Raw genomic sequence first — 72,089 nt, 5'->3', positions numbered from 1 at the left:
CAAAATGTTCAATTTTGGTCTCATCTGACCAGACTATCTTCTCCCAGTATTTCACAGGCTTGTCTAAATGTTGTTGAGCAAACTTTAAACGTGCTTGAACATACTTTTTTTCAGCACTGGTGAACATGCATATAAGCCATGGAGGTTGAAAGCATTGCTTATTGTTTTCTTTGATACAGTGGTATCTGCTGATTCCAGATCTTTCTGTAGCTCTCCACAGGTGGTTATTGGCTCGTGGACAACTCTTCTGATAGTTCTTTTCACTCCTCTGTCTGAAGCACATGGTCATGGCCGAATCATCTTGAAATGTTCTTTCCACTTCCGGATTTATCATCCCAACAGTGTTCACTGGAACCTTCAGCAGGTTAGAAATTCTTCTTTAGCTAATGTCTTCCATATGTTTTGCAACAATAAGGTTGCAAAGGTATTGAGGCAGCTCTCTGGTTTTACCCATCACAATATGTTTTTTGTGTGGCACTTTAATAATGAGACAACTTTTCATAGGCCATCAGTTAAACCAGCTGATATTTTTTTCACTAAGTGGCAGGATTACTTTCTAATTACTGATGGATTTCATGTTAGGTCATCACTTTCCATGGCTTTTTGCACCTCTCTTGCTTCATGTGTTTAATACTTCTTCCTTGTGTCATTTCTCATTATTACACATAGCTTAATTTATGAATATCTATGGTTTGATTTTATTTCTTGTGTGGATTGGATGGGTTGCTGCCAGACTCTGGTGAGAATTCATGTCAATAGCACCTTTAGAAATATATTTACTTAGAAAGTTGGTGACGTGTTCAATACTTATCTCACCCGCTGTATATCGTACATGGACATTTAATAGCGTCTCCAGTACATCTTCCAGTATTTTCCGCTTATTCAAAACTCCATGTACAAGATGACTGTATTAGAATGCTGATATCTTTTTGCTGTCACACAGACTTACCATGAGCATTTTACCAAGCCAATTCTGAAACATCTCACATTATTCGCACTAGTGCATTTTCTGATCTTCATAATACTGTCATGTTATTACAGTTCTTTCTTCTTCTCAGTGTTTCTTTCTATTTTATGTAATCCTAAAATCCTCCTCTTCTTCTTTGCCTCTGTGTTTTTGCATGATGTAATTGTATTTCTGTTGTCACTTCCTTTAGATCTCCCAAGTTATTTTACATGACAGTTTGGATTCATAATCACAAGTTGGCAGCAAGTGCAAAGGTTTCCAAGTAATGTGATTAGGCATCAAGTTTCTCAAAAGTTTCTCACATCTGCATGCTACGGACAGACAGATAAATGTATACATAATATTTTTGTTAGGGCAGGTGCAGACAACCGTTTTCTCTATGAGAGAAAATATGTCCAATTATGCTAATCACACACTGAACCAAAGTTTGATCAGAGAAGAATCCGATTTCCTCGAAGGTGGAGAGAAAAAAAAAAGTTTCTCCACCTTCTCCATTATGTCAGTCTGTGAAAATTGGAGTGTACTCTGAACGTCATCCAAACGTGGTCTGATTTTTTTCACAGACCCATAAACATGAATGGGTTAGTGCCTTTTGGTATGATTGACAGAGGCAAACTGTGTATGCTGCCATGTTTTTCCTCGGACTGCTCAGGCCAGCGTCACACTCAGCGTAGGGAAATACGATCCTAATTTTATGGACGTAATACGCAGTAATTTTCACAAAACACTGTTCTGTATTCAATGCGAGGATGCGATTTTTACGGACAAATGTATCCGTGTGTCATCCGTATGGCTTCCGTACGGCGATTTTTTTTCGCAGGCTTGCAAAATGGACAAATCATGGATCCATCGGCTAAAATATTCCTAAAAACATATATACAGTCTATATATATATATATATATATATATATATATATATATATATATATATATATGTCAGCGAGACACACACATATATATATATATATATATTTATATTTAATTCAGCGCAAGATAGCAGAAAAGCCGGTAATTCAGTTGCCGGCTTTTGCTCTCTCCTTCCCAAACCCGACAGGATATGAGACATGGTTTACATACAGTAAACCATCTCATATCCCTTCTTTTATTACATATTCATCATTACTAATGTAACAAGTGTCTGTGTGTAAAATTTTGAAGCTCTAGCTATTAAATTAAAGAGTTAAATCCCGGAAAAAATTGGCGTGTGCTCCCGCGCAATTTTCTCCACCAGAGTGGGAAAACCAGTGACTGAGGGCAGATATTAATAGCCTAGGGAGGTACCATGGTTATATGACCCCCCTGGCTAAAAACATTTGCCCCCAGCCACCCCAGAAAAGGCACATCTGGAAGATGCGCCTTTTCTGGCACTTAGCCTCTCTCTTCCCACTCTCTTCTTTTCAGAAAAGTTCCCAGGTCGAGTTCATATGAGTTCATCCAGCAGAGGGCGCATCACCGCAACTCGAGGTAACTATAGGACATTCCCCTGCATTCCATTCATTCACCAAATTTTACAGACAGGAGCACAGTTGCATTAGCAGAGCTCCTGGGTGTAAAATGATTTAACCCCTTCAGATGGATTTACAGCATGGGACAAGACTGATCGACGGAAGGTATGGAATATTGTTGTTTGTTTTGTTTAACTTTATTTCAGGTGACATGGGTCTTCAGGTGGATTAAGAGTATAATAAAATATTAAAACACCCTGTGTCTTTATTTCATTAAAATTGTTTTTAATAATGTGTGTGTGTGTGTGTGTGTGTGTTTTATTAACCATTTCGTACTGTTGGATTAATAATGGATAGGTGTCATAATTGACGCCTCTCCATTATTAACCGGGCTTAATGTCACCTTACAATAGCAAAGTGACATTAACCCTTTATTACCCCATATCCCACCGCTACACGGGAGTGGGAAGAGAGTGGCCAAGTGCCAGAATAGGCGCATCTTCCAGATGTGCCTTTTCTGGGGTGGCTGGGGGCAGATGTTTTTAGCCAGGGGGGGTCCTATAACCATGGTACCTCCCTAAGCTATTAATATCTGCCCTCAGTCACTGGCTTTCCCACTCTGGAGAAGAAAATTGCGCGGGAGCCCACGCCAATTTTTTCCGGGATTTAACCCTTTAATTTAATAGCTAGAGGTTCAAAATTTTACACACAGACACTTGTTACATTACTAAAGAGGAATATGTAATAAAAAAAGGGATATGAGATGGTTTACTGTATGTAAACCATGTCTCATATCCTGTCGGGTTTGTGAAGGAGAGAGCAAAAGCCGGCAATTGAATTACCGGCTTTTATGCTATCTTGCACTGAATTAAATATATATATATATATATATATATATATATATATATATATATATGTGTCTCACTGACATATATATATATACCTATTCTATATGTACACATTTATTCTTCCTATTCTATTCTATGAGTGTGATTTTACTGTACACCGCACTGAATTGCCGGCTTTTCTAGAGAACACCGCTGCGTATTTCTCGCAAGTCACACTGCTGGTCCATGTGTAATCCGTAATTTTCTTGCCCCCATAGACTTTCATTGGCGGATTTTTTGCGCAATATGCTGACAAACGCAGCATTCTGCGATTTTCTACGGCCGAACAAGACCGTATAATATGGATCAGTAAAACACGGCAGATAGGAGCAGGGCCATAGAGAATCATGGTAAGGTATGCAATCCGTATTTTCTGCGCCTCTCATATGTCCGTAAAATACGCCAGTGTGACGCCGGCCTCAGACATGTTCACAGCCCCATGGCATATCATGGGTAAGAGTGCTTTCCTACAAAACCACGGATGTGCCATCCGTGTGTCCGTTTTTACCATCAGTGTGCCATCCGTGTGTCCGTTTTTACCATCAGTGTGCCATCCGTGTGTCCGTTTTTACCATCAGTGTGCCATCCGTGTGTCCATTTTTACCATCAGTGTGCCATCCGTGTGTCCGTTTTTACCATCACTGTGTCATTCGTGCGTACGTTGTTACCATCAGTGTGTCATCCATGTGCCCATTTATACCATCAGTGTGTCATCCAAGTGTCCATTTTTACCATCAGTGTGCCATCCGTGTGTCCGTTTTTACCATCAGTGTGTCATTCGTGCCTCCATTGTTACCATCAGTGTGTCATCGATGTGTCCATTTTCACCATCAGTGTGCCATCCGTGTGTCCGTTGTTACCATCAGTGTGTCTTCCGTGTGTCTTCCGTGTGTCCGTTGTTACCATCAGTGTGTCATCCGTGTGTCCATTTTTACCATCAGTGTGTCTTCCGTGTGTCTGTTGTTACCATGAGTGTCTCCATTTTTATCATCTGTGTGTCTTCCGTGTGTCTGTTGTTACCATGAGTGTCTCCATTTTTACCATCAGTGTGCCATCCATGTGTCCGTTTTTACCATCAGTGTGTCATCAGTGTGTCCATTTTTACCATCAGTGTGCCATCCATGTGTCCGTTGTTACCATCAGTGTGTCATCCATGTGTCAATTTTCACCATCAGTGTGCCATCCATGTGTCCGTTGTTACCATCCATGTGCCATCCGTGTGTCCGTTGTTACCATCAGTGTGTCTTCTGTGTGTCTGTTGTTACCATCAGTGTCTCCATTTTTACCATCAGTGTGCTATACGTGTGTCCGTTGTTACCATCAGTGTGCCATCCGTGTGTCCTTTTTTACCATCAGTGTGCCATCCGTGTGTCCGTTTTTACCATCACTGTGTCATTCGTATGTCCGTTGTTACCATCAGTGTGCCATCCATGTGTCCGTTGTTACCATCAGTGTGTCTTCCGTGTGTCCGTTGTTACCATCAGTGTGTCATCCGTGTGTCCATTTTCACCATCAGTGTGTCATCCGTGTGTCCATTTTCGCCATCAGTGTGCCATCCATGTGTCCGTTTTTACCATCAGTGTGCCATCTGTGTATCCGTTTTTACCATCAGTGTGCCATCCGTGTGTCCGTTGTTACCATCAGTGTGTCATCCGTGTGTCTGTTGTTACCATCAGTGTGTCTTCCGTGTGTCCGTTGTTACCATCAGTGTGTCATCCGTGTGTCCATTTTCACCATCAGTGTGTCATCCGTGTGTCCATTTTCACCATCAGTGTGCCATCCATGTGTCCGTTTTTACCATCAGTGTGCCATCTGTGTATCCGTTTTTACCATCAGTGTGCCATCCGTGTGTCCGTTGTTACCATCAGTGTGTCATCCATGTGTCCATTTTTACCATCAGTGTGTCTTCCGTGTGTCTGTTGTTACCATGAGTGTCTCCATTTTTACCATCTGTGTGCCATCCATGTATCCGTTTTTACCATCAGTGTGTCATCAGTGTGTCCATTTTTACCATCAGTGTGCCATCCATGTGTCCGTTGTTACCATCAGTGTGTCATCCATGTGTCAATTTTCACCATCAGTGTGCCATCCATGTGTCCGTTGTTACCATCCATGTGCCATCCGTGTGTCCGTTGTTACCATCAGTGTGTCTTCCGTGTGTCTGTTGTTACCATCAGTGTCTCCATTTTTACCATCAGTGTGCCATCCATGTGTCTGTGTTTACCATCAGTGTGCTATACGTGTGTCCGTTGTTACCATCAGTGTGCCATCCGTGTCCTTTTTTACCATCAGTGTGCCATCCGTGTGTCCGTTTTTACCATCACTGTGTCATTCGTACGTCCGTTGTTACCATCAGTGTGCCATCCATGTGTCCGTTGTTACCATCCATGTGTCCGTTGTTACCATCAGTGTGTCATCCGTGTGTCCGTTGTTACCATCAGTGTGTCTTCCGTGTGTCCGTTGTTACCATCAGTGTGTCATCCGTGTGTCCATTTTCACCATCAGTGTGTCATCCGTGTGTCCATTTTCACCATCAGTGTGTCATCCGTGTGTCCATTTTCACCATCAGTGTGTCATCCGTGTGTCCATTTTCACCATCAGTGTGCCATCTGTGTATCCGTTTTTACCATCAGTGTGCCATCCGTGTGTCCGTTGTTACCATCAGTGTGTCTTCCGTGTGTCTGTTGTTACCATCAGTGTCTCCATTTTTACCATCAGTGTGCCATCCATGTGTCCGTTTTTACCATCAGTGTGCCATCCATGTGTCTGTTGTTACCATCAGTGTGTCATCAGTGTGTCCGTTGTTACGATCAGTGTGCCATCAATGTGTCAGTTTTTACCATCAGTGTGACATCCGTGTGTGCGTTTTTACCATCAGTTTGTCATCCGTGTCCGTTTTTACCATCAGTGTGTCATCCATGTGTCCGTTTTTACCATCAGTGTGTCATCAGTGTGTCCATTTTTACCATCAGTGTGCCATCCATGTGTCCATTTTTGCCATCAGTGTGTCATCCGTGTGTCCGTTGTTACAATCAGTGTGTCTTCTGTGTGTCCCTTTTTACCATCAGTGTGTCATCCATGTATCCGTTTTTACCGTCAGTGTGTCATCCGTGTGTCCGTTTTTACCATCAGTGTGTCATCCATGCGTCTGTTTTTATCATGTGTGTCTTCCGTGTGTCCGTTTTTACCATCAGTGTAGCTGTCAGTGTTTTTCCTATATAAATTAAGAACTAAATTACCAAGCTTCTCCTATACTTTGCAATGTTAATCACAGAAACACATGGATGCCATCCGTGATCTGTAGAAAAGATAGATTACATGTATACAAAGAGAATAGGTGTATACAGTGCCTTGCGAAAGTATTCGGTCCCCTGGAACCTTTTCCCACATATCATGCTTCAAACATAAAGATACCAAATGTAAATTTTTGGTGAAGAATCAACAAGTGGAACACAATTGTGAAGTTGAACGAAATTTATTGGTTATTTTTGTGGAAATTAAAAAACTGAAAAGTGGGGCGTGCAATATTATTCGGCCCCTTTAACTTAATACTTTGTTGCGCCACCTTTTGCTGCGATTACAGCTGCAAGTCACTTGGGGTATGTCTCTATCAGTTTTGTACATCGAGAGACTGAAATTCTTGCCCATTCTTCCTTGGCAAACAGCTCGAGCTCAGTGAGGTTTGATGGAGATCGTTTGTGAACAGCAGTTTTCAGCTCTTACCACAGCTTCTCGATTGGATTGAGGTCTGGACTTTGACTTGGCCATTCTAACACCTGAATACGTTTATTTGTGAACCATTCCATTGTAGATTTTGCTTTCTGTTTGGGATCATTGTCTTGTTGGAAGACGAATCTCCGTCTCAGTCTCAGATCTTTTGCAGATTCCAACAGGTTTCTTTCAAGAATGGTCCTGTATTTGGCGCCATCCATCTTTCCATCATTTTTAACCATCTGCCCTGTCCCTGCTGAAGAAAAGCCGGCGTAAACCATGATGCTGCCTCCACCATGTTTGACAGTGGGGATGGTGTGTTCAGGGTGATGAGCTGTGTTGCCTTTATGCCAAACATATCGTTTAGCATTGTTGCCAAAAAGTTTGATTTTGGTTTCATCTGACCAGAGCGCCTTCTTCCACATGTTTGGTGTGTCTCCCAGGTGGCTTGCTGCAAACTTTAAACAACACTTTTTATGGATATCTTTGAGAAATAGCTTTCTTCTTGCCACTCTTCCATAAAGGCCAGATTTGTGCAGTACGGCTGATTGTTGTCCTATGGACAGACTGTCCCACGTCAGCTGTAGATCTCTGCAGTTCATACAGAGTGATCATGGGCCTCTTGGCTGCATCTCTGATGAGTCTTCTCCTTGCTTGAGATGAATGTTTAGAGGGACGGCCGGGTCTTGGTAGATTTGCAGTGATTTAATACTCCTTCCATTTCAATATGATCGCTTGCACAGTGCTCCTTGGGATGTTTAAAGTTTTGGAAATCATTTTGTATCCAAATCCGGCTTTAAACTTCTCCACAACAGTATCACGGACTGCTTGTTGTGTTCCTTGGTCTTCATGATGCTCTCTGTGCTTCAAACAGAACCCTGAGACTATCACAGAGCAGGTGCATTTATACGGAGACTTGATTACACACAGGTGATTATATTTATCATCATTAGGCATTTAGGACAACATTGGATCATTCAGAGATCCACAATGAACTTCTGGAGTGAGTTTGCTGCACTGAAAGTAGAGGGTCCGAATAATATTGCACACCCCACTTTTCAGTTTTTGATTTTAAACAAAAATTTAAAATAACCAATAAATTTTGTTCAACTTCATAATTGTGTTCCACTTGTTGATTCTTCACCAAAAATTTACATTTGGTATCTTTATGTTTGAAGCATGATATGTGGGAAAAGGTTGAAAAGTTCCAGGGAGCCGAATACTTTCGCAAGGCACTGTAAATGCTCATGTTAAAATCGCATCGCAGTCTGATAGCAATCGCACTACATTTGGATGTAAATCGGATGCTAGATGTGAAAAATCGGATTGTACTCGCACAAAAAACGCATGACAATTGGACTGCACTCGTCCAACTCTCCTGCATCAAATTTGTACTGATTTCACTGTGCAACAAATTTCAGGCAAGTTCTTGTGACCTGAGAAAATTTTATTGTATCTTATAGATTTTAATATGCTGAACACGAATATGTGCTCCAAAAGGCTGTATCACGTAAGGTTTTTAACCCCTTCATGACCAGAACTTTTTTCGATTTTTCATTTTTGTTTTTCGCTCCTCTTCTTTCCAGAGCCATATCTTTTTTATTTTTCCGTCAATATTGCCGTGTTAGGGCTTAATTTTTGCGGGACAAGCTGACGTTTTTAATTATAACAGATACATTCTTTTGATTGTTCGTTATTGCATTTTAATGTTGCGGCGACCAAAAAAACGTAATTCTGGTGTTTTGATTTTTTTAATGCTAAGCCGTTTAGCGATCATGTTAATTCTTTTTTTATTGATAGACCGGGCGATTCTGAACGCGGCGATACCAAATATGTGTAGGTTTGATTTTTTTTTTAATTGTTTTATTTTGATTGGGGCGAAAGGGGGGTCATTTGAACTTTTATGTTTTTTTTATTTTTTTATATTTTTAAACACTTTTTTTTCACTTTTGGCATGCTTCAATAGCTTCCATAGGGGCTAGAAGATGCCATAGAGCAATTGCCTCTACTACATAGAGGTGATGCTCAGATCACCTCTATGCAGCCAAATTACAGGCTTGCTATGAGCGCCGACCACAAGGTGGCGCTCATAGCAACCTGCCATCAACAACCATAGAGGTCTCGAGGAGACCTCTGGCTGTGATTGCAACGCAGCGATGACCCCCGATCACGTGACAGGGGTCATCACTGCGCGTATTTACGGACCGGTGTCCGGAAGTGCATTTAAATGCTGCTGTCAGAGTTTGACAGGGGCATTTAACTACTTAATAGGTGCGGGCGGATTGCGATTCCGCTCGCTCATATTGTGTGCACATGTCAGCTGTTAAAAACTGCTGACATTTCGCGGCTTTGAGGTGGGCTCACCGCCGGAGCCCACCTCAAAGCGGGGGATACTGCCAGCTGATGTACTATTCCGTCAGCTGGCAGTAAGGGGTTAAGAAACAACAGTTTATAGTCTACATCTACATTATGACGTCCGAGACAGTACATCCATGTGGGGCGCCCACTAGAAACGTGGGGTACTCGGTACCGGGCTGGTTCTGTTCTTAAAGGGGTGGTCACGGTGGCAGTGACCCAGTCCATGGCCCTGGGCGTCCAGCAAAAGGAGGGTTAATGATAATGGGAATAAAGTCTAATGTAGGAATATTGAAAACAAGTGGATAGGTGGAGGGCACCACAAAATGTATCAGAAAAAGGAAGGTTCACTATGGGCTGTGACAAAACATGGAAAAAACAGCGAGACAAAGATCATGCCCATATATAAAGGAACACCTCCAGACAATGATAAATACAAAAATAAACTTTTAATTGGCAATGAACCTCAAAAACTGCATATATATGTATGCAAAGAACAATAACACACAACATTTAAAAGCATTTAAAATTGCAAGAAATGCAAAAACAACAACATGCCTATGCTGGAATAATTGTCAAATCCTATGATAGGGAAAATGACATCCCACAAGAAAAATGTGCTTCCCCCAATAAGATGATCCAAAGGATCTACCCACACAGTCAAGATATAGGAATAAATGACCACTCAATAGTATGGTATCAATGTTGCAAAACCATAGCCCCCAACATGAGGTGCATGATTCCTATGCAAAATAACTGCAACAATGTGCAGATCATGGTAGTGGAGTACAACCGAAAAAGGCCCTGGAAAAGATGTGCTTGAGAATAGAGTCTAAAATGTAACTCAAAAAATGACTGTTGTAAGATAGGCACATATGGCATGCAAGGGGAAGGGAGAGGAAGGACTACAAAATGTAACAGCCCAATAAAATGAAAACCTCAATCCCATAAAGAAACCCCATCATACCAACAATACCAATGGTCCAAAGCCCTAACCATGAGTGGAAGTCTTTGTGGAAAGGGGAAGCAATCTGTGGGTAGGCTCCCACGCGTATCGCCGCTCAGATGGCGGCTTCCTCAGGGAAAGATTATTATGTAGGAATATTGGTAACACCACCTGTGGTATTCGGCCAGGGGTGGCCGACATTGCTTAAAGGGGTCCTTTGGGGATGATGGTATTGCAGCTTAGATGGTATAGCTCCCCACAGGTAGAGCTTGGTCCCCATGGCCGTTAGTGATGCGGGTGGCAATGTTGCTAGCGACAGGTAGAGGTGCAGAGTAGGTGATGCCGGAAATAAACGGAAGGACGCAGCAAGTTGCAGTTTTCACAGCTTTACTTACAGTTCGGGCCCCCAGCTGGGGTGCTGTGTCCTCCAGGTATGAAGTCCAGGAAACTCTCTGGCAAGTCGGTCACCTGTCCAGAACTCCTATTATATATATATGTCTCTCCTGGCCATCTTTCTGCACTGGCTATTGCCTCTCCTGCTCTGCGCTTGCCACCCAGTGTCCCAAGCCAGTGAACGCAGGTCTTGTCGGGCGACGTACACTCTGTCCCCTGGACCCTATGTGTTCACCTTTTTGGCAAGTAGGTGCAATTATGGCTGCTGCATCTGCAATCATAGCAGCCTCCGGATTCTAAGCTGGAGCCTGAAGTTCTCCCACTAATTCAGGGGCCGGTCCCCTACTGCGGCCTGGTCCCTCCACTGACACTGGTCAGCCTGGAAACAGGTCCTACGGGTGGCCTCCGCACTTCCCGTGTCCCTGGAACCCCTTCTTCTGGGAGCTTCGTTTCCTCCCTTTCAATTCTCTTGCTCTTTCTCTGTCTGTCAGGAGCTCCAGACCTGCACATCTGTCCAGCTCCACTTCCTTTCTCAACACGCCTCAGACTTCCTTCCTTCTCCTTTGGTCTCTGAGGACCAACTGCTCTCACACTTCTCCCCTGCCTGATTAGCTCCTCCCTTTTTTCCTACCTTCTCCACCCACTTTCCAACACCCTTTCCTATCTAGACTGGGATGAGGTCATCCTACCCAAGGGTTCACCCAGGTGCCCCGTCTAAACTGATGTCTGTTGGGTGCGAGTGTTAGCGTTCTGTACAATGTTCCCTTCTTACCAGAGAGTTGGGATACCACATCTCTGGCTGAGATGCAGTACCTTTGTGGTGACTGGACCTTCAGGGGCGTCACACATGTGCATCGATGTCAGTAGCGAAAGCAATTGTTCAAAATTGTTTTGCAGACAACTTTCCTTTATAATCTATGTCAGATGCTTCTCAAATAAGATTCCAGCAATAGTCAGCCAGCATTGACGTACTCCACTCCACTCCGTACACGGTCAGCCGAATGATTCACTGCGCCTGTGCCGAATTCGCATAATAAGTGCTTGCATATGTGTAGATCAGCGATTTATGTTATTTTAGTGGAAAATTCAGAATATACTGTTTAAGAAAAAGTTCATAAATGATTTTTTAGAATTATTTATAACAGATTATGATAATATTTCGTATCAATTCCCAAAAATCTTACAAGATAGGAAAAATCTGAAGTCATTCCTGAAATCAGCATGAAAAAATTCTATCAGGAACACTCAAAATTGTCCGAGGGACAAAACCTTTGTATCACAGTGTTTATAATTTGCTAGTGTGTCTCCAGCCTTAGGCTGGAATCAAACACAAAGCTGGATCCGAACAGAAGAAAACACTGTAACTTCTGCCTGTTATACCCAGATTGGTGTCATATTCAGAACACTGTCAGAAAAACTACAGATGTGATTCCAGTCTGAATAATAAAGAAATATACTTTTATATAATGATGACAGCATTATGAAGGAGCTTGTACCTGTAAAAAGACCATGTTTGTGTAATCCATATAAGAGCCACAGAAAATGTTCGTATACAGGAGAGATCAGACGGATTCTGTGTATTCTTCAACCTGTTCTTACACATTTAATACTGTTTCCTCATAGCCAAACATGACATGGCATAATGTAGTCATAACACACCTAATCTGAGAGCAGGATAATGTAGGGGCAGAGACCTCCAGCAATGTGTGACTTACTGGGCTGCTTGCTGTAGTTTTGGTAATCTGCTGATGAAACAGTGATTTTATCACTTGAGGACTAGTAAATCTGCAGCCATTTAGTCTTCCAAATGTATGAGCCATATAATATAATAGTTTCTGGACTATACATGATTGACATGTTCTACCTATTGATTGTAAGCTTGCAAGCAGGGCCCTTATTCCACTGTCAACTGTTGAAATTTTTGTTACTCTTTAATGTTGTTACTGTCTGTACATGTTCCCACTTACTTGTAAACAGCTGCAGACTATATTGGTGCTATTGAAGTAAAATTATTATTATTACCCCCACTATTGATTGGCAGCTTTCTGCCTATGCACAGTGTACAAAGAAAGCTGCCAATCACTGATATGGGTGAGGTTACATGCAGCTCAGTATTCAGAGAACTGGTAGATCTGCAGAAGATAAAACGGTGATTTGATCAAAATTGCAGAAAGCAGTAAGTGATACATCGCTGGAATCAAGGTCTCTGCTCCTACATCATGCTGCACTCACATAGGGTAGAAAAACATGGTGAGAATTAACTTTAATCAATTATGAATTGTTACACACATATATACACCAAGGATTTATATGTCTTGTACCAAATACAATGGATGGAGAGTTGGTAAAAATGTCACATTACTGACAATGAAACTAAATTGACACATTGCAACAAGAACTTCTAAAAAGAGCTTTGGCTATCATTCACAATTGCGTATATAGGGTATTGTGCAGATGTCTCCGGGGTTCAGCACTATTATTAGAGATCTTTTTATAAACTCTTAATTCAGCCTTTTTGAAGGCCAAAGTGGCAGGTTACTGAGATCAGTGAGTACATTTCCCATAAGGACGAGATATACCGCAGTGTTAGTGGTAATGGAGGAGGAAAGCAGAAGTGAATGCCATCTTCTCTCCTAGTCTGTGGCTTCTGCCTCTTCCCCAGCTCTCCCCTGTGTCTACCACCTTTCCACTCCGCTCCTCCCTTCCCACTCCAGCTCTCTCCTCCTCCCATTGAGCTGTGTGCAGGAGCTGTCACTGGCACTGTGGTGCTGAACAGACGTGCTCGCTGTAACATGGCTCTAGCTCGGCTCCCTACACACTGAGGATCCTATGGCAGAGATCGATCCCTGGTCAACGACATGAACGAGTCCAGCAGCTCCGTGATCAGTGCCGGGGAGACCAGGAGACCTCATCCCAGATACCAGCTGCCCCATGAGCCCGATCCAAGCTTTAGGAGGCCTCTATGTCACCCCCGGGATAGTGGACTTGCTAGCGGAAGAAGGCGCCAATCTCCACGGACAACTGAGAGCCCCCCAATAATGAGAAGACTTCCTCAACAAGAGGGAGGATGGAGGAACAGACAGCCTGGGAGCCCACATTATCAACAGTACCATGCTAACCACCACCACTGTCCTTCCGTGTATCCCCAGTACCAGTCCCGCAAGTACCTCTCCAGCAGCCCACCTCCTGACCACCACAGTCACATCCAGCACCACCCAAATTATCAAAGTCATCATCAACACACCCCCACTCATCAACCGCATGTCAGTCAGACCCAAAGCACCCATCATTTGTATCAGCACATGTCTCCATACAACCACAGGCACTCTGCAAGTCCCAAGCAGCAATCCCCTAGTCCTAATCACCATAACCAAATCCCCAGGCATCATCATCCAAGTCCCAGGGACTATCCACCCAGTCCAAGGGAGCATACACCCAGCCCCAAACAGATCTCTCCTACTCCAAGAGATCAGCAAGAAGGTGGCCAAGAACAGAGAGCAAGGAAGAAGGACTCTGGAAAAGGATCTGAAGGCACCTCCGCTCAACCCTGCAAAGCCAATGACCTTCCTCCAGCTAAAAGCAGCGACAGTGACCCGGAGCCGGACACAGAGCCCCTGTTTGTGGAGTTGCATCCCATCCTCAGCTCTGTGTTTGGTCAGGTGAGAATCCTCTATACATTTGCCCTTCCGCACACTGTATAATGTTTAGAAGGTCCCTTGTCCTCAATACCTTCACGTCACGCCACAATGGACAATGTGACCTTTTTCACTTCTTGTTTAGTAAGGGTAGTTCAGGTCTCCACATGAGTAATCTTTGAGTTCTTAGCGAGTCTGGAACCACAACCACATGGACAAATCTGTGTAAGCATAGCCTGGCTGAGGTTAGGTCCTTAGATCCTGGAGATATTGGAATATTTCTGTTATGTTTTTATTGAGCGAGTGTATGTGTATAATATACATATATACATATGGGAAAACATACACTCTGACACACAACTAAAACAAAGTTTATTTGCATTTTATTACATTGTTAATTACATTTATATTTATTTCATCTCGTAAGTGCTCCAAATTTCTTCCACCAACATTGCCGCATTCCTATACCTAGTTTTGGGCCACCCTCTATGTTGGCCACAATCTAATGAATATTAACCAAATGACTGACATTGACTTCATTGATGTTATCATGTAAGGTGCAGGACAACTCAACTGCACTGATAGAGTTGCATTATTTGACCCTTTTATATGGTAAATATGAGTTGAGCCTAAATCTGTAAGCCTATACATGACCGATTAATTATTGTTTATTGTAATAATGTATTATTAATGAATAACATTGGTGTCCTATATATTAATGTATTCACCCCCAAATAATGTTTGGACAAGCAGTTTCAGTAGCACGCTGGCTGTCGGAACAGGCTGGAGTCTGTTGTTTGGCTGAGGCTGGACAGTCACCATTTGAAGACCACTGCTCTGCACCAATAAGTTCACATGACATAATTGCTGATGGCATAATATTGTATCTTTCCGTTAGTGTACAACATCACAAATTGATATGAAAATTGCAGCTCCCAGACATTTCATAAACGATGAAAACTCTCTTCATGGTCTAGATTGTAGCAATGTCACATATGCAAATGGAAGTTTACTTTGGCTTTTATATCAATATTTTCTAAATATTATCCTAAAGAGAGGCCCAATCCTGCCCACAACGTCCCGTCATCCCAAGCTAAAATGTCCTTTTGGCAGAGAACTAACCTTGATGAGCAAGAATAAAAAGGTCAGGACGTATCAAAGTCACAGATGGATTGTTTTACAATGTGCTGGCGTTGTTATTGATCTGCACATTGTATTAAATCTTTAATAACATTTATCCGATAGTCACACAATAGACGTACTTACTGCTACATTGGTAAATGTGTATTTCAGTTGTTCTTCATCTGATTGAGCTTTGTCATATTTTAATGTGTTTTTGAGAATCCAGTGTGATGACCAATATGACAGCAGGTCTTTGACGGTGCGTAAAATCTGTGTGTTTTTGAATACCTTTTCACTGTGCCTTTGCTTCCATTTTTTTTTCTTTTGCCTTCATTTGAATGGTTGAAAAATGCTGCAACAAAGCTGAAACAATTGACATATTGCCTATTTGAATAAACGCTTTGTTGGTTCAAATCTGCAAGGAAAATCTAAGCAGCATGTGCATGAAATTTCAGAAATCTCATTCACTTTGCTGGTACTGTACTTTTTTCGTGGCTGCATGTGAACAAGCCATCATAGGGATTTTCACCCAGCGTTCATAGTCTCCTGAACGGCAAACCTGTCTATTGTCACACCTATATAAAAGAGGGCATGCTTATTGAACCTTTTACGCTGTTTGCAGTGCTCATCCAAAGTTTACGTCAGAAGGACTTGCAGATGTATCCCCCCGATGACCATGACATCCATCGTGCTTAGGCTCCCACAGTATTCTTTACTGGATGCAGCAGAGTGAACTATTTCGTTTAGAATATACCCTGCTGTAAGTACATAAGTAAAAGTGTAAAAGCCGTCCCACCAGCGTCAAGGTGTACCGCAATCAGGATGGTCCTAACCTCTAGAATTATTTTTTAATATGAGAGGTTAGGACCATCCCGATTGTGGTACACCTTGACGCTGGTGGGACGGCTTTTATGCTTTTTCCATTACAAAAACCAGTGTTTACTTAGTACCCTATGTTATTCCTATGCACTATTGCTTTTACTTATTTACTTACAACAGGATATACGATCATTTTGTTTCTGTCTTGGGTTTTGTCTGTTTAATATCTAGTGTGAACATGCTCCTATTTTGCATGCATACGAACTTATACTCCAGTTCATTTTTTTTCGGTTACATTTCGTATAGCAGAGAAAATGTATACAGACATACATTGACCCAATGGACCAATCACCTCTGTCGGGTGACTATAAATCTATGAATTTAATTATTTAATTCACCGGAACAAATAGACAATGCAAGTAAACAGATTTGCCGTACAGGAATAGTAGAAAGCTGAGTGACATCGCTAGTTAGAATTTTAATGGAATCGTGGCCTTATTACTTGGTTTATAAAATAAATTGTTCGCTACATTATGTGTCTTGTCCTCTGTCTGTACAAACATTTGCCTTTCATCATCCCATAAATTACTACATACATTCTCTGTCACTAATCACTAATGTAAGAATAACGTGGAGTACGTTTATGTCGTCAAATCAAATTAATCTTTTCAGCTATTTTAATTCAGTTTTTATCTTGGTTTCTGAAGCTAAAATGTCTGAGATGAGTGAATACCCACAATCTGCTATTAAACTCTGTGATGAAATCATGTTTGGTGACAGAAAATGATATAAACAGGTTGGATATATTTCCTTACTGAAGTTATTGGTTGAAAATTATTATTTTGTAGATCTGTCAGTTATACCCAATATCCCATTTGGGAGAATGTAAAAGAGCTGGGAGACAAGGACCAGGTGCCTCCATCTCAGGGTGGGAATTTGGACTTTTTTTCCTATAAAACATCTTTGTCAGATTTGTGCCTTAGCTGTTTATATAGTACAGAACTTCCACACAATATGTTTAATGGAACCTGTCATGCCCAGAAATGATTTTTGCCTTCAGACATTCTCGCCTGCTTACTAAAACAGTGGCTACAGGTAGAAAGTGAACTTTTATTGTCCCTGCAGCCGCTCACTTCCAGTCATCATGGCAGTGCAGGGGGCGGCAACAGTCACTGCTCACAGCACAGTGGGAGCAGCTGTAGTTATTTCCCGAAACTTTAATTGGCAAACTCTTCTGCATATACACGCTGTCAATCAAAGGGAGTGATTACAGTTGCGCTAACCGTGTCGTGAGCAGTGACTGTTACCGCCCCCCCCCTGCAGCACCCTGATGACTGGAAGCAAGCAGCTGCAGGGAGAATACAACTTCATTTTCTCCCCATAGCCGCCGCTCCAGTGTATTATTGTGGAACTGACAGATCTACAAATTAAGCAGTTTCAACCAATAAATCTGTACCTTCATTAAGGAAATATATCAGACTTCTCCCTTTAGCTATTTACCTTATCAAATAATACATGGGATTTTAGATTAAAGGCAATCTTTGAGCAGTATTTCACCCCCTAAAACTGTTTATACGTACATGTACTTGTCTTTCAAAGACGAGTCCAGCAATACCTTTACATGGCTGAACTGGCGCTCTCCCAGTGTGACCTCTATAACATCATTATTTCTATAAATGTATGGAGTAACAGGTCATTACACACACTAGAGGACATTTATTATTGCATTTGCGCCAATTTTTTTAAGCAAATTGCGTTATTTTGCCATTCTCAAAGCCCAAATTGAATCTATCAATGTTTTATGCCATTTATTACTACATTTGTTGATCCCTTCACCAGAACTTAAAAATAACGAGAAAAGGGTGTGGGGATTAATCTTGTGGTACAACATATTTATGATTGCATTTCTGCATAAAAGAATCAAAATAAAAATCTATAACTTAAGAAAAAGTAATGGAACAAATACATTTATGTTGCAGTATATGCACAAAAGTCACAATTTGTGTGAAATCCAACATTGACATGTGAGATTGGACACATTGGTCGCCTGCTCTTTTCTAACATTGGGAAGTGTTCCAATTAACATGCATTAAATATTGAAATTTAAGCAACATTTTTTATTGACTTGTGACAATTGATATATTGGTCTCAGGCTGTCATCTAACATTGGGAGGTGTTTCACCACGCAGTACTTAACCCCTTCACGACCTATGACGTAGAGATGCATCATAGGTCGTGTCCTGGCTTTTGAGGCGGGCTCCAGCGCTGAGCCCGCACCTTTTCCAGCATATGACAGCAGATGCGATCAGCTGTCATGTGCCCCTAACAGCCTTGGGTGGAATCGCGATCCACACGTGGCTATTAACATGTTGAATGTTAATCTCTGACAGTGGACTTAACATGAAAGTGCCAGAAGTGCGTCCCAAACCCCGCCCATTGGTGCCCCTGTCACATGACAGATGACACACGGGGCGCCAATAGGTTGGCATGACAACTGGATGTCTGTAGAAGAACCCTGTGCTTGTCATTGCTGATCTGCTATGAACGCCAGCCCAATTTTTGCTACACATAGCAAGGCTGAAGCCGATCACAGCTTCAAGTCTCCTAAGGGGTCTATTGAAGCAAGTAAAAGGTAGAAAAAAAATGTTTTTAAAAATGTAAAAAAATATAAACGTTCATATCACCCTCCTTTTGCCTCATTTAAAATAAAGCAATAAAAAAATACACATATTTGGGATTGCTGCGTTCAGTAATGTCTGATCTATCAAAATATAAACTAAATTAATCCGACTGGTGAACGGCGAAACGAGAAAAAAACAAAAACCACCAGAATTACATTTTTTTGGTTTCTGGGACATTATAATAAAATACAATAACAGGCGAAAAAAAAACGAAGACTCAAAAATTGAAAAAACCCGAGGTCATGAAGGGTTTAAAGGGATTGTTCAGTCACAAGATATTGATGACCGCTGATGTTATCCATATCAGATCTGTGGACACCCGACACCTCCGCCGATCTGCTGTTATTTGATGTGGCAGCAACCAGTTGAAAATACTTTGAACTAAGCTACAATACACAACCCCATTCTATATGTAGCAGCCGTGCCGGGGACTACAGAACAGCGCCTACTCTCTCCTTCGCCAAAGGTTATAACATCTGATTGGTGGGAGTGCCAGGGGTCAGACCCGTACCTTTTTAACATTGATGACATATCAATATGTTGTGACCAGACTACTTCTTTAAACAAAGCAAGACAACATCTAGCTTTAGGCCATGTGCACACGCTGAGTTTTTTATCTCAGTATTTTTAAATCAGGAGAGGAACAGTCAGAGGAAAAGTATAATAGAAACATGTCACCACTTCTGGATTTATCACACACTCCAGTATTTGGTCAGTATCTTACATCAGTATTTGTAAGCCAAAACCAGGACATGTGAACGTGGCCTAAGAGAGATCTTACACTGGGAATCTCATTCAAAACAGACTTTTTTCTGGGTTTGGCATCACTGGAAAAGCTGCGTTCACTGAAGACAAATTTTACCTGTAAATTGCGAACTGTGAAATTGAAAGATGAGTGTAGGATGAGAAAGAAGTGAATTTCTCTGATAATATTATTACATAGTTTCTTGTTTTCTCGTGCACTATTGATTTAAGAAGAAAATAAAATTACGGTTACTCTTTAAGTCTTAAGAAGTGTTTGCAATTTGGTGACTATATTTTAAACACAACACCAATAATGTATCCTATCGTGGTTAGCCAAACATAATTAAACACCTACAAAAAAAGGCACCACACACAAACTGACGTATTAAAAAGTCCTTTATTAATAACAAAAAGACCACAAAGTGGTCATAAAATTGCCTAACCAGGCAAGGGTGAGACACAACAAACACAGAACAATGGTGGACAAAAAAACCTGGAGGTAACAATAAAACATATATGAGCACTTGGTGTGACAATATAATACACAAATGGGAAATAGGTATACTAAATAAAGCGGCAAGGCATATAAATTGGCGTCAATATGTAAGAAAACAGAGACGTATAAAATAGCCTAAATATTGCACACAGAACCAGTGTGTACAAAATTGTAAATAACAAGGTTAAATAAGCCATATACACCGGTCTGTGAGCAGTATAGAAAACGCCATAGCCTAACAATTAACCGCTAAAATGCCTAATAAACAAGTGTTTACCCAGATGGAGAAGAACCAGGAGTCCATCACACCCGACGCGCGTTTCGCAAGGAAATGCTTCGTCCAGGGGTGGATAGACATTGGACAGGTACCTTTTTATATGTGATAGATGGCCACAGAAGTGTACACAGCTGAACAACGCTAGCGCTAGAAAACCGGAAGGTGTCGTTGCCATGGCGATAATAATACTGCGAGCAGAAGGATGCATCCACAAAGATCCAAAAAGAAAGCCGCCCATGTAGTATCGTGCGGGAGGGAGCATATTTTAGATATTGAGGATGCTAAAGACATCAGTGACACCTCAACCCTAAAGCCTATACCACGTCATTTTCGGGAGGCACATAATTGTGATCCCACTAGTTTGGTCTTCAAAGGGATTGACAGGGTTTTTATAGGACCACGAGGGGGTAATTGGAAACGTCTACTAGCACAGAAAGAAACTATATGGATTTATTAATTAAATACATTATCTCCAGCCGGATTGAATGAGTACAATAGCTTTCAACCTTTCTTATAACATTTGACGTCTAGTACGTCATTTGATTTTTTGCTTCTAGTTTTGCCCCTATGTTTGTTCTCCCATCTTAACTGTTTTTAATAAAATAATATTTTTTTCAACTGTGTCTGAGCTGTTTTCAGTCGTTGGTTTTAATTCTTTGTTTTTTATTCAGGTTCTGGTCCCTAGTGTTGTCTTCTTTCATGTGGTCATTCACTTCCTTCAATGTTTCTGTGATGTCACAAGCGTCATTATATTGTCACTTAACATTATATATGTTTTTTGTACACTAGAGAATATTCCCTTGCATGTGTCTAGTAATGTTATGTATTATTGTAGTAGGTTATATTGTTGTTAAATCTATTCATTTATGCACATTTTATATTTTTATATATCTATTATAGTACACATGTTTGTCCTACGTGTTTTGTTGTTTTCTAATTTATGCAGCGCTATGGTTACCGTTTTATTAGTTTGCCATTGCCTTATTTAAAGCATGCTGTTCGTATTTTGCATTATGCACTCTATTCATTTAGCATATATACATCTGCGGGTGTTAGTTTGCATCCCAATAATTGGTCACTAATGTTTTTTCCTTTCAGCTTAAATTTCATCTTATACACTTCACCCTATATGCACCTTTTCTGGGGCTGTATATGTACATCCCTATATGCTTCACTGAAGCCTTCTTTTCCTTTTTTCAACTTCATATTTTTCATATATTCACTGACAGTGGCGCTATTTGTTGGTTCTTTATTCGCCACGTCTAGGTACACACGCGCTTACGTTGCTAAGTTACTGCTATGCAGCGGCGCTGGTTTACCAACCTGACCTCCTTTTACGTCACTTGTTCACTTTACGGCCCGTCACCCGGAAGTTTTCCGCTAAACGGCCGCTGCACTTATCATAATACGGCCTATTTGGCTCTCCATTTCTTGTTTTATTTAGATTTTTTATGGTGCGGTGTCCCGCACGATACTACATGGGTGGCTTTCTTTTTGGTTATTTGTGGATGTATCCTTCTGCTCGCAGTATTATTATCGCCATGGCAACGACACCTTCCGGTTTTCTAGGGCTAGCGTTGTTCAGCTGTGTACACTTCTGTGGCCATCTATCACATATAAAAAGGTACCTGTCCAACGTCTATCCACCCCTGGACGAAGCATTTCCTTGCGAAACGCGCGTCGGGTGTGGTGGACTCCTGGTTCTTCTCCTCCATCTGGGTAAACACTTGTTTATTAGGCATTTTAGCGGTTAATTGTTAGGCTATGGCGTTTTCTATACTACTCACAGACCGGTGTATATGGCTTATTTAACCTTGTTATTTACAATTTTGTACACACTGGTTCTGTGTGCAATATTTAGGCTATTTTATACGTCTCTGTTTTCTTACATATTGACGCCAATTTATATGCCTTGCCGCTTTATTTAGTATACCTATTTCCCATTTGTGTATTATATTGTCACACCAAGTGCTCATATATGTTTTATTGTTACCTCCAGGTTTTTTTGTCCACCATTGTTCTGTGTTTGTTGTGTCTCACCCTTGCCTGGTTAGGCAATTTTATGACCACTTTGTGGTCTTTTTGTTATTAATAAAGGACTTTTTATACGTCAGTTTGTGTGTGGTGCCTTTTTTTGTAGGTGTTTATTTATTTGAGTATATTTTAAAGTTAAATTTCGGAAAACTGTCTTCTCATTTGAAAGATGAAGGAATAAGTAATAGCCTGGAGATCTGGTTTCTCCAGCACTAGAAAGGGAGAAAAATGGCTGCTATCCCCCAATAAAGGAAGAAGAAAGGTCACTGGTCACTAACATTTTAACATTGCTCTGTGCTCATGTCTTTTTTTTTTTCTTTTGGAGGGGATAATTAACAAATTTTGGGGACAAAGGGACAGATTCATCAGACAGAAACGTGGCATAAAACTGTTTGAAATGTCCAATTTTTTCCACAATTTACAGTTTTGGTAATCTCCCAACAGATCCTTGTTTCTCACATCATTATTTCATATATAGGACTACAATTAATTATCTGCCCTCAGAGCCCAGATAAAGTAAAATTACATGTTTGACTATGCTTAAAGGGAATGTGTATGTATGTAATACATCTACTATATAATTGTCTAAGGGTCACTTCCGTCTTTCTGTCTGTCTGTCTTTCTGTCTGTCTGTCACGGAAATCCCAAGTCGCTGATTGGTCGTGGCAAAACAGCCACAACCAATCAGCGACGGGCACAGTCCGGCGGCAAAATGGCTGCTCCTTACTCCCCGCAGTCAGTGCCCAGCGCCCGCTCCATGCTCCCCTCCAGTCACCGCTCACACAGGGTTAATGGCAGCGGTAACGGACCGCGTGATGCCGTGGGTAACGCACTCCGTTATCGCTGCTATTAATCCTGTGTGACCAACTTTTTACTATTGATGCTGCCTATGCAGCATCAATAGTAAAAAGATCTAATGTTAAAAAAAATAAAAAAATAAAAAATAGTTATATACTCACCGTCCGTCAGCCCCCGGATCAGGAACAAGCCTTTCCCGCTCCTCGCGACACTCCGGTGACCGCTCCATGCATTGCGACCTCGCGACATCATGACGTAGCGGTCTCGCGAGACCGCTACGTCATCATATCGCGAGACCGCAATGCACTTTTGGGACCAGAGCGTGCGAGGAGCATCGGTAAACGCTTCGCCTGGATCCGGGGCCAACGGAAGGTGAGTATATAACTATTTTTTATTTTAATTCTTTTTTTTAACAGGGATATGGTGCCCACATTGCTATATACTGCGTGGGCTGTGCAATATACTACGTGGGCTGTGCAATATACTACGTGGGCTGTGCAATATACTACGTGGGCTGTGCAATATACTGCGTGGGCTGTGCAATATACTACGTGGGCTGTGCAATATACTATGTGGGCTGTGCAATATACTACGTGGGCTGTGCAATATACTACGTGGCTGTGCAATATACTACATGGGCTGTGCAATATACTACATGGCTGTGCTATATACTACGTGGCTGGCCACAAACAATCAGCGACAGGCGCAGTCCGGCCGCGAATTGGCGTGGGATAGGAACCACGCTTCGCTAATTGGTCGCGGTTGGCTGAATCCTGTGTATTCAATGTATTATTCTAAAATCTTCATAAATAAACTACATACATATTCTAGAATACCCGATGCGTTAGAATCGGGCTACCATCTAGTTTAATATAAAAAGCTGATTTAAAGAATAGTTTTTTTTCTAAAAGCGAATTCCCCCTAAGTTTGCAGTCAGATGGCCGTATAACTCGGTCCGACATCAGGAAGCAGTGCATGGACTGGCTGGCGGCTCTCCTGAACTGAGTGTGACAGCTGCATAGAAATACATGAAGCTGTCACTCTCGATTTGGAGGAGCCGCTGGACAGTCTGTGTCCCGCGTTCCGATCTCGGTCCATTTTATACGGTCATCTGACTGCACCCTTAGTTTATTAACGAAAGGAAGGTTGAGTCATATGCCTGCCACCACCCGAATATCATGTAGCATTGATCTCCTCATTTACCATTGTGTATCCGATCAATAAGTGCGCTTATGATGTAAGATATATCGCCTTTAAGGAGTCATTTTGAATACACACTTTGAAGACTTATGTACTTAGCCTTATGTGTTAAAAGCTTGAAATTTTCACGGGCATCATTTGGTAGTAATCAAAGTCTCGCACAGAACACATCTCTGAAGAACCTGCTATTTCCAGCCGCCACTATGCAACGATTCGGCACTCTGGCTGTAATAAAGTGCTGTATTTATTGAGCAGTTCTAAGCCCAGAAGACAGTGCAATAATGTTTGCAGCGAGCATAAAACAGATGTGTTCAAAGCCTTCCAATAGTGGCAGCCCATGGAGCCGAGATGACAGAGAACAGGACCGTCCCATCCTGCACTTGGAATTTGAGATGATTCTGCTCCCGAGATTCTAGTTGCTTTATTCTGTTACACTCCGCCTGGCAGACGCGGGTCTCTCATCGTGGCTTTAAATTATTCTGTGCCCTGTAGAGAGATTACAGGTGACTTTGGTTGGAATCTGCAGGAGCTGCCGAGCAATGTCTAAGTGATATATGAAATGTTCTTTGATGTCTCATCTCCAGAGAAATCCTAAGTGTCCTCATTTTTTTTCGTGTACATTCAGTCTCGGCACATTTTCATCTGTCGGCTCAGGAGGGCTTTATAGTGTCACCCCTAAGAAAGATCTGACGTGTGTGACGTGTCCTAGGTATGCCCTCTGCTGTTGTATTATGGAATAGCACAGGAGTATTGTAGTGCAATTTTATGCTAGGGTTGAAAATAAATTATTCTTTAAAACATACAGAATGCATACATGCACTTGTCATCCGATCTTGTCTTCTTTTGTCTTTACTGTGCTCATCAAAAGAAATAAAGTCAGGACAGAAGAATAAGAGAATGGCATAAGGCCGTATAATAGTCTGTATGATCTGGGAGATCTCTCAATTTAAGTGGATGATCTATCCCATCAGAATAACTATAGTGTGTTCACAAGTCTGCCGTCAGATAGAGTGACTGCAGACTTGTAGTTTATGACTGGACAATCCCTTTAAATTAAACTCATACTGAGTTAGTGAGAATCATCTACTCACCTTAATTTAACCCTGTAAAATCTTCTGTTATTTTACAGTAGAGCCACACATTTCAGTGAGTGGCTCAGAACTCATATGTGGCTCTTATATACCTGGATATGACAGCCCCCAGTCGTCAGCACCGGCAGATACTGTTGTGCACTGTTAGCAGTAGTTCAGTTGACTTCTAGAGAAACAAAATCCCATATAATTGCAGGTAAGACTGCATTTTGGTGGAGAAATGTTGAACTTGATGAACCTTGGTCTGTTTACAACCCCTGTCTTTAATATCTTTTCCTTTATAACATTTACTGTGGCACAACATTTAGACCTCTGCAATTCTTTTGTACAATAACATTTGAAAAGGGACAACCCCTTTAAGATCTTTAGTTCTTTAATTTACATGTGCCATGACTAATGGGATGCACAAATATACCTTTGGCATAACCAAACCACCCTTGCTAGTCAATAAATCTTTTATAGCATGTTTTCTAGCACCATCCATTAGAAGATTCAAATTTAGAGAATAAAATATATATGGAAAAATCCAATCCTGGCTCAGTGCTAAAGATGATGGAGGGAACGTAATGATTGGTGTAGAGCATAAAACCAATTCAAATGTTTTTTACTGATTTTAAGATTACAATGACTATGATAATAATGTCAGTGAGCCAACTGCCGGATATAAGGGCTTGACCTCAATACACACGTTCTATAATAATGGCTGCGGCTTCAAGGAGATAATTGTTCTTGATACAAAATATAGCTTCAGCTTATGACATAGAATCAAAATAATTAAGAAGTCAGGGTTAGTAGTGAGCATTCCTGCCACATCCTTGCACATTCTGCAAACATATTTTGACCTTCAATATTATTAATATGCCATACGTCCGACTTAAATAATAATTGGCAAGTCATTGCCGTCTATCTAATTCTTTCATCATCGTTACTAGTAACCCGTGCAACGTGGCAGTGGTATTCTGGGGTAACGTGTAGAATGATTAGCTGTAAACTCATTTCTTTTCTGTGAATGTGTCAGGACAATGTAATCATCTTCATTCTATGACGTGTTCAGATGAAGTGAATTCAATTAATAGATGTTTTACCATCCATTACTAATTGCTTGGATTTTCCATTTTCGTATATTACACATATATTGGTTGTGCGGGGCCGGGTATGCATGCACTATCACTCATCTCCAGTGAAAGAGGCTGTTTCTCAGCTTGATCTTTAGGGTTAACACTTGTCAACCATCGATGATCTTCCAATTATCATTTTCCTATAGAACCATGGAGGATCCAGTAGGCAATCTTCTCTGGTGAAGCATTTTCTTTGGTTCTGAGATGTCTGGGGTTGCCGTCATTGTATTGTGGCAGGTCCTGTGGTATATACTAGATGCAAATATGATGCGCTATCCTTGCAATGAGCGGTACATGCTCAGCTTGTGTCTCTTACGCAAACGCACAATAGTACATTGTCCTTTCTTTGACAGCTCATGTCGTTCTACATTGTGCCTGCTGGAGATCACGCATCCCTGAACAGGCAACCACAGTACAATATAAGGAAGCCGAGAGAGTTAACCTTTTCATGGTTGGATGAGGATATTGTCGCCATTTGGAAGCAGTGTAGCTAACATTGATAAGGCATAGGTTTCCAAATTGATCCCAAAATCAGAAGGTTCCTGGCTACTGTTTAGATCCAACGTCAGTGTCATGAATCCTGTGTCCGCCTCCAGCTGATCTGTCCCACATCATGTCATTGAAAAGCTGTAAGGCTCATGGGGGGAAGGGGACTAGCTCCAAATTAGCTGGATTCTCTGCGCTCATCAGGGAATAGTTTCTGCTGCAGTTTATCTGCTGTAATCAGAGGCTCTATCAGAGAAACAATCTGCGGCTCACAGGGTCTAATCTGTGGGACGCTGCTGACTGCCCCCAAGGCTCAGAGGCGCTCACTGTGCGGGATGCCTCGCTGGCTGCTGCCCTCTCTATCTTTCTCGCCTCGGGAAAGCTCGTCCTTTGCTTCGTACTGTATGTTATGGGGAATTGTGTGAAGTCTCCTCTTCGTAACCTCTCCCAGAAGGTATGTGTCCCAATAGAGTAACACCTGCAGCAAACGATAAGATTGGGGTTGAGCAAAAACACAAAAGGGAATGCAGCTGTTAGGTGAAAATCTAGGTATGTCCCCAAAGAGAGCAAGCATTGATGCTCAGTTGTTCTGCTCCCTCTACTTAATTGCTTACCCTTTCAGCTGAGCCAGAAAGCCCCCATTGCTCTCTTTATGTGTCTGTGAATATGATTCACATTTAGTTCTCTTTTATTTTTAAACCGGAGATGGTGTCCCATATTGGTAATGTGTCCTTCAAATCTAGTTGTATGGTCCCAAAGGACACTAAGAGACAAGCGAAGCAAATATGTCTTATAAAGGCGTGGGAATGGAAGGACCGAAAGGACCAGACTAAAACAGTTCCATATATAGAGACGAGATACAGGGGAGGGAGGGAAAAGAGGTGGCAAGGAGAGCAGAGACTGTGAATTGTTCATACACTGAGCCATAAGAGAAAAACTGTCAAAGTATAGTAGAGAGAAGTGGCATTGTTAAAAGCTAGTAATAGGGACTGCATGATACAGAAGACCACCACAAACCCTATGGAGCAAGAGAAGGATTTGGGGAGGATTACTTTAAAAATATACTGAATTTAGAAGGGCACATTTTGAGACCCCTATATTTACAAGTAAAGAATTGCTAGAACCTAGGTTTTGGTGTGTTGACCCATTAGTTTGCTGGTAACACTCTATATGTTGTAAGATGCACCAGGAGGAAAGAAGCGGCCTCAAACCGGCGCAGACAGGGGAAGAGGGTGCTCAGGGACCTCTTATGCTTTTGGCTCAGAACTGCGCGGTGATGCACAACCTGTTGGGCCCAGCCTGTATTTTTCTCCGGAAAGGATTCGCTGAGAATCGACAGCCTGTAAGTGAGTTCTGACCCTTCCATCTTCTCCATTATTGTGTGACTGGACCCACCTTTCACACTGGAATGCTACCATAAATCATGTAATCCTTCACCCATTGATCATCATGACCCTGACAAAGAAGTTGGCGGAAATTATTAAGTCCTGTAATCTTCATCTATTATGTGGACGTATGCTTGATAGTGGACAGAAGAGACCATTATTGTGCAAGAGTTTGGTACATGTGCAAAGTTGAACAGGTCAGACCTAAATGTCAAATGATGTTACTTCTTCTATCTATATTCTGAATTATTATGCTTGTTATAATTCTTGCCAATGAACCATATACTAGCCTCCTATAGCACTGGAATTTCTGAATTAGATGCCATTTGTTACCAGCTGAGTATTATTTATCATATTTATATAGGTCTTACATCAGGAAATACCTTATAAAATAACTTATAAAATAATGCACAAAGTGTCCTACGTAATGATAATGTCATTATTAACATGGATTAATAAAATACTGGCCATTAGCAATACCCTGGAGCATCCAATCTCATCTGTGCAATCTCAAACTGATGTATATTAATTAAAACAACTTTTATTTTTATACTATGTTTCCTATTGTCTATTTTGCAGAACCCATTTTATCCTCCACAACGCTGGCCTTTTCAAAATGTTAATACCCTGAACCCAAGCAAATCTTCTTACTCTGATATCTTTTTGTTGACTTAGTAAAATAACATACTGTGACATATAAAATCCTGGTAGAGGAAGCTCAGGATGTGAATGATAACAGTTCAAGAGATAATATATTCAACATTTGATCAGGATAGGGTTCAAATCTTGATAAGAATGCTTACTAGTAGGTGATGAGGGAGGAAAACACAATATTATGACTACAAGCAGCATGGACAGATCCAGACGCTGAGCATTCGAGGACCTTCCCTTTCATCCACTGGCTTCTGTGTAATTATTGTCCAGATTATTGTAGTGCAACCATTTAATCCTTTTCATTCACTGACTTCACTGCTCCCTTCTTTAGATCTAATCTTTGATTCAATATGTTCTCTTTTAGGACAGAGAACTGCGCCCAGAAGAAATAGAAGGTAAGCCAAATGCAACGTTTAGAGTGTAAAATACAGAAAAAGGAAGAAAATGTGAGGCATGCAAGTACCGTATATATAAATAGTATGACGGATAATGGGAGACGGATTGACGTGAGAGAGGAGCTGGGATATAGTGTAAGTGCTGGAGGAATAATAATGCTTACTACTACGATTTTAGTATAGGGTTTCTGGTTGTAATGAGTGTGGTAGGTGTCCTAAAGCTAAGGAAGGCTACAGATTGTAATAGCAATGGGAAAATGCTGCCATGGAATAGCAAGCACCTAATAAAATGCATACAGATATGATTAACCATAAGGCCACTGTAACTCAGCTCTTTATGGTGTTTTTGGTGCCTTTTTTTGCAAAAAGCTGTGTCCAGATGATAGCTGTAATCTTTGCATCCATTAATCACAACATTTTTAACGTGAAATGTGAAAAATGCACCAAAAATACAGGTACTTAAAGGGAACTTGACAGGTGATACATGAAGCCCGATCTATGGGCAACTTGTAACAGGCACTGGTTCCAGGATTCCCACCATATATATTGCTGCGGCGTGTCAGAGAAAAACCTTGTTTAAAATCCGCCAGGGACCTTCTCATGGCCCGCTGCCCCTAAGTGATAGGTCTCTCCCTATAGACACGCGCAGGGAGAGACCTGTCAGTCCAGGGCAGTGGGCAGGGAGAAGCCGTTGGGGACCAGCGTGTAGTCCCCTATGCAGCTGGTTCCCGACAACTATTAAACTATGTTTTTTTTTATTAAACTATGTTTTTCTCTGAAACATCACAGCATTTCAGAGTTAAACATACAGTATATGTCATCATGCAGTCACCGTCTGATACATGCTGCCCTTGGATCGGGCAGCATGTATCAGTTCTCAAGTTCCCTTTAAATACCATAACTACTATTTCTTTTTTCTACCCCAAAAAAACTTTGCAAAAATATATCTGTGTGAAGGGAGCCTAAGGGTATATTCACACTGCTCCTTTTACCAGTTGTAAAAAAAATACACTTTCAAGAGGAAGATGCTTCAGAAATCAGTCCTTTCTTTCTATCTTTTTCTCTGCACTTTGTAATCCTGAGTGATTTTTTTGAAGCGCTACGTCAACATTTTTTCCCACCAACATTTTTGGTGGAAATTTTTCAGTGTTTTTTTGGATGTCTTTATTTTCTTTTTCCTGACGTTATTAAAAATCCTTTAAGAAATACATCATCCTCTAGCGTTTTTTTGTAACAAAAACACTTAAGAAATATTTCTAAAAGACACCTGGGCATCTTCCTGGCATTTTTTTTAGCCTTCTCATTGACGCCTATTGTGAGTGTTTTTTCCAACATTTTAAGTAGGGGAGCAGCAGAAAAAAAAACACTTAAAAAGAAAAGCCTTTGATCATTTAAAATTTCTCTAACATAATATGAAAAGATTTTATAAGGTCGTACTTAGACATCGGTACAAATTGGTAAGAAATCAGACTGTAATCACGGACTTGCCGCAGGTCTCCCAACCCCAGCAGGACAGCTTCATATATTTCTACTAGCTGTTTCCAGCCAGCTAACGCTCGGCATGCTCATTGCTATCTAATTAACGCTGCTAGTGATTAAACTAAAGTAAATAATGACAACATTCAATAGCGCTTACGCAGGTGGTAAATTAACTTAAAATGAAGTTAATAACAATAATAATAAATAAAAATCAGAAAAATACTAATACATTTTATTCACATTGTAAAATCAAAAGCAAACTGGATTCGTGTGGTAATGTGTGGGACAGAGCCTCGTGTGGTAATGTGTGGGGACAGAGCCTCGTGTGGTAATGTGTGGGACAGAGCCTCGTGTGGTAATGTGTGGGACAGAGCCTCGTGTGGTAATGTGTGGGGACGCAGCCTCATGTGGTAATGTGTGAGGATGGAGCCTCGTGTGGTAATGTGTGAGGACGGAGCCTCGTGTGGTAATGTGGGGGAACAGAGCCTCGTATGGTAATGTGTGGGGACAGAACCTCGTGAGGGAATGTGTGGGGACAGAGCCTCGTGTGGTAATGTGTGAGGACGGAGCCTCATATGGTAATGTGTGGGGACAGAGCCTCGTGTGGTAATGTGTGAGGACGGAGCCTCGTGTGGTAATGTGTGGGTACGGAGCCTCGTGTGGTAATGTGGGGGGACGGAGCCTCGTGTGGTAATGTGTGGGGACAAAGCCTCGTGTGGTAATGTGGGGGTCGGGATTATGTGTGGTAATGTGGTGGGGGGGCGGGATTATGTGTGGTAATGTGGTGGGGGGCGGGATTATGTGTGGTAATGTGGTTGGGGGCAGGATTATGTGTGGTAATGTGGTGGGGGGCGGGATTATGTGTGGTAATGTGGTGCAGGGGCAGGATTATGTGTAGTAATATGGTGGGGGGCGGGATTATGTGTGGTAATGTGGTGGGGGGCGGGATTATGTGTGGTAATGTGGTGGGGGGGCAGGATTATGTGTGGTAATGTGGTGGTGGGGCAGGATTATGTGTGGTAATGTGGTGGGGGGCGGGATTATGTGTGGTAATGTGGTGGGGGCGGGATTATGTGTTGTAATGTGGTGGGGGGCAGGATTATGTGTGGTAATATGGTGAAGGGGCAGGATTATGTGTGGTGATGGGGTGTGGAGTGGAGCTACTGTGCAGGGGGCGGGATTATCTGTGGTAATGTGGTGGGGGGATTATGCATGGTGATGTGGTGGGGGCGGGATTATGTGTGGCAATGTGGTGGGTGCGGGGTTATGTGTGGTAATGTGGGGGGGCGGGATTATGTGTGGTAATGTTTTGAGGGTGCGATTATGTGTGGTAATGTGGTGGGGGGGCCAAGTTATGTGTGGTAATGTGGTGGGGGCACGATAATGTGTGGTAATGTGGTCGGGGCGGGATTATGTCTGGTAATGTGGTGGGGGGGCGGGATTGTGTGTGGTAATGTGGTGGGGGGCGGGATTATGTGTGGTAATGTGGTGGGGAGGTGGGATTATGTGTGGTAATGTGGTGGGGGGCGGGATTATGTGTGGTAATGTGGTGGGGGGCGGGATTATGTGTGGTAATGTGGTGGGGGGTGGGATTATGTGTGGTAATGTGGTGGGGGGCGGGATTATGTGTGGTAATGTGGGGGGCGAGATTATGTGTGGTAATGTGGTGGGGGGAGTGTTGTGAATTTGCTTTTTGCTCCCTCTAGTGGTTACTAGTTTTTTGACTCTGGTTTTTCTGTCTTTCCTTTTATCCGCACCTGGGTCGTTAGTTAGGGGTGTTGCTATATAAGCTCCCTGGACCTTCAGTTCAATGCCTGGCAACGTAGTTATCAGAGCTAGTCTGCTGTGCTCTTGTCTACTGATCCTGGTTCCAGTTATATCAGCTAAGTCTGCCTTTTGCTTTTTGCTATTTGTTTTGGTTTTGTATTTTTGTCCAGCTTGTTCCAAATCTATATCCTGACCTTTGCTGGAAGCTCTAGGGGGCTGGTGTTCTCCCCCCGGACCGTTAGACGGTTCGGGGGTTCTTGAATTTCCAGTGTGGATTTTGATAGGGTTTTTGTTGACCATATAAGTTACCTTTCTTTATTCTGCTATCAGTAAGCGGGCCTCTCTGTGCTAAACCTGGTTCATTTCTGTGTTTGTCATTTCCTCTTACCTCACCGTCATTATTTGTGGGGGGCTTCTATCCAGCTTTGGGGTCCCCTTCTCTGGAGGCAAGAAAGGTCTTTGTTTTCCTCTACTAGGGGTAGCTAGATTCTCCGGCTGGCGCGTGTCATCTAGAATCAACGTAGGAATGATCCCCGGCTACTTCTAGTGTTGGCGTTAGGAGTAGATATATGGTCAACCCAGTTACCACTGCCCTATGAGCTGGATTTTTGTATTCTGCAGACTTCCACGTTCCTCTGAGACCCTCGCCATTGGGGTCATAACAGTTTGCCAGGCCAGTATTAAATGTTTAATGCATTGCAGAAGAGGGATTATAAGAAAGAAGATTCTGAGTTTTTTTTTTTTTCTCCTTCCCCTTTACCTCAGAGTGGCTATGCTTGCTGCAGACATGAATGTCCAGACCTTGATTACAAGTGTGGACCAGCTGGCTACTCGTGTGCAGGGCATACAAGACTATGTTATCAGAAATCCTAGGTCAGAACCTAAAATACCGATTCCTGAACTGTTTTCCGGAGACAGGTTTAAGTTTAGGAATTTCGTGAATAATTGTAAATTGTTTTTGTCCCTGAGACCCTGTTCATCAGGAGATTCTGCTCAGCAAGTAAAGATTGTTATTTCGTTCTTACGGGGCGACCCTCAGGATTGGGCTTTTTCGCTGGCGCCAGGAGATCCGGCATTGGCTGATCTTGATGCGTTTTTTCTGGCGCTCGGTTTACTTTATGAGGAACCCAATCTTGAGATTCAGGCAGAAAAGGCCTTGCTGTCTATGTCTCAGGGGCAGGACGAGGCTGAAGTGTATTGCCAAAAATTTCGGAAATGGTCCGTGCTGACACATTGGAACGAGTGTGCACTGGCCGCTAATTTTAGAAATGGCCTTTCTGAAGCCATTAAGAATGTTATGGTGGGTTTTCCCATTCCCACAGGTCTGAATGATACTATGGCACTGGCTATTCAAATTGACCGGCGGTTGCGGGAGTGCAAAACCGCAAATTCCCTCATGGTGTTGTCTGAACAGACACCTAATTCGGTGCAATGTGATAGAAAAACCGCAAATTCCCTCATGGTGTTGTCTGAACAGACACCTGATTTAATGCAATGTGATAGAATCCTGACTAGAAATGAGCGGAAAATTCATAGACGCCGGAATGGCTTGTGCTACTACTGTGGTGATTCTACACATGTTATCTCAGCATGCTCTAAACGTATAGCTAAGGTTGTTAGTCCTGTCACCGTTGGTAATTTGCAACCTAAATTTATTCTGTCTGTAACTTTGATTTGCTCACTGTCATCTTATCCTGTCATGGCGTTTGTAGATTCAGGTGCTGCCCTGAGTCTCATGGATCTCTCATTTGCTAAGCGCTGTGGATTTACTCTTGAACCATTAGAAAATCCTATTCCTCTTAGGGGTATTGATGCTACACCATTGGCAGCAAATAAACCGCAGTATTGGACTCAGGTTACCATGTGCATGACTCCTGAACACCGCGAGGTGATACGTTTCCTGGTTTTACATAAAATGCATGATTTGGTCGTTTTAGGGCTGCCATGGTTACAGACCCATAATCCAGTCCTGGACTGGAAGGCTATGTCAGTCTCAAGTTGGGGCTGTCGTGGTATTCATGAGGATTCCCTGCCTGTGTCTATTGCTTCTTCTACGCCTTCGGAAGTTCCGGAGTATTTGTCTGATTATCAGGATGTCTTCAGTGAGTCTGAGTCCAGTGCACTGCCTCCTCATAGGGACTGTGACTGTGCTATAGATTTGATCCCAGGCAGTAAATTTCCTAAGGGAAGACTGTTTAATCTGTCGGTACCTGAACATACCGCTATGCGTTCATATATCAAGGAGTCTCTGGAAAAAGGACATATTCGTCCGTCTTCTTCCCCTCTTGGTGCGGGATTCTTTTTTGTGGCAAAAAAGGACGGATCTTTGAGACCTTGTATTGATTATCGGCTTTTAAATAAGATCACTGTCAAATTTCAGTATCCTTTACCGCTGTTGTCTGACTTGTTTGCCCGGATTAAGGGTGCCAAGTGGTTCACCAAGATAGACCTTCGTGGTGCGTACAACCTTGTGCGCATTAAGCAAGGTGATGAATGGAAAACTGCATTCAATACGCCCGAAGGTCATTTTGAGTACTTGGTGATGCCTTTTGGGCTCTCCAATGCGCCTTCAGTTTTTCAGTCCTTTATGCATGACATTTTCCGGAAGTATCTGGATAAATTTTTGATTGTTTATCTGGATGATATTTTGGTTTTTTCTGATAATTGGGATTCGCATGTGGAGCAGGTCAGGTTGGTCTTTAAAATTTTGCGTGAAAATTCTTTGTTTGTCAAGGGCTCAAAGTGTCTCTTTGGTGTACAGAAGGTTCCCTTTTTGGGGTTCATTTTTTCCCCTTCTGCTGTGGAGATGGACCCAGTCAAGGTCCGAGCTATTCTTGATTGGACTCAGCCCTCGTCAGTTAAGAGTCTTCAGAAGTTCTTGGGCTTCGCTAACTTCTACCGTCGTTTTATCGCTAATTTTTCTAGCATTGTGAAACCTTTGACGGATATGACCAAGAAGGGCTCCGATGTAGCTAACTGGGCTCCTGCTGCCGTGGAGGCTTTCCAGGAGTTGAAACGCCGGTTTACTTCGGCGCCTGTTTTGTGCCAGCCTGACGTCTCACTTCCCTTTCAGGTTGAGGTGGATGCTTCGGAGATTGGGGCAGGGGCCGTTTTGTCGCAGAGAGGCCCTGGTTGCTCTGTTATGAAACCTTGTGCCTTTTTCTCTAGGAAGTTTTCGCCTGCCGAGCGAAATTATGATGTGGGCAATCGGGAGTTGTTGGCCATGAAATGGGCATTTGAGGAGTGGCGTCATTGGCTCGAGGGTGCTAAGCATCGTGTGGTGGTCTTGACTGATCACAAAAATCTGATGTATCTCGAGTCTGCTAAACGCCTTAATCCGAGACAGGCCCGCTGGTCATTGTTTTTCTCCCGCTTTGATTTTGTTGTCTCGTATTTACCAGGTTCAAAGAATGTGAAGGCCGATGCTCTTTCTAGGAGCTTTGTGCCTGATGCTCCTGGAGTCGCTGATCCTGTTGGTATTCTTAAAGATGGAGTTATCTTGTCAGCTATTTCTCCGGATCTGCGACGTGTGTTGCAGAGATTTCAGGCTGATAGGCCTGAGTCTTGTCCACCTGACAGACTGTTTGTTCCGGATAAGTGGACCAGCAGAGTCATTTCCGAGGTTCATTCCTCGGTGTTGGCAGGTCACCCGGGAATTTTTGGCACCAGAGATCTGGTGGCCAGGTCCTTTTGGTGGCCTTCCTTGTCAAGAGATGTGCGGTCATTTGTGCAGTCCTGTGGGACTTGTGCTCGAGCTAAGCCTTGCTGTTCTTGTGCCAGCGGTTTGCTCTTGCCCTTGCCTGTCCCGAAGAGACCTTGGACACATATCTCCATGGATTTCATTTCTGATCTTCCGCTATCTCAGGGCATGTCCGTTATCTGGGTGATATGTGATCGCTTCTCCAAGATGGTCCATTTGGTTCCTTTGCCTAAGCTGCCTTCCTCTTCCGATCTGGTTCCTGTGTTTTTCCAGAACGTGGTTCGTTTGCACGGCATCCCTGAGAATATTGTGTCAGACAGAGGATCCCAGTTCGTTTCCAGGTTCTGGCGATCCTTTTGTAGTAGGATGGGCATTGATTTGTCGTTTTCGTCTGCTTTCCATCCTCAGACTAATGGACAGACGGAGCGAACCAATCAGACTTTGGAGGCTTATTTGAGGTGTTTTGTCTCTGCTGATCAGGACGATTGGGTGACATTCTTGCCGTTGGCTGAGTTTGCCCTTAATAATCGGGCTAGTTCCGCCACCTTGGTTTCGCCTTTTTTCTGCAACTCTGGTTTCCATCCTCGCTTTTCTTCGGGTCATGTGGAGCCTTCTGACTGTCCTGGGGTGGATTCTGTGGTGGATAGGTTGCAGCAGATCTGGAATCATGTGGTGGACAACTTGAAGTTGTCACAGGAGAAGGCTCAGCGCTTTGCCAACCGCCGCCGCGGTGTGGGTCCCCGACTACGCGTTGGGGATTTGGTGTGGCTTTCTTCCCGCTTTGTTCCTATGAAGGTCTCCTCTCCCAAATTTAAACCTCGTTTTATTGGGCCTTACAAGATATTGGAAATCCTTAATCCTGTATCTTTTCGTCTGGATCTTCCTGTGTCGTTTGCTATTCACAATGTATTTCATAGGTCCTTGTTGCGGCGGTACATTGTGCCTGTAGTTCCTTCTGCTGAGCCTCCTGCTCCGGTGTTGGTTGAGGGCGAGTTGGAGTACGTGGTGGAGAAGATCTTGGATTCTCGCCTCTCCAGGCGGAGGCTTCAGTACCTGGTCAAGTGGAAGGGCTATGGTCAGGAGGATAATTCCTGGGTGGTCGCCTCTGATGTTCATGCGGCCGATTTAGTTCGTGCCTTTCATGCCGCTCATCCTGATCGCCCTGGTGGTCGTGGTGAGGGTTCGGTGACCCCTCACTAAGGGGGGGGTACTGTTGTGAATTTGCTTTTTGCTCCCTCTAGTGGTTACTAGTTTTTTGACTCTGGTTTTTCTGTCTTTCCTTTTATCCGCACCTGGGTCGTTAGTTAGGGGTGTTGCTATATAAGCTCCCTGGACCTTCAGTTCAATGCCTGGCAACGTAGTTATCAGAGCTAGTCTGCTGTGCTCTTGTCTACTGATCCTGGTTCCAGTTATATCAGCTAAGTCTGCCTTTTGCTTTTTGCTATTTGTTTTGGTTTTGTATTTTTGTCCAGCTTGTTCCAAATCTATATCCTGACCTTTGCTGGAAGCTCTAGGGGGCTGGTGTTCTCCCCCCGGACCGTTAGACGGTTCGGGGGTTCTTGAATTTCCAGTGTGGATTTTGATAGGGTTTTTGTTGATCATATAAGTTACCTTTCTTTATTCTGCTATCAGTAAGCGGGCCTCTCTGTGCTAAACCTGGTTCATTTCTGTGTTTGTCATTTCCTCTTACCTCACCGTCATTATTTGTGGGGGGCTTCTATCCAGCTTTGGGGTCCCCTTCTCTGGAGGCAAGAAAGGTCTTTGTTTTCCTCTACTAGGGGTAGCTAGATTCTCCGGCTGGCGCGTGTCATCTAGAATCAACGTAGGAATGATCCCCGGCTACTTCTAGTGTTGGCGTTAGGAGTAGATATATGGTCAACCCAGTTACCACTGCCCTATGAGCTGGATTTTTGTATTCTGCAGACTTCCACGTTCCTCTGAGACCCTCGCCATTGGGGTCATAACAGGGGAGGGACTATGTGTGGTAATGGGGTGGGGGTGGAGCTACTGTGCAGGGGGCGGGATTATCTGTGGTAATGTGGTGGGGGCGGGATTATGTGTGTGGTAATGTGGTGGGGGGCGGGATTATGTGTGGTAATGTAATGGGGGGTGGGATTATGTTTGGTAATGTGGTGGGGGGCGGGATTATATGTGGTAATGTGTGGGGGGGCAGGATTATGTGTGGTAATGTGGTGGGGGCGGGATTATGTGTGGTAATGTGGTGGGGGCAGGATTATGTGTGGTAATGTGGTGGGGGTGGGATTATGTGTGGTAATGTGGTGGGGGGGCGGGATTATGTGTGGTAATGTGGGGGGCGGGATTATGTGTGGTGATGGGGTGTGGGGTGGAGCTACTGTGCAGGGGGCGGGATTATCTGTGGTAATGTGGTGGGGGGGCGGGATTATGCATGGTGATGTGGTGGGGGGTGGGATTATGTGTGGCAATGTGGTGGGGGGCAGGGTTATGTGTGGTAATGTGGGGGGGGCGGGATTATGTGTGGTAATGTTTTGGGGGTGGGATTATGTGTGGTAATGTGGTGAGGGCGGGATTATGTGTGGTAATGTGGTGGGGGCGGGATTATGTCTGGTAATGTGGTGGGGAGGCGGGATTGTGTGTGGTAATGTGGTGGGGGCGGTATTATGTGTGGTAATGTGGTGGGGAGGCGGGATTATGTGTGGTAATGTGGTGGGGAGGCGGGATTATGTGTGGTAATGTGGTGGGGGGGCGGGATTATGTGTGGTAATGCGGTGGGGGGCGGGATTGTGTGTGGTAATGCGGTGGGGGGCGAGATTGTGTGTGGTAATGTGGTGGGGAGGCGGGATTATGTGTGGTAATGTGGTGGGGGGCGGGATTATGTGTGGTAATGTGGTGGGGGGCGAGATTGTGTGTGGTAATGTGGTGGGGAGGCGGGATTATGTGTGGTAATGTGGGGGGCGGAGCTACTGTGCAGGGGGCGGGATTAGCGAGTAATCACGATGCCTCTTATATATATAGATGAAGCTGTCATACTCAGATCGGGAGACTGGCGGCCAGTCGGTGCATTATGGTCCGATCTTGGACCGATTCTTACATATGACTGAATGTGTCCTGACAGTTGGAATAGTATGGTGGTCACTACAGTGAATTCTAGGCTACGTTCCTACGTTGAGTATTTGGTTAATTTAATGTTGAAAATTTTATGCAGCAGTTCTGCAGCTATTAGCTAAATTAAGTTTTTTACCTGAGAAATTTCTATATCTAACACAATCCTATGGGGGAAATCCACACATAAAGCTCTTTACTTTTAAAGTTACTTGTTTACTTTATTCTTTAAAGAGAAATTGACATATTGCGGATTTCAAACACGTACCGCAGGTCAGTTTACACTGAGCAAAATAAAAGCACCTTGGGCATGGGAATTCTATAAATCCCATCCACTTTGCTTGAAGTGTAAGATGTTGCGCTTTTTGCTCAGTGAAAATACGCAGCACTAAAAATTCATAATGGTAACATAGAATAAAAATTAAAGGGGTTGTCCACTACTAGAACAACCCTTACCTGAACAAAATGTTTGGTGCCGATAAAATAATAAAGGCTATACTCATCTCCTGTGTCGGTGCCCGTGGTGTCAGCACTCCCGGTCCCAATCAGCGCTGGCGTCACTGTCCCCGCCTTCGGATAAATCAAACATGAATAGGAAGGCCAGGCTGCAGCTGATCTCGGACTTCACCTTCTTGATCAATTTGACAGGAGGCGGGAACAGTGATGCCGCTGCTGATTGGGCACCGGCATCATGTGTCACAACATCAGCCCCAGGAGACAATGCCAACACGGCGGGAACTGCGCCGGACCGGGAGATGAGTATTAGCTTTATTATGGTGTGGCGGCCAAGCGAGGGGTATGAGAAGAAGTTGTCCAAGTAGTGGACAACTTCTTTAATTCTAACAACCATTTCCAGAGTCTTTGTCTTGCAATGGTGGAGGCTTGCCATTGGACTTGTAGGTATTGTACCATTATATTTAGTGTATTACCAAGCAATAAAACTGATTATGATGCTTCTCTGCTCCTAGCTAATGTAGAGGAGGAAATCAAAGCATACAGCAGGCGCATAATTTCATTTGAACTAATAGCAGGAGTTGACAACTGCACCTTAATGTGATGCTGTGACCTGCCATCCCTGCCAGCGCTGTTAGAGTAGAGGTTAATAAACCAAACACAATTTTGTATGTGTTTAGAATAGAAATGCTATCTTAAAATATTGAATATCCAAGATAAGACTGTAACAATATGTGGGTAAAGTGGTAATGTGATAAAAGACCATCCTATGAATAACCGTAATGAAATGCTTGATGAATGCAATTAATAGCATGATGACTGCCTCAGTTGGTTGAATGTAAACCTATAAGCACTGATACTGATCTACTCATGGCCTAATATTAATCCGTAAGCTAAATATGATCAGAAAAAGCAATGATATGAGGAAATATTAGTTATTAATATTACATTATAACAGCAAACATTTCATATCATATTGTAGCAGAATAATATTCTGAGTTTTGGTATGTGCAAACGTTGCGGATTGGCCGCTGCGGATTCACAGCGGTTTTCCATCAGGCTTACAGTACCATGTAAACCTATGGAAAACCAAATCCGCTGTGCCCATGGTGCGGAAAATACCGCTCGGAAACGCTGTGTTGTATTTTCTGCAGCATGTCAATTCTTTGTGCGGATTCTGCAGCGTTTTACACCTGCTTTTCAATAGGAATCCGCAGGTGTAAAACCACAGGTGAAACCCGCACAAAAAACGCAGGAAATCCACGGTAAATCTGCAGGTAAAACGCAGTGCGTTTTACCTGCGGATTTTTCAAAAAAAGTGGGGAAAATCTGCACACCAATCCGCAACGTGGGCACATAGCCTTAGACTTCCGTCTTTGTTAACTAGGACTGATATAAAAAGCCGCAAAATTTTTGGACGACATTCAATGGGTATTGGCTCAAGCTGTGACATGTGAATATCATAAAGTGATATTGCTGCAAAATTTTAATACACAAAGTAAAGTGATACAGTGGCTGTCAATGTCTAAAAAATTATTTCAGACATGCTAAACAAAGCAATTTAGGGTCCTCAGTCTGCTTAGCTATGTATCTCAAGCAAGCAGGATATAGAACCTGCAGGTTCTGCAACAGGTGCTATAGTCATGCTGCATTAAAGTACACCTTCAGAAATCTTTTTATTTGTTTTGGAGACAAGTCGAACCTAATCTCTGCAAGCCATGCTCGACTATTCCTACTAAAATTGCCGTGCTCCACCCATTTGTGCCTCAAGCATTCTACCTTTGTCACTTATGTTGCATCTGCCAATCCTAACAGCCGACCCTAATGCTGAGCTGCTGTTAGTGCTGGGGATGCAGTTTAAAAGCCACCTCTTTCTATACACAGAGCAGTGACTGAACCCGTGCCGTGGTCATCCCCATAACTAAAACCCGAATGCGGCTGGGAGGAATAAAGTTAATTTACTCCAGACAGCGGGGCAGGTTTAGAATGCTATTAACCTGCATATTATCCCATATCTTCAGGTTAATAGCATTTTTTTCACTTAACCGGTTCCCTTTAAAGTGTATCAACACTCTTTGAAACCTTTTAAAATGTCTGAAATATTAACTGGTAGGGATCAAATTGCTGAAACCCCTACCATTTGCTAAAAAGATAGGGTGGAAGTGATCATTAGAAGGCTGCTTTTCTCTGGCACCGAAGACACTTTCATAGATCTCTTATTTGTTACACACCTGTCCCTGGTATCCCCGACTCCACTTCCTTCTCCTGAGTCCACTGCCCTCTGTCGTGCTTCGCGTTGGGTTTTGCCGTTTGCCCGACGTGGAACTATGACATCATCTCCCTATACCTATCTAAGGCCCACTAGGACACCCACCTGTGTCTTTGGACTGAGATTCAATATAGTTTGTGTACTTCACATTTTTTGCACACCGTGCTTACCCTGCTTCTTTCACTTCTGACTTCACTGCACCTGTCCTGTTGCTCCCAAAATTCCTGAGTGTACCAGGTCCTTGTTGCCCACTTGTCATTGCCAGCTGCACCAACACCCAGTGTCTGTGTACCCACCTGGACCTGGGGCTTAGTAGGTCCACGTCACAAAGTGATCCTAGCAGGTCTTCAGTTCTGGAGAGCAAAACTCAGATTAGCATTTGTGCCCCTTCATCTTGGTGATTGGTGAGGGTTTTAACATCTAAGCCCTCGCCAGGTAAAACTTCTAACATCACACGTTTTTTGAAAGTACAGTTGCATTTTAAGGTTAGCGCAGCATATCAGAAGACGAGCAGTTAGCATGTTTCAAGATATCTATAGGACTCCATGACTAGCTTGTTCTACCACTGAGAAAAAAGAATAGAACAACTGACAGAAGTAAGGAAAGAAGGTCATGTAGATTTTGTAAATACTGCTTTTCTATGTATGTCCTAGAATATGTCTTTAATCTCAGCTGCGCATAAGTAGGTTTAAGTGGATAAACAAAAAATTAAAATTAATTCCTTATAGACCCAGTCTGTGCCTTGACCTAAATCCAGCTGGACATTTAGGGATAAACTGGGCTATTATGCTGCATGTTGCGTCTACACAAGCAAATGGAACAGTAATCAACGATCTGATCTTATTAATGTCCCATTATTGTGCTTAAGAAAGAAGTGCAGATTGATAGCAGACCAATTAAAAGGCTGTTTAAATGTTATATTTGATTGATCTTCATTTTGTTGCTAATTTGTACATATTACCTAAAAATCACGGGAAACTAATATAGACAGCCATGGCAACATTAAACAGCTCGATTATAATTTAGGTGATATTCTGTAAAAATTGTCAAATTGTCCATGGAGTAATTTCATCCAAAATAGTGTGTTTTCAATCCCCTTAATTTACAGCTAAAATCATATTCTAAAATGTTTGTAAGCTTTCTAATATGGGAAGGACAATTGTGAGCAGCAACCTTACTGCTGGATTTTTAGTTTATATTTCAAGGCCGTATTTTCTATAAATGTTGCTCACCTTTACGATTTGTGGCTAGAATACTTCTTTTTAGACATCATTATCTTTGGAAATGTAACACTAATGTATTTTCTACAGAACTAAGAGAAGCCTTTAAAGAGTTTGATAAAGACAAGGATGGATACATCAGCTGTAAGGATCTTGGGGATTGTATGAGAACGATGGGATACATGCCAACAGAGATGGAACTAATAGAACTGTCTCAGCAAATCAATATGAATCGTGAGTTATGTTTATCATACTATAGGAAAAAGTCTTACATGTGACATTCAATATCTCATTTGTAATGTTTTAGACATTTATTCTAGATATTTTCCATTCGTCACTGCTCTATGGCCTTTAGAGGTGATGACTATATTTCATTATTTTATTATGTTGAATAGATTTGATAAATATGGTAAAGTGAGATATTTAAAGGTCAATGTTCAGAATTGAAAAATATTGAACCAAAATATTTCCCCTCTTCAAGAAAAACTCTTAAATTAAATACCTTGGGATCTACTTTCCATCTGACCCAAACCATGACTTATTCTAAAACTTTTAGCCAATGATTACCATGCTGGAAGACGACTTTGAAAAACGTTATCACACAACTTGTTGCTGGTTTATGTAGAATTAAGGACCCAACACACAGACTAATATCCACTGAATCTGCCAAAATTGACGATAGTCTGATGTGTATATGGGCCCCCAAGAGATGATAGTAGGGGAAGATACGTATACAGCATAACCGATTTTGGACTGCTCATTGCTTTATTCTCTAAAAGATAAGCCACCACCAGAGATGTCTGGCAGTGGTTCTTTCATACAGAACACAAACATGCTTGGTGAAGCAAGTGCTCTTGTGTATGGGAGAGTCAGGCGACACAGTAGCCAGTCAGCAGTTATCTAAAGTGTAGGTGTAAGTGTCCTTAAAATATGTACTGTTGTGAACTCTGTTTTTGGGCTCCCTCTTGTGGTCACAAGTGGTACTGTGTGAGTGCTGTCTTTGGGCTCCCTCTGGTGGCTCTTTGTGTCATTCTGCAGGTCTGAGGCTGGATCAGCTGTCTAATTATGTTAGCTGGTTTCCTATTTAGCTCACCTGGACTATCAGTTGTTGCCTGCTGTCAATGTATTCAGTGCTATTTTGATCTCTCCTGCCTACCTTTGTTACCAGTCTCTCCAAGAGAAGCTACGTTTTCTGTTTGTTCATTTTTTGATTATCAGTGTTCAATATGTTCCTTGGTTATTTATTTGTCCTTGTCCAGCTTGCTAATATGTGATTTCCTTGCTTGCTGGTAGCTCTAGGGGGCTGAGTTTCTCCCCTCACACCGTTAGTTGGTGTGGGGGTTCTTGAATTCTCAGCGTGGATATTTTGTATAGGGTTTTTTACTGACCGCACAGTTCCCTGCCTGTCTTCTGCTATCTAGTATTAGTGGGCCTCATTTGCTGAATCTGTTTTCATTTCTACGTTTTGTATTTTCCCCTTACCTCACCGTTATTATTTGTTGGGGGCTTCCTATATCTTTGGGGTCATTTCTCTGGGGCAAGTGAGGTCTTACTTTCTCTATAGGGGTAGTAAGTTTCTCAGGCTGCGTCGAGACATCCAGGAATTTAGGCACGTTCACCGGCTACCTTTAGTGTGTTCGTTTAGGATCAGAATTGCGGTCAGTCCAGTTACCATCTCCCTAGAGCTCGTTCTATGTTCAGTAACTTAGCTAGTCAGTTCGGTGATCCTCAGCCACTAAGGATCATAACAGTACAGCAGGCCTAAAAGTGTTTAATGCATCGCAGAAGTGGGATAAGAGAAGCCCTGAGTACAATTTTTTTTTTTTCCTCTCCCTTTGCTGCAGTCTGTCCAGCTTCTCTCATCCCCTTAATCTCTGGGTGGCTTTGAGTTCAGCTGCAGACATGGATATTCAGAGTCTGACTTCTAGTGTGGATCATCTTGCTGCAAGGGTGCAAAGCATTCAGGATTTTGTTGTTCACAGTCCTATGTCTGAGCCAAAAGTACCTATTCCTGAGTTTTTTTCTGGAGATAGATCAAGGTTTCTGAATTTTAAGAATAATTGTAAATTATTTCTTTCTTTGAGACCTCGTTCCTCTGGTGATTCCGCTCAGCAAGTTAGAATTGTTATCTCCCCGGCGATCCTCAAGATTGGGCTTTCTCCCTGGCGCCAGGAGATCCTGCATTGCTGAATGTGGATGCGTTTTTTCTGGCACTTGGATTGCTTTATGAGGAACCTAATCTTGAGAACCAGGCAGAAAAGGCCTTGCTGGCTCTCTCTCAGGGCCAGGATGAAGCCGAGGTGTATTGTCAAAAATTTCGGAAATGGTCGGTGCTTACTCAATGGAATGAGTGTGCCCTGGCTGCAAATTTCAGAGAAGGTCTTTCTGAAGCCATTAAAAATGTTATGGTGGTTCCCCACGCCTGCAAGTCTGAATGACTCAATGGCTTTGGCCATTCAGATTGATCGGCGTTTGCGGGAGCGCAAATCTGCGCACCATCTGGCGGTGTTTTCTGAACAGAGACCTGAGTCTATGCAATGTGACCGAATTCTGACCAGAGTTGAGCGGCAAAATCATAGACGTCAAAATGGGTTGTGCTTTTACTGTGGTGATTCAACTCATGTTATCTCAGCATGCTCTAAGCGCTTAAAAAAAATCGCTAAAACTGTCACCGTTGGTACTATACAGCCTAAATTCATTTTGTCTGTTACTTTAATTTGTTCTCTGTCATCTTACTCGGTTATGGCTTTTGTGGATTCAGGTGCTGCCCTGAACCTGATAGATTTGTCGTTTGCCAGGCGCTGTGGTTTTGTCCTGGAGCCTTTAGAATTCCCTATTCCACTGAGGGGAATTGATGCTACACCATTGGCTGAGAATAAGCCTCAGTATTGGACTCAAGTGACCATGTGCATGACTCCTGTACATCAGGAGGTGATTCGCTTTCTTGTGCTGCATAATTTGCATGATGTTGTCGTTTTGGGTCTGCCATGGCTGCAGGCTCATAATCCAGTGCTGGATTGGAAAGCTATGTCTGTTTCAAGTTGGGGTTGGATTCATGGCGATGCTCCTTTGGTGTCAATTGCTATTTCCACTCCTTCTGAGGTCCCTGAGTTTTTGTCGGACTACCAGGATGTATTTGATGAGCCCAGATACGGTGCCCTACCTCCTCATAGGGATTGTGATTGTGCTATAAATTTGATTCCTGGTAGTAAGTTCCCTAAGGGACGACTTTTTAATTTGTCTGTACCAGAACATGCCGCGATGCGGAGCTATATAAAGGAGTCTTTAGAGAAGGGACATATTTGCCCGTCCTCCTCCCCTCTTGGTGCAGGATTCTTTTTTGTGGCCAAGAAGGATGGTTCTCTGAGACCCTGTATTGATTATCGTCTTCTAAATAAAATCACGGTGAAATTTCAGTATCCTTTGCCATTATTATCTGATCTGTTTGCTCGGATTAAGGGGTCCAGTTGGTTCACCAAGATAGATCTTCGTGGTGCGTATAATCTTGTGCGTATTAAGCAGGGGGATGAATGGAAAACAGCATTTAATACGCCCGAAGGCCATTTTGAGTACTTGGTGATGCCTTTTGGACTCTCTAATGCTCCTTCTGTGTTCCAGTCCTTCATGCATGACATCTTCCGAGAATATCTGGATAAATTTATGATTGTGTATCTGGATGACATTTTGGTCTTTTCTGAGGACTGGGAGTCCCATGTGAAGCAGGTCAGGATGGTATTTCAGGTCCTACGTGCTAATGCCTTGTTTGTGAAGGACTCAAAATGTCTCTTCGGAGTACAGAAGGTTTCCTTTTTGGGTTTTATTTTTTCTCCTTCTACTATTGAGATGGACCCAGTCAAGGTTCAGGCTATTCATGACTGGACTCAGCCTACATCTGTTAAGAGTCTTCAGAAGTTCTTGGGTTTTGCTAATTTTTACCGTCGCTTCATTGCTAATTTTTCTGGCGTGGTTAAACCCTTGACGGATTTGACCAAGAAGGGTTCTGATGTGACTAATTGGTCTCCTGCGGCCGTGGAGGCCTTTCGGGAGCTGAAGCGCCGGTTTTCTTCGGCTCCAGTTTTGTGTCAGCCTGATGTCTCTCTTCCTTTTCAGGTCGAGGTTGATGCTTCTGAGATTGGAGCAGGGGCTGTTTTGTCGCAGAGAAGCTCTGATTGCTCTGTGATGAAGCCTTGTGCTTTCTTTTCGAGAAAGTTTTCGCCTGCCGAGCGGAATTATGATGTTGGTAATCGGGAGTTGTTGGCTATGAAGTGGGCATTTGAGGAGTGGCGACATTGGCTCGAGGGATCTAAGCATCGTGTGGTGGTCTTGACTGATCACAAAAATCTGATTTATCTCGAGTCTGCCAAGCGGCTGAATCCTAGACAGGCTCGTTGGTCGTTGTTTTTCTCCCGTTTCGATTTCGTGGTCTCGTACCTGCCTTGTTCGAAGAACGTGAAGGCTGATGCGCTTTCTAGGAGTTTTGTGCCTGACTCTCCGGGAGTTTCAGAGCCGGCTGGTATCCTCAGAGAGGGAGTGATTTTGTCTGCCATTTCCCCAGATTTGCGACGAGTGCTGCAGAAATTTCAGGCGGATAGACCTGACCGTTGCCCACCAGAGAGACTGTTTGTCCCAGATAGATGGACCAGCAAAGTTATTTCCGAGGTTCATTCTTCGGTGTTGGCAGGCCATCCTGGGATTTTTGGTACCAGAGATTTGGTGGCTAGGTCCTTCTGGTGGCCTTCCTTGTCGCGGGATGTGCGTTCCTTTGTGCAGTCCTGTGGGATTTGTGCTCGGGCTAAGCCTTGCTGTTCTCGTGCCAGCGGTTTGCTTTTGCCTTTGCCTGTCCCGAAGAGGCCTTGGACGCACATTTCCATGGATTTTATTTCGGATCTTCCAGTCTCTCAGAGAATGTCTGTCATCTGGGTGGTGTGTGATCGTTTTTCCAAAATGGTCCATTTGGTGCCCTTGCCTAAGTTGCCTTCCTCCTTCGATTTGGTTCCTCTATTTTTTCAGAATGTGGTCCGCTTGCACGGCATCCCTGAAAATATTGTGTCTGACAGAGGATCCCAGTTCGTGTCCAGATTTTGGCGGATCTTTTGTGCTAAGATGGGCATTGATTTGTCTTTTTCGTCGGCCTTCCATCCTCAGACGAATGGCCAAACCGAGCGAACTAATCAGACCTTGGAAACTTATTTAAGATGTTTTGTTTCTGCTGATCAGGATGATTGGGTGACTTTTTTGCCATTGGCCGAGTTTGCCCTTAATAATCGGGCTAGTTCTGCTACTTTGGTTTCGCCTTTTTTCTGCAATTCTGGTTTTCATCCTCATTTTTCCTCGGGTCAGGTTGAGCCTTCTGACTGTCCTGGGGTGGATTCTGTGGTGGATAGGTTGCAGCAGATTTGGAACCATGTGGTGGACAATTTGAAGTTGTCACAGGAGAAGGCTCAGCGCTTTGCCAACCGCCGTCACGGTGTGGGTCCCCGACTTCATGTTGGGGATTTGGTATGGCTGTCTTCTCGGTATGTTCCTATGAAGGTCTCCTCTCCTAAATTCAAGCCTCGCTTCATCGGTCCTTATAAGATTTTGGAAATCCTTAACCCGGTGTCATTTCGTCTGGACCTCCCAGCGTCGTTTGCCATTCATAACGTGTTCCATAGGTCTTTGTTGCGGAGGTATGTGGTGCCTGTGGTTCCTTCTGTTGAGCCCCCTGCCCCGGTGCTGGTTGAGGGCGAATTGGAGTACGTGGTGGAGAAGATCTTGGATTCTCGTATTTCTAGACGGAGGCTTCAATATTTGGTTAAGTGGAAGGGCTATGGTCAGGAGGATAATTCCTGGGTTGTCGCCTCTGATGTTCATGCGGCCGATTTGGTTCATGCCTTCCATGTTGCTCATCCTGATCGCCCTGGGGGTTTTGATGAGGGTTCGGTGACCCCTCCTCAAGGGGGAGGTACTGTTGTGAACTCTGTTTTTGGGCTCCCTCTTGTGGTCACAAGTGGTACTGTGTGAGTGCTGTCTTTGGGCTCCCTCTGGTGGCTCTTTGTGTCATTCTGCAGGTCTGAGGCTGGATCAGCTGTCTCGTTATGTTAGCTGGTTTCCTATTTAACTCACCTGGACTATCAGTTGTTGCCTGCTGTCAATGTATTCAGTGCTATTTTGATCTCTCCTGCCTACCTTTGTTACCAGTCTCTCCAAGAGAAGCTAAGTTTTCTGTTTGTTCATTTTTTGATTATCAGTGTTCAATATGTTCCTTGGTTATTTATTTGTCCTTGTCCAGCTTGCTAATATGTGATTTCCTTGCTTGCTGGTAGCTCTAGGGGGCTGAGTTTCTCCCCTCACACCGTTAGTTGGTGTGGGGGTTCTTGAATTGTCAGCGTGGATATTTTGTATAGGGTTTTTTACTGACCGCACAGTTTCCTGCCTTCCAATATCTTTGGGGTCATTTCTCTGAGGCAAGTGAGGTCTTACTTTCTCTATAGGGGTAGCAAGTTTCTCAGGCTGTGTCGAGACGTCCAGGAATTTAGGCACGTTCACCGGCTACCTTTAGTGTGTTTGGTTAGGATCAGATTTGCGGTCAGTCCAGTTACCACCTCCCTAGAGCTCGTTCTATGTTCAGTAACTTAGCTAGTCCAATCTGTGATCCTCAGCCACTAAGGATCATAACAATGTACATTACCTAAACTTTTCTACCAGTTTCTAACTGTTCCTCTGAACTTGCGTAGATTATACTTCTTTCAAATAAAGTCACAAAATGACAACTAACTTTGTTTGGAGGGAAACAAGGTTTACTATAAAGAGCTACCACAACTATATGTAGCTTTAAATTGATAAGGAAAATAGGGTTGATGGACTATTTGCAGTTGTCTGCTGGACCTTTTCCATCACTGCTCCTTAAAGTTGTAAATAGAGATGGAGTACATCAAGGACCCTATTCAGCTGCATTGCATGTTTTGGTTGACTCCAGGAAAAGACAGATGAGTTCTTATCCTGTTTTCATTTCCTAATACATTACAAGCCTGCAGTCTACCACTGGTGGTCAGTCTCCTAAGCAAGGAGCACAGTACTTCCAAGTGTTTCCATTAGAACCTACAAGTGTTGTTCTGAAGCTGGCCGGATCGCTGGGTTCAGCCCAGGTGTAGTGCCACTCTCCTCCTTTGGGTTCTGCAGAAGAAAGGTTCCCTCAAATATCAGCATCTTGCTATCAGTGCAATGATGCTGCTGATTCTGTCGCTCAACCCAGCGCACATGTTTTCCCCACATTCCAGTAAGCAGAGAGCCAGTAGACTGGGGAGTGGTGTGGTCCTCACAAGATGATGGGACAACCACTTGAAATTCATTAACGCATCGGAGCCAACGATAACACCTACTATACTTACTATCCTTGTTTGAACTAAAATCAGTTTAGGACGTTTCCGACTCATGGCTAGTTAGCCAATAGTAATTACTTACCGTATATACTCAAGTATAAGATCGCCCAAGTATAAGCCAAGGTACCTAATTTTACCTCAAAACCGGGAAAACTTATTGACTCGAGTATATGCCGAGGGGGAAGATGCAGCAGCTACTGGGTCCGCGAGTCTCCCTTCTCCCCGCGAGTCTCCTTGCGAGTCTCCCCTCTCCCCGTTACGATTCTCCCATCTCCCCGTCGGTCCGCAAGTCTCCCACCGGGGTGTTTCTTACCCACTTCTACACAGCAGCGGCGGCAGAGCAGCGCCATCATGTCATATATGGAGTCCCGGAGCAGCGCCATCCTGTCATGTATGGAGTCCTGGAGGTAGTGTTGTGTCGGTAACATATGGAGCCGCAGTAGCAGTCGTGGAGACAAGCAGTAGCCGTACGGCAGGTGGAGGTTGCGGGCGGCCTGTATTTTCGCTGCGCACACTTCACTTCTGGTTCCGCTCATTATAGCTTATGAATATTTGTGATGTCATCAGATGTGAAGCGTGCGGCACTGGAAATACAGGCCGCCCATAACCTCCACCTGCCATATGGCTACCGCTTGCTCCATAGGTTACTGGCACACTGCTACCTACTCAATACATGCCAGGATCGCGCTGCTCTGCCACCGCCGCTGCTGCTGTGCAGGAGGGGGTAAGAAACACCCCTGGGGAAGAGATACGGACCTGGGGAGAGAGGAGAAAGACCTGTGGGGGTGATGGGAGACAGACTGGTGGGGGTGACTTGAGTATAAGCCGAGAGGGGCACTTTCAGCCTAAAAAAATGGGTTGAAGATCTCGTCTCATACTCGAGTATATACGGTACTTTCATTTTGTCAGAATCTACATTTTTTTCTTACCTTTTCATTAGTCTTCCCTTCCCTATCCCCAAATTACATGGATTCTATATTTTGTTCTGCGTTTTTTCTGTTTTACATTAAATTAAAATTGTCAAATGCTATAATGTTAAATGTGTATAATATTCACACCATGGTAAAATGTCCACATTTTTCTCCCGTAGTTGGAGGTCATGTGGATTTTGATGATTTTGTGGAATTGATGGGACCTAAGCTACTTGCAGAGACAGCAGATATGATTGGTGTGAAAGAGCTTCGAGATGCTTTCAAGGAGGTAAGAAATTCTTTGGACTTACACCAACCTACCCCATCCTGTCCATTTTCTGAAATTTCTCTCAATTTTTAGTCATTCTCATGAATTTTCTGATTGTTTGAAAAAAATAGTCATCTAGCTAATGAGGATCTTTACAATCTACATTCAGTTTGACACCAATGGAGATGGGGAAATCAGTACAAGTGAACTACGGGAGGCTATGAAAAAGCTCCTGGGACAACAAGTTGGTCACAGGGATATAGAAGATATCATCCGGGACGTTGATCTGAATGGAGATGGACAGGTGGACTTTGAAGGTTAGTACCATTTTTATAATGATACAAACTAGTTAAATGTGGTGAAGTTCTTAGGCACTTGACAAGGAGAACCTTAATCAATATAAAAATTAAGGTGGATTTGGGATTACTTATAGTTACATATCTTGTAAAACACTGTGTAAAATGTGGCTGTTTGATGGGTGTGACACTTTTTTCAGATGATTCGTCAAAGGAAATATTTTAAACTTTGCAGTCATCATTTCTTTTTCTTTTCTACAGAGTTTGTTCGCATGATGTCTCGCTGACTTTTGTTGACGTGATGACCATGCTTCCATCTGAATGCACTGAACTGGCAAACCTGTGCCTAAACTAACCCACATGTCCTGCACTTGAGAGGGCAGTGCACACATCAACCGTGAAGTCAACATCTTGGAGGTGATATCACCATGCCTCCTTCCAGTATTCTTATTGTGGGATATGTGATGCAAACAGAACAGGCCATTCTTCCACCTAACCCTGCTGCTTTGACTTTTTGTGTGCCATCCCAAACTATAAATGTGATATCCTACACAAGGGGAACACTGAGATGCTTCTTTATGACTGTTGAGCAACAAGAAGAGATCTCCAGACCAATGGGAAAGGCAAACTTATGTGTGCATGAGCCTGCGCCCTTCTTGTGACTTTACTCCTAGAGGAATTGTGCAATAATAGAATAGATTCTGCTTCCTGAACTTTCCAAGAATTAAAAACCTAGTAAATAATAATCTTTCTGGGTTTACAGTGAACAAAAATGTGTTGTGTAGAATATAGGTATGTACACAGAGACTGTAGAGTCCAAGCACTCTCCTAGTGAGACTTGCAGTCTACTATTTTGGATAATACAAAGAAACAATGCAATATTTGAGAAACAAATGCCAGAATGATTTCAGCCTTTAAAAGCTACTTGGTGTCATTCCCATGCTCATTCTGTACCCATACTACATCTTGTTTCTGCTGTCCCTCTAACCCATTTTAGCTTGCATTGAGACAATATTGCATATTAAAAAAAATCACTGGAGATGGAGTGGAAATACATAATAGTATCTGAGGAACTGTAGTTTACTTTTTTCTTTCATAAATCAATAGTAACCATGGAAAAAATAAACTTTGTAATATAGCTTGTTAAAGAAATATGCTTCTTACTAATCTGGGGCTGAGCAGTAATTCTCAAAATTCTCAATTCACAGGTAAAACTGTATCTTCAGTGAATACAATTTTTCCTGTTACTAAGATAGGAGATGACAATTGATGCTTATTTTCTATGGAAAACTGTAACTGTGGAGACATTTTAGCAGAATGTCTGTCTCCTTCTAGATCCTCCCTCCTCCTCCACCTCCCCTCTCCATAGAATTTGACTAATTGTCATCTATCTCATTAATGTGAAAATCAGTCTTCATGAATAGAGATTTTACATATTTTACTCATGAATTGACAGAGTAAGCTCAGTCCAGGTGGTGAAAAAAGCTAATTTATCTGATAAGAAATATTCCAAAGTTTATCATTTTCATGAACTATTGATTTATGAAATATTAATTAACATTCTGGTTACTCTTTAAAGAAGATGTCCCATTAACAATATTGCATATTGTTAAATCCAGTCCATAATTCTAAACATTTTTGTAGTTAGACTTTCAAAGAAAAATGCTTACAGTGGTATGTAAAAGTTTGGGCACCCATGGTCAAAATTACTCTTATTTTGAACAGTTAAGCAAGTTGTAATGATCTCTCTCTCTCTCTATATATATATATATATATATATTATATACATAAATATATATATATTCACCTTTTACATTTTAAAAATTACAAATACGAAAATGGGCCGATGCAAAAGTTTGGGAACCCTGCATTGTTTGTACCTAGTGGCACCCCCTTTTGCAGGTATCACAGCTTGTAATTGCTTTTTGTAGCCAACCAAGAGTCTTTCAATTCTTGTTTGAGGGATTTTCATCCATTCTTCCTTGGAAAATTCTTCCAGTTCTGTGAGATTCCTGGGTCATCTTGCATGCACTTCTATTTTGAGGTCTAGCCACAAATTTTCAATGATGTTCAGATCAGGGGACTGTGAGGGCCATTGTAAAACCTTCAGCTTGCGCCTTTTGAGGTAGTCTATTTTTGGATTTTGAAGTGTATATATAATCATTATCCATTTGTAGAAGTCATCCTGTTTTCAACTTCAGCTTTTTTACAGATGTTGTTATTAGTGATGAGCGAGTGTACTCGTTGCTCGGGTTTTCCTGAGCACGCTCGGGGGTCCTCCGAGTATTTGTTAGTGTTCGGAGATTAAGTTTTCATCGCTGCAGCTGATTTACAGCTATTAGCCAGCTTGATTACATATGGGGATTCCCTAGCAACCAGGCAACCATTCATCTTCACTTGCTTAACTGTTCACAGTAACAGTAATTGCGACCATGGGTGCCCAAAGTTTTACATGCCACTGTATGTCACCAGATACTCCAAATATAACTTTAGCATAGCACCTCCTACTGTTTCTAATAAATAGCTTTTACTGTCACATGCTCAGGCTTGCTTCTATCTCAGCTCCACTGTGTATGTAGAAGGATTTCTTCTGTCGTAAGGCAGCTGCTTCTGAAACCACAGCCTCTTCTCTGCTTGGCAAAATAGGTGTTGTGAAAGTGTAATTGCAGTAACGCTGTCTTGCTATCTTATTCCTTGCTCAGTATCTCAGAGAAGATGCTACAGCTTCAGAACAAGCCGGCTCACCATACCAGGAATCCCTCTACATACCCAGTGGACCAGAGAGAAGCCAGACTGAGCATGTGTCCACCCTGGCATATTTACAGAGATAGACGCAATAAAAGCTATTCAACACATAAACACTATTCTAATAAGATTGGTGTAATACTTGGTAATATAAGTTTTTTAAGTGTAAATAGAAAAATGTGTATAATTTTAGGTTGAACTTAAGTAACACATTTTTTCTTATAAAAACATTTCACTTAGGGTTGTAGAAGAGCGTGAAGACAACTTGAAAAATAAAAATATTCATATGTATTTATGTATCAAAAATGAAAGGGGATCTGTCAGCAGGATTTCACCTTCCAAACTATATATGTGCATGTAGCTCTTTCAAATACATGTCCAGCAATACCTTTACATGGCCAGTCTGTTCTTCTGTTATTGAGAAATTAGCATTTGAATTGACATGCAAATGGGGCTGAAGATTTAATTGTTGATCTGAAGCCTCTGTCACTCCAGCTCTATTCCTTGTCCGGCGCCGCTTCGACCTCTTGACTGACGGCTACTTTGCCTGAAGACACAGCATACATTTTCTCAGTCAAGCAGGAAAAGGTGGCGCTGGGTGGGAAATAGAGCTGGAGTGACAGAGGTTTCAGATCTACAGCCTCATTTTCCTGTCAATTCAAATGCTGATCTCTCAGTAACAGAGGAATTGACTGGCCTTGTAAGGCTATGTTCTCATGTCCAGTAGATAGAATGGATCCAGTAGCAATCCATTGGCAAAAAAGTTGTGCAGACACAACTTTTTAGTCTGTTTTTAATTAAATGATCTCTGCTGGATTAGTTTTTTTAACATTGAAGTTTATGGAAAACGGATCCGTTAATTAGCCATCCATTTTTCTTTCATTTGTCAAGGATCTGTTTTTTTGCTTACTGAATCCAGTAGAATGAAAGAAAAATGGATGACTGATTAAGGGTTTTCAATAGACTTCAATGTAAGAAAAAAAACCTGAGATCAGTTATTTTAAAATGGACTAAAAAGTTGTGTCTGCATTGGCATTGCTGTGCAGAGAGCTGGTCCAAGGGCGCACATTCAACTGAGCCAAAGTGCTGCCATAGGCAGGCCCCTGAACCGGGCTGTTATCGTCAAATGTTCTGCTGTGCCTGTGTTCCGCGTGAGACCCCTGCCATATCAAGTGACACCAGGGGAAGATAGAAACAGAAGATGACCCCTAGGCAAGAACAGTATATTGGCCCTTTACAGTCCAATAGATCATTATAATGCTCGCTTCTACGTGCTGTTTTGGAGGTGAAAGTGGCCCCCATTATCTTTTGGCCCCTTGTACGTTGCACCAGTGGCATACTGACCCCCAGTCACACTAGCCTTGGCTGTTTCACACTTAGGCTGCTTTCACACATCAGTTTTTGCCATCAGTCACAATCCGTCGAATTTTGAAAAAAACGGATCGGTCACAGATTGTGAAAAACGGATGCGATTAATCCGTTTTTTCGCCGGATCCAACTAGCTGATCCAGCTAATTGGATCCTAAAAAAAATCAGAGCATGCTCAGTTTAAAAAAATGGAATCCATCGCCGGATTCCATCATTTGACGGATCCGGCGCCATAGGCTTCCAATCTAGCAAACGACGGACGTCGCTGTCCATTTTTTTGATGGACACAAAAAATGTTACTATGTCCGTTTTCTCCGGCCGCCGGATAAACAGTTTTCTACGGATCGTCGAACGACGGATGAAACTTGTGGCCATCCGTCGCAATCTGTCGCTAATACAAGTCTATGAGAAAAAAACAGATCCAGCGGCAACATTTGCCGGATCCATTTTTTTCTAAATTCGCCGGATTGTGACTGATGGCAAAAAACTGATGTGTGAAAGCAGCTAAGACAGTTGATTGTTTCTTGCTTTAAGCAGGAATATTAGATTTAGGGTTTTAAGTTATGCCAACAAAATTGCTAAGTCTTTATTTTTTTCTAGCTGTCTTCAAGCTCTTCTATAAATCTCAATGAAACATAACATTACATGCGGCTTACCTACTTTGTTAATTTCCAAGCTGAAACATAAAGAATTATAGCAATGAGGCATTAATATGGCAATGGGCTGCAATTCAGATATGTTATATCTCACGGACTTCTGAGTCAATGAGAACAGATGACATTTTATGTATTTTCATTCTGCACCATTTGCCTATAGCCATGATTAGTGAGTGCCGCATAGACGCAGACTTCAGAATTTTCTGTATTTACCGTACTTGGAAAATGCTGAAAATCTAGAAAATCTTTTTTTTTTCTTTTCAATGACATAGTCATACATATTAATCCTCCCGTCATCTTTGCCACACATAGTAAGGTAACTGATATTGCAAAAGCATAAAACAACTCTAACCACAGTTCGTCAGAAAAAGGTGTTCCCGTAGCTGCGCAAAACAGACCAGTACCTTGAAAATCAATTTCTACAATCACAAGACCTTTAATATTATTGTCCCTCCAGCTCTATCCATGGAAAGCAAATCAATGTCACTTGCTTTGATGGCCTATAACATCGTAGAGATATCCTGGCTGATGGAATGAGACAGTGTAAGAACGTTACCTTCAGGCCCGAACTGGCTATTCACTTTACCAGCATTTCCACCATGACCCCCGCAAGCGTAGGACCCTCCAGCATATGAAAGTCAGAGGAATCTTTGGAAAATTCATCCTCGTGTTTGAACCACAGTTTCCTAACATCTATATTAGAGAATGCAGTGCATGTTAGATATTATATATTACTACTGGGTCATAGTGAACATCTAGAACTAGTTCTCCTGTTGGCTCCCTTCCTGCACTATCTACCATCATATTATACTGGTATGTTACAGAATATGTGTATTTACTTATGTATTGATAATGATTCATTTACTTTTATTGATTGCATTTTCTAAAGGTCCGGTTCAGTGACCAACAGTGCCAACTACATCTATATAAGAACACCATTACTATAGTATGTGTATTCTGTGTATGATTATTTTACTTTGCACTCACCTAAAGACTACAAATCACATTTTTGAATGCGAACACACAAAATGTAGCACAAGCTATATCCCAAAAGATATTTCAGTTCCTTTTTCAGTTCTCTTTAAGTATCAAAGTCATTAAAGGGGTTAACCGGTCTTAAAGGGAATCTGTCTACAGGTTTTTACTACCTTATCTGAGAGTAGCATGATGTAGGCAATGAGACCCTGAATCTAACGATGTATAACTTAGTTTACTGTGAGCAGCAGTTGTGACAAAATAACAGTTTTTAGATGTAGCCTGAAGCAGAACTGAGAAAGCTAACCCTGCCCCCACAGGCCATCTATGTACATTGTCTATTAACAGTAAGCTGCTTATCACAGGAGGGGGCAGAGTCAGATTAGGAGGCACTCTCCAGCTAGTCAAAGCAATGATATTGTTCTAGTGATAAAGTCTTCATTGTAAGTAAACAATAGCACACAGCCTGATAAGTGACACATCACTGAATTCAGCGTTTTAACCCCTACCTCATGCTGTCCTCAGATTACATAGCAAGAACCTGCTGACACATTCCCTTTAAACTACAAGACTGCAATCATTCTTTGTGACTGCAGACTTGTGAATCCTTACATTGTGCAGTTTCTTCACCGCTGGCACCAAGAGTGAGCGGTCATGTGATTGCAAGTAGGGTTGAACGACCTTTACATTTATAGGATCGGGTCGGGTTTCACAAAACGCGACTTTTTCAAAAGTCGGGTCGAGTGAAATCGGCCGATCCTATAAAAAAGTCGGGGTCGGGGTCGGCCGAAACTCGAAACCCAATGCAGTGCATTGGGTTTCCAATGGTTCCCAGGGTCTGAAGGAGCGGAAACTCTCCTTCAGGCCCTGGGATCCATATTTAAGTGTAAAATAAAGAATTAAAATAAAAAATATCGCCATACTTACCATCTGATGCGCCCTGGTACTAAGTGGGAACCTTCCTTCCTTAGAATCAGCCTTCCAGGACCTTGCGGTGACGTCGCGGTGACGTCGCGGCTTGTGATTGGTCGCGCGGCCGCCCATGTGACCGCTCGCGCGACCAATCACAAGCCGCGACGTCACCGTGACGTCACCGAAGGTCCTGGAAGGGCTGATTCTTAGGAAGGAAGGCTGCCGAAAAGAAGCCGAGGGTGAGTATATTCCTATTAGGTATATACTCACCCTCGGACGCGTCCTGCTTCTTTCCGGCAGCCTTCCTTCCTAAGAATCAGCCCTTTCAGGACCTTCGGTGACGTCGCGGCTTTTGATTGGTCGCGCGAGCGGTCACATGGGCGGCCGCGCGACCAATCACAAGCCGCGACGTCACCGCGACGTCACCGCAAGGTCCTGGAAGGCTGATTCTAAGGAAGGAAGGTTCCCGCTTAGTACCAGGGCGCATCAGATGGTAAGTATGGCGATATTTTTTATTTTAATTCTTTATTTTACACTTAAATCTGAATTCCGATACCAATTCCCGATATCTTAAACATATCGGGAATCGGTATCGGAATTCCGATTCCAGATTCAGAAGATCGCCGACTTCATGGCCGACCCCACACAGGGGTCGGGTCGGGTTTCATGAAACCCGACTTTGCCAAAAGTCGGCGACTTCTGAAAATTGGCGACCCGTTTCGCTCAACCCTAATTGCAAGTATTCGATATGCATAGTCCTGGCCACATTCCAACTAGATGGGTGTATGGGTGATGCAAGTGTATTGAGCGAGGCCAGAAACAGTCTACTTGGCATATGGGCGGGGGCATGCATAGCGCATACTTGTAGTCACATGGCCCAGTTCCTGGTGCCGACACCGGAGAATCCTCACAGCGTGCAGTGTTTGCGATGTGAGGATTCACAAGTCTGCAGTCACATAGAGAAACTTGTCTTTTGAGACGGTACTAGCCTTTTAAAGATACAACCCCAGATGGCTTTATTTTGTTGTTCTGGTGTTTAAAGAAATACAACTACCCTTTGTGTATTTTTAACTTTTATTTAATTGTCTAAATGACCCATAAAATTCTTTAGTAAAACAAATGATGACTAACGTTGTTATTTATGTCATACATTGCATATGCGCGTTCTATTGTAGACGGTTATATAAGCAATATATTCACTTTTTTATATACTTATATGTAGATGAGAACGGAATTCCGCTCACAATTTTGACTTTTTTTTGTAGTCTCGAAAGCTTGCAATTTGTTACCATCTTTTCAGTTAGCCTTTAAAAGGTATCAACCACTGAGGACTCTCAATTCTAAAGACTTTTTTTTGGTAATTTGTTACTCCTATCTCTGTATTTCACGGCCAAGACAAAAATAACCATTTCTAGGTTCCAGCCACCAAAGAAGGGTTACAAAAACAGCCTCGCACAGGTGCACTAAACTGAATGTAGCACCCATAGAAATTAATAGGAGTTACGGAAACAGTGTAGCACAGCAATATATGCTTTTTCTGCAACCCAGGAGATGTGTCACTATTGTAACTTGCTTTGCTATACTGTGTCTATATCTCTAAGCTATTTGTATGGGAGCTGACCCCTTAATGACCGCCGATATGCATTAAAACGGCGATCACTAAGGGGCTTTATTCCCTCATTGCCGCTGGTGTCAGTTGTACATGACAGCTGACACCCTGCAGTATCAGACCCAGCCAGTTTGCAACCGATCGGGACTGATTAACCTGTTAAATACTGCTGTCAATTGTGACAGCTGTATTTAAATTGTTGCAAGGGGGTTACAAGACCCCCTTAGTAAACATCAGACCAACAGGATGAGAATCGAGTGTCCCGATGGTACCCTGAGGTCATGTGGTAGACGAGTACTGCAGTGTATGAGACCAGCAATCAAAAAGAAAATTATACATGCCCCACAGTGAAAAAAGTGAAAAATAGTCAAATTAAATATGTAAAAAAGTTTTTTAAAAATGTGCACACAAATCATGAAAAGCCATTTCGCCACTCAAAATGCAGCGTTTGTGATAAACAAAAAAAAGTACACATACTTGGTATTGCCATGTCCAGAATGACCCGCTCTATGAAAGTGGCACGTTATTTATTCCGTTTACGAATGACAAAAAAAAAATAATAAAAAACATGCTGAAAATTTCACTTTTTCATCATACTGACTCACAAAAAGTGAATAAAAAGTGATCACAAAGTCATATGTAAAATAAAATGATATAAATGAAAACAAGCCCTAATATGGCTCATTTGGCAAAAAACATATAAAAATTACAGCTCTCAGAATATAGCAATACAAAAACAAATTTGTTTTTGTAAAATATTGTTTTTACTGTGTAAAAAAAGCAAAGCATAATAAAAAAAATATAAATCTGGTATCGCTGTAATCATACCAACCCAACGAACAAATTGTTGCTATCGCTTTTGCCACTTGGTGAAAGATGCAACAATAAAAACAATAACTAAATTGCTGTTTTTTGTTAATTCTGTGTCTGAATAATCTGAATAAAAAGCGATCAAAAGATATTATATACCCCAAAAAGGTACCAAAAAAATCTGCAATTCATCCCTCAAAAAAAAAGCCGTCTGCAAAAAACAAAAAAGTTACAGTTCTCAGAATATGGCAACAAAAAAACTACCTTTTATAAAAAAAAACAAAAAAACATTTTTACTGTGTGATAGCAGCAAAACAAACAAAAAAAACTATATAAATCTGGTATCGCTGTAATTGCACCAACTCGAAGAATAGATCTGCCTTACCATTAATACTGAAATCCTCCCAAAGATTTGTGCAATAAACGACAATATTCTTATAAAAATTAAATATTTTATTGAGAAAAATTAATAATAAAAATATATTTAAAATAATTAACAGCTGATAATAGAAGCACATATAATCACGTATAATACAGGTATAAGGAAAAGCCCAACAATTAATATAATATAATGTATCATGCTAGGTAATGCAAAAAATAAATATAAATATATATATGTATAAAAACGTGAAAAAACTCCCTAAAAAAGTCATACACTATAGTGCATGATATTGTGACAATATTAAATAAATCCTATCAATATGTGCAAAAGTGCAAAAATTGTGCAAAAATTATGTTATTGCCACAATTCCACAAGGTGTAAACCAAATCACAAAAGTGCAATAGTGCTAAAAATGACATACACAATAAGTGTATCCCAATTACGAGTCACTTATATCAGGCACCACCAAAAGCCTAATAGAGTGCCGTAGTGCTAAGACAATCAAATATGCATACACCTAGCAAGCAAATATTATCAAATATATGCAGGGCTCCTCATACCTAATGTGCTTCCTGATCCCTACGCGCGTTTCGGCGTTTGCCTTCTTCCTTCTGATACGCCCCCCGGAAGAACCGGTGAACCGCGCAAAAATAAAAATAAGAACTGATTTAGGTAAATGATAACGGATCACCGCGCAATAACTGAAATAGATTGAATCGTGTATAATCGCACAATAGACGAGTCTGTATGGAGCGTGCTCAGAGATGAATGTAATTGTTCATCCGTTTGGATAGTAAGGCCGGGGTCACACTTGCGAGTGCAATGCGAGAAACTCGTGCGAGTCTCTCGCTTCAATACCAGACACTGCCGCCGGCACTCAGGACCGGAGCGTTCAGCTACATAGAAATACATGCAGCCGCACATGCCGGTGCCGAGTGCCTGATGAAAATAGTGGTGAAAAAAATCATAAATAAATAAATGTATTTTCTTTTTTTTTTTTCTTTCTTTAAAAAAAAGGAAAATATATATATATATATATATATATATATATATATATATATATACTGTATATATAAATGTAATTGAACTATCTACTGATTAAGGAAGCAATATACTCACTGGTGCATGCAGGAATCCATGAAAAGTGCTGAGTGCTGATTTGACAGGATGGTTGGACCCCGGGTACTTGCTGGCTAATGCACTTGGTCAATTAAGCAGCTGGGTGTGCAGTATGAGCAGGAGTAGCAAGACAGGGGTAAATGAGTGGTAATGGCTCAATCAGTGAAGACACTGGAGGTGTGCACTAAATAAATGGTGGTGACAGTTATTATTGTTCCCGTCTGAGGCTAAACGCTAGATACGAGATATGGTGCACTTACTAGTGAAGCCCAGTGATCAGATGACTAGACAGCATGAAGGTGCTGAGCGGTGGAGATTCAGGCATTCAGTGAGCTGGAGGAGAACGCCGACTCCTCGCGCGCTCTGGCCGGAAGCAGCACTGAGGGTAGCGGCGAGAGAAAAAAAACTTCAGTGACGTCACAGGGAAGCAAGGACGGGTGCGTGAGGTGCACAATTCCTACGCGTATCAAGGGTGTCGCCCTCTTCGTCAGTGTTCTCCTCCAGCTCACTGAATGCCTGAATCTCCTGAATCTCCCCCGCTCAGCACCTTCATGCTGTCTATTCATCTGATCACTGGGCTTCACTAGTAAGTGCACCATATCTCGTATCTAGCATTTAGCCTCAGATGGGACCAATAATAAATGTCACCACTAGTGTTGAGCATTCCGATACCGCAAGTATCGGGTATCGGCCGATACTTGCGGTATCGGAATTCCGATACCGAGATCCGATACTTTTGTGGTATCGGGAATCGGAATCGGAAGTTCCCAGTGTATGGTTCCCAGGGTCTGAAGGAGAGGAAACTCTCCTTCAGGCCCTGGGATCCATATCCATGTAAAAAATAAAGAATTAAAATAAAAAATATTGATATACTCACCTCTCCGGCGGCCCCTGGACATCACCGCTGGTAACCGGCAGCCTGCTTTACTTAAAATGAGCGCGTTCAGCACCTTCCATGACGTCACGGCTTCTGATTGGTCGCGTGCCGCTCATGTGACCGCCACGCGACCAATCACAAGCCGTGACGTAATTCTCAGGTCCTAAATTCCTAGAATTCGAAATTTAGGACCTGAGAATGACGTCACGGCTTGTGATTGGTCGTGTGGCGGTCACATGAGCGGCACGCAACCAATCAGAAGCCGTGATGTCATGGAAGGCCCTAAACGCGCTCATTTTAAGCAAAGAAGGCTGCCGGTTACCAGCGGTGATGTCCAGGGGCCTCCGGAGAGGTGAGTATATCAATATTTTTTATTTTAATTCTTTATTTTACACAGTAATATGGATCCCAGGGCCTGAAGGAGAGTTTCCTCTCCTTCAGACCCTGGGAACCATCAGGATACCTTCCGATACTTGGTGTCCCATTGACTTGTATTGGTATCGGGTATCGGTATTGGCGATATCCGATACTTTTCGGGTATCGGCCGATACTATCCGATACCGATACTTTCAAGTATCGGATGGTATCGCTCAACACTAGTCACCACCGTTTATTTATTTATGTTTCAGATGCGAATACAATTGAAGCTCTGACTGCCTGGTCAGAGCAACGCAGGTCACATGATCGTGCTGTTGACCTCACTCACCGGCACGCAGAGCGCATTAGGAGAGCATTGGTGGTAAGTGATCCACGTTAGGTAGATTTTGGAGGGTATTTACTGCCTGAGGGGGTGTGATTACTGTGTGTGTGCGTGTATCTGGGTACGGTATTTACTGTGTGGGTGGTATTACTGTCTGTGTAGGGGGGGTATTTACTGCGTGTGTGAGTGTGGAGGGTATTTACTGTGTGTGGGGGTATTTACCATGTGTGTATGGAAGGTAGTTATTTTGTGTATCAGGGTATTTACTGCCATGAGGGGAGGTATTTACTGTGTGTGTTGGGGGGTATGGTATTTACTGTGGGGGGGTATTTACTGTGTTTGTGTGGGGGTGTTTACTGTGTGTGTGTGGGTATTTACTGTAAGTGTGTATTTACTGTGTGTGTGGAGATGTATTTACTGTCTGGGGGGTATTTACTGTGTGTGTCAGTTGTCTTTACTATGTGTGGGGGAGTATTTACTGTAACAGGCCTAGGGAAGATTTACTGTGATGGGGATATTTAGTTTAACAGGCCTGGGGAAGATTTAGTGTAACGGGGGATGATTTGAGGACACAAGTTTCTGGAGCAAAGAAGGGACAGGTACAGACACAATATAGGGAGCAGGAGAAATTTGAAGACAATATGAGGAACAAGGGGTGAGGTGAGGTGCATGTATAGGGGGATGGGTGCAGACACAGTATGGTGAGTGCGGACACAGTATCAGGAGCGAGGGGAAAATGTATGCAGAGGGTGAAGGGATGGGTGCGGACACAGTATGGGTAGTCGGAGGGATGCGTGAGGAAGCAGTATGGAACATGAGAGGGTAAATGTATGACGAGGGAGGGGAAAATGTGTGAGGAGACTATTGAGGGGAATAATGAAAGGAGACAGTATGGGTGGAGAAAAGTGTGAGTGGGCACAAAATAGAGACTGAGTAGTGTGGGTGGTAGCATACCAAGGAAGGGGAGTGTGGTGAGGGGGTATAGTATTGAAACTGGGCCCTATAGGGAGGACTCAGTTTGAAGAGAGGGTCCAGTATGGAAAGGTGAAGGCAGTGTGGAGGGCATGTACCATAAGGGGGACAGTGTGGGGGTCATATTTTGTGAATGGAATGTAGTGCGGGTTAATTATTTATTCAGGGGCCCTGTGTAGGGCAGATATTTTTATTCAGGAACACTATAATGACACTGTTATCTTGAGGCTACAGTATGTGCACACGTATTCTGGTCCACTGCGGATTTTTCTGCAGCGGATTTGATAAATCTGCAGAACGGATTTACCGCGGTTTTTCTGCGGATTTCACTGCGGTTTTACAACTGCGGTTTTCTATAGGAGCAGCTTTAAAACCGCTGCGGAATCCGCAGAAAGAAGTGACATGCTGCGGAATGTAAACTGCTGCGTTTCCGCATGGTTTTTTCCGCAGCATGTGCACAGCGTTTTTTGTTTCCCATAGGTTTACATTGTACTGTAAACTCATGGGAAACTGCTGCGGACCCGCAGCTGCGGAAACGCTGCGGATCGGCAGCGTTTTCCGCATCGTGTGCACATACCCTTAAAGGCATCATGTCGGGATGTGCTGCGGAAGACCGTAGAAGATGGAAGTCTGCAGAGACAAGCTAGGTATGAGGAAACTCATCATGGGGTCTGAACAAGAAGAAGAATAGGAAGAGAACGGTTCCAGAGACAACGTCAACTATAAGGTTCCTGGATGTAAATTTTTTTGTGATACTGATTAATTCTCAATTTTTTGTTTATGTTAGGCTCATTAAAGGTTTTCCAGGTTTGTAATGAGTCTGCAGCCATTCTATGTAACTGTTGACTTCTGAATTCTCGCAGTGCACACTGCATGCTGTCAGGATTTTCTGGTGCCTGCAATTTTCATACATGTAGTCACGTACCAACTAGACATGCGTGGCCTCACTCGATGAAAATTAATTGAGCAAGACTGGTCATGTCTACATGGAAGGATGCAAGAAGTATACTAATCGCATACTTGTGCAAGGGTGAATCCTAAAAGTCTGCAGTGCATGTGCTGTGAGAATTCATAAACCTTCAGCCACCTATAGTGACTAAAGGCTTTCATCTCAAACCTGGACAAGCACTTTAATTATAAAATGAAGCCCTGTAGGATGCCAATCCTAACAGCGTGAAACAGGTACAGACTGAGGCTGAAATTCAGCCCTAGCATTTGAAATCACAGAGGCCCATGCTGTCCCCATCCCCAAGCACCAGATGTGATATATTACTAATATTTCCCTGCATAGAGGAAAACAAGATTTACTACAAAATCAATATTTCTAATGATACCTCCTTCACAACTTTTAACAGTATGGATGTCTTGAGAACACCGATTCTGTTAACAACGTAGCAGACAATGTGGCCCACGACCAGACATGCCCTTCTGGCATTTGACAGAATTGCCAGATGGCCAGTCCAGCCCTGGCATGTAATCTACTCACTGTCAGGATTCAGCTCAGCTTCCTGGTTCCACCAGTCATCACATGGCCACTTCACTCATGCGAAATCACGGTCACGGTCAAGTGAGAGCGAGCTTCGCTTCCTGCTTCTCTGTTTTTCACTGAACATTGAATCAGGAACAGTAGCTTGTCGGCACGAGACTAAGTGTGCAAATCGCATTTGTGCTTGGGTTGGGGGAGCGCCAAACTGAGTTCTTGCCCCAGGTGCCAGAATACCTAGATACACCTCTGCAGCAGGGCTGGGGTTAGGGGCAGGCAGACCAGGCAGCTACCTAGGGCCCCCGCCCCTCCAGGGGCCCCCAGCCAGTGGCATGCCGCTAATAGCAATATGCCACGCTGCTGCTATGGGGCCCGGAGCGGCCCACCCATCGCTCATTCAACTTATCGGCATCATGGATGCCGATACAGTTGACAGCAGTGATGGAGGAGAGAGCGTCAGCTGACGCACCCTCTCCCATCACTCCCTCTCTACTTGTGACTCAGCGGGCACACGATGATGTCACATCATCGAGCGCTGCACTGTGCCGGCAGTTGAGCTGATGAAATCAGAGAATAGCCTGGAGCTGCAGGAGGGATGAGTATTGTGAGTGTATGAATGTATGCATTATACTGTATATGAGTTTGTGTCTGCACTATACTGTGTGTTGGGGGAGCTGCACTATACTGTGTGTAGGGAGAGAGCTGCACTATGCTGTGTGTAGGGGGAGCTGCACTTTACTGTGTGTTGGGGCACTGCACTACACTGTGTGTTGGGGGAGCTGCACTGTACTGTGTGTTGGTGGGGAGATGCACTATACTGTGTGTTGGGGGAGCTGCACTGCACTGTGTGTTGGGGAGAGCTGCACTATACTGTGTGTTGGGGGAGCTGCACTACACTGTGTTGGGGGAGCTGCACTGCACTGTGTGTTGGGGAGAGCTGCACTATACTGTGTATTGGGGAGCTGCACTACACTGTGTATTGGGGAGCTGCACTGCACTGTGTGTTGGGGAGAGCTGCACTATACTGTGTTGGGGAGCTGCACTACACTGTGTTGGGGAGCTGCACTGCACTGTTTGTTGGGGAGCTGCACTGCACTGTGTGTTTTGGAGAGCTGCACTATACTGTGTGTTGGGGAGCTGCACTACACTATGTGTTGGGGGAGCTGCACTGCACTGTGTTGGGGAGCTGCACTGCACTGTATGTTGGGGGAGCTGCACTGCACTGTGTGTTGGGGAGAGCTGCACTATACTGTGTATTTGGGAGCTGCACTATACTGTGTGTTGGGGAGCTGCACTACACTTTGTGTTGGGGAGCTGCACTGTGTGTTGGGTGGCTGCACTGTGTGTTGGGGGAGCTGCACTGTATTGTGTGTTGAGGGAGTTGCACTATACTGTGTATTGGGGAGCTGCACTATACTGTGTGTTGGGGGAGCTGCCCTATACTGTGTGTTGGGAGAGAGCTGCACTATGCTGTTTGTTGAGGGAGCTACACTGTACTGTGTGTTGGGGGCATTGCACTACACTGTGTGTTGGGGGAGCTACACTGTACTGTGTGTTGGGGGAGCTGCACTATACTGTGCATTGGGGAGCTGCACTATACTGCGTGTTGGGGGAGCTGCACTGCACTGTGTGTTGGGGAGAGCTGCACTGTGTGTTGGGGAGAGCTGAACTATACTGTGTATTGGGGAAATACACTGCACTGTGTGTTACGGAGAGCTGCACTATATTGTGTGTTAGGGAGCTGCACTGTGTGCTGGAGGCACTTCACTGCACTGTGTGTTGGGGAGCTGCACTGCACTGTGTTTTGGGGGAGTTGCACTGCACCATGTGTTGGGGAGCTGCACTATAATGTGTGTTGGGGAGAGCTGCACTATACTGTGTGTTGGGGAGCTGCACTGTGTGCTGGAGGCACTGCACTGCACTGTGTGTTGGGGGAGCTGCACTGCACTGTGTGTTGGGGGAGCTGCACTGCACCCTGTGTTGGGGAGCTGCACTATACTGTGTGTTGGGGGAGCTGCCCTATTGTAATAATTATAGGGGATAACTCAGGAGACTCTTTGCGTGGAACAAGACAACTACAGGACACAGTTTTATAAGTGGTAAAGTCTATATTATCACACGGTGATTCAAACAGGTGCAGAGAGAAACTCAAGTCCACAACACTTGGTGCAAATAATAAACGCAGCTTAGCAGTCTATAGGAGACTTCAGAGGAAAATGCAATCAAGCAGAAAGTCTATGAAGCACAGTTATTCTTGAGGATACTTGACACGAATAAATCCTTGTCTTAGTCCAGGCACAGATAGATATGCTTATTAGGCAGTTCAAATCATATCTTAGCTCAACCAGGGAGGCCTGGTTAATAGTCTCAGGTTATTGCAAAGCAGCAACAGCTTACATGACCAGCAAATGCAGATTGAAAGTAAACAAGAACAGCAGATGAAGGAGGATTACTGGAAACTTGTGTATGCAGCAGGAACTCAGAGCAGAGTAGCAGGATCACCACACAGGTTCACAGGAGCAGGTGTATAGCCAGGGAGTAATCAGAGGTCAGGAGCTGGATGCAAGGCAGAATACTCTAGCACAGACTGAAGGCTGGGGTGGAGTTTTATAGCAGGAAGACACAGTGCACATGAGACCAAAGACGCCATCTTGGAAAAGGGCATTAATGCACAAAAGGTAAAAAATGTTCAGAGTCCTGGCATTACTCCCTCCTTAGAAGCGGCCTCAGGACGATCCTGGACCTGGTTTCTCAGGGAATCCCTGATGAAAACGAAAAATCTTCTGTTGGGCATTGATGTTTTCCACAGGTTCCCAAGAGTCTTCCTCAGGGGGATATCCCTGCCATCTTATCAGATATTGGAGCCGATTCCTGCGAATCCTGGAATCAATCATTTCCTCCACCACGAATTGTACTTGCCCATCAATCACCACAGGCTGCGGAGGTGGCACAACACGTCCCTGGAAGGTATTAGGGAATACAGGCTTTAGTAAAGATACATGAAAAACTGGGTGTACCTTCATTGTCCTAGGCAGCTTCAGCCGGCAGAGCTGACAATACCGTTGATCTTGAAAGGGCCAATGAATTTCTGTCCAAGTTTTTGTGAAGGAACGTTTAACTTCAGATTCTTAGTTGCTAACCACACAGAATCTCCTACCTTGAACATGGGTGCAGGTTTATGGAATCTATCAGCCAATCTCTTATAATGTTCTTGAGCTGTGGTCAGGGATTCCTTCAGAACCTCGCAGTCAGCCTTTCCTCCACTGCTGGAACCGGAGAATTAATTGGAGACCTAGGTAAAATACACGGATGATAACCCAGATTGGCAAAGAAAGGTGTAAATTTAGTGAGAATTATTATATGAAAATTCGGCTAACGGCAACAACTCCAACCAATCATCCTGGAGATGGCTGACATAACATCTTAGATATTGTTCCAGGGTCTGGTTAGTACGCGCAGTCTGACCATTTGTCTGGGGATGGTAAGCAGAAGAGAGACAGACATTAATATTGAGTGCAGAGCAAAACCCCTTCCAGAATCTTGAAGTGAACTGTACTCCACGGTCAGAGATGATCTCATCCGGAACCCCGTGCAACCGAAAGACCTTCTGTATAACCAAGTTCACTGTATCTTTAGCTGAGGGGAGGCCGGTGCACAAAACAAAATGAGCAGCTTTAGTCAGGCGATCAACTACCACCATGATTGTATTCATGCCCCTCGATGTAGGCAGCTCCACAATAAAGTCCATTGATATAGACCCCTAAGGGCAGGACGGAACAGGTAATGTTTGCAAAGACCCGTAGGTGCCACATGAGGAGTCTTGTAATGGGCACATACCTCGCAAGAGAGAACATAGTCCTTGGTATCCTTCAGGCAAGTTGGCCACCAGAAGAATCGGCTCAGGAACTCTTGTGTCTTCTGAACCCCCTGTGACCAGCCAACTTGGAGTCATGTACCAACTTGAGGATCTGCAGACGAACGACCTCAGGGACCTAGATACGTCGATCTCTGAACCACATGCCACCCTTAAAGACAAGATTAATATCCACAGGTGGGTTGGCCAGAAATACATCACCATCATAGGCCTCCCTGCACTCCTTCCACAAGTCCTGATTGTGGATAACTCCGATGAAATTGGCATCAGATAGAATGGTCTTGGATGGGGCTCCAGGTACGGAATCCGCAGCATGGATTCGGGATAAAGCATCAGCCTTCCCATTACGAGAACCTGGACGGTACGAGATAACAAAGTTCAATTGATTTAAAAATAAGTTCCAACGAGCCTGACGAGGAGAAAGACATCTAGCGGATCTAAGGAACTCTAGATTGCGATGGTCAGTTAGCACTATGATCTGTTGTGCAGCTCCTTGCAGATGATGCCTCCATTCTTTGAAAGTCGCAATAATAGCCAGCAATTCCTTGTCTCCCACGTCGTAATTCTTCTCTGCTGAGGTTAGTCTACGGGAAAAGAAAGCACAAGGATGTAGCAGACCCTTCTCTCCAGTTCTTTGGGAGAGAATAGCCCCCAAAGCATTATCAGAAGCGTCCACCTCCACAATGAAAGGAAGTGTTGGATCTGGGTGTATCAACAGCGGTGCTGATGTGAAACAGATCTTAAGCCGATCAAAAGCTTCTTGAGCCTGTGATGACAACTTAAAGGGCTTTTCCTTCTTTGTCAAGGAAGTAATGGGACGGACAATATCAGAAAAATTTCGAATGAAGCGTCTGTAGAAATTTGCAAAACCAATAAAACGTTGGACCTCCTTAACATTCTTGGGTACCGGCCAGTCAATGATAGCCTGAATCTTACCAGATTCCATGTTCAGCCCCTGGGGAGAGATGATATAACCTAAGAATTGTATCTCAGAACGATGGAACTCGCATTTCTCCGGCTTAATATACAGAGGGTTCTCTTTCAGACGTCTTAAAACAGTTTTGACATGTTCTTCATGTTCCTGTAGAGAGTCAGAAAAGATTAGTATATCGTCCAAATAGATCACTACAAACTGGTCCAACAAATCTCTGAAAATGTCATTA

At 43.0% G+C, this 72,089-nt stretch overlaps 1 protein-coding gene across 1 annotated transcript; it reads left to right on the top strand.

The window, feature by feature from the left end:
* Positions 1 to 13,451: 13,451 nt before the first annotated feature.
* CABP1 (calcium binding protein 1) lies at positions 13,452 to 60,249 on the top strand. Its single transcript, XM_077294421.1, has 7 exons — positions 13,452 to 14,363; positions 29,609 to 29,639; positions 43,699 to 43,842; positions 52,060 to 52,169; positions 52,318 to 52,465; positions 52,706 to 59,193; positions 59,533 to 60,249. Exons 1-6 carry the CDS (start codon positions 13,563 to 13,565, stop codon positions 52,729 to 52,731), a joined length of 1,260 nt encoding a protein of 419 aa, XP_077150536.1. The 5' UTR covers positions 13,452 to 13,562; the 3' UTR covers positions 52,732 to 59,193; positions 59,533 to 60,249.
* The last annotated feature ends 11,840 nt before the right edge of the window (positions 60,250 to 72,089 follow it).

Source organism: Ranitomeya variabilis, chromosome 1 (genome assembly GCF_051348905.1).
Source record: "Ranitomeya variabilis isolate aRanVar5 chromosome 1, aRanVar5.hap1, whole genome shotgun sequence".
In the NCBI taxonomy this organism is placed as follows: domain Eukaryota; kingdom Metazoa; phylum Chordata; class Amphibia; order Anura; family Dendrobatidae; genus Ranitomeya; species Ranitomeya variabilis.
Note: the sequence above shows the minus strand (reverse complement) of the source record. Positions and strands in the feature narration are given on the sequence as shown.

Excerpts from the sequence above, each read along its gene's own strand:
- CABP1 (XM_077294421.1), top strand. The coding sequence starts at position 13,563 with ATGAACGAGTCCAGCAGCTCCGTGATCAGTGCCGGGGAGACCAGGAGA. Across the intron at positions 52,170-52,317 it reads TTCGAGATGCTTTCAAGGAG|TTTGACACCAATGGAGATGG; the intron begins GTAAGAAATTCT and ends ATCTACATTCAG. Across the intron at positions 52,466-52,705 it reads TGGACAGGTGGACTTTGAAG|AGTTTGTTCGCATGATGTCT; the intron begins GTTAGTACCATT and ends TCTTTTCTACAG.